General features: G+C 42.4%; 5 protein-coding genes and 1 long non-coding RNA gene across 6 annotated transcripts; 3 read left to right on the forward strand and 3 right to left on the reverse strand.

Moving 5' to 3' along the window:
* Positions 1-3,145: 3,145 nt before the first annotated feature.
* Positions 3,146-4,105, reverse strand: LOC311330127. The gene is made up of 4 exons (XR_014631330.1): positions 3,966-4,105; positions 3,707-3,745; positions 3,425-3,545; positions 3,146-3,258 (listed from the first exon to the last, which is right to left on the reverse strand). It is a non-coding gene; the product is annotated as an uncharacterized lncRNA (long non-coding RNA).
* A 1,330-nt stretch (positions 4,106-5,435) lies between these two features.
* On the forward strand, positions 5,436-10,173 carry LOC311330124 (acidic mammalian chitinase-like; the record flags this gene model as incomplete). Its single annotated transcript, XM_084462118.1, has 11 exons — positions 5,436-5,460; positions 5,630-5,659; positions 5,924-6,125; positions 6,271-6,327; positions 7,180-7,345; positions 7,465-7,589; positions 7,877-8,000; positions 8,794-8,979; positions 9,214-9,333; positions 9,558-9,696; positions 9,860-10,173. 11 exons carry the CDS (start codon positions 5,436-5,438, stop codon positions 10,171-10,173), a joined length of 1,488 nt encoding a protein of 495 aa, XP_084318244.1.
* Positions 10,174-10,867: 694 nt separating this feature from the next.
* Positions 10,868-15,877, reverse strand: mfsd4ab (major facilitator superfamily domain containing 4Ab; the record flags this gene model as incomplete). The annotated part of the gene is made up of 10 exons (XM_084436033.1): positions 10,868-10,977; positions 11,109-11,229; positions 11,558-11,628; positions 11,751-11,898; positions 12,390-12,563; positions 13,982-14,097; positions 14,260-14,416; positions 14,739-14,990; positions 15,205-15,403; positions 15,648-15,877. The coding sequence occupies 10 exons, from the start codon at positions 15,875-15,877 to the stop codon at positions 10,868-10,870; spliced, it is 1,578 nt and encodes a 525-aa protein (XP_084292159.1).
* Positions 15,878-28,656: 12,779 nt separating this feature from the next.
* On the forward strand, positions 28,657-34,320 carry lemd1 (LEM domain containing 1; the record flags this gene model as incomplete). The annotated part of the gene is made up of 8 exons (XM_084436035.1): positions 28,657-28,854; positions 29,774-29,885; positions 30,470-30,579; positions 32,449-32,535; positions 32,680-32,780; positions 33,283-33,622; positions 33,708-33,772; positions 33,978-34,320. The coding sequence occupies 8 exons, from the start codon at positions 28,657-28,659 to the stop codon at positions 34,318-34,320; spliced, it is 1,356 nt and encodes a 451-aa protein (XP_084292161.1).
* Positions 34,321-35,217: 897 nt separating this feature from the next.
* LOC311329885 (N-fatty-acyl-amino acid synthase/hydrolase PM20D1.2-like) lies at positions 35,218-53,439 on the forward strand. Its single transcript, XM_084461833.1, has 13 exons — positions 35,218-35,451; positions 35,569-35,655; positions 35,989-36,224; positions 36,341-36,427; positions 36,957-37,090; positions 38,283-38,402; positions 39,157-39,232; positions 39,352-39,413; positions 39,766-39,844; positions 39,924-39,995; positions 40,473-40,638; positions 40,771-40,870; positions 52,373-53,439. Exons 1-13 carry the CDS (start codon positions 35,232-35,234, stop codon positions 52,500-52,502), a joined length of 1,569 nt encoding a protein of 522 aa, XP_084317959.1. The 5' UTR covers positions 35,218-35,231; the 3' UTR covers positions 52,503-53,439.
* A 384-nt stretch (positions 53,440-53,823) lies between these two features.
* LOC311307239 (acidic mammalian chitinase-like) lies at positions 53,824-58,629 on the reverse strand (the record flags this gene model as incomplete). Its single annotated transcript, XM_084436036.1, has 11 exons — positions 53,824-54,101; positions 54,279-54,411; positions 54,555-54,668; positions 54,793-54,975; positions 55,251-55,374; positions 55,607-55,731; positions 55,840-56,005; positions 57,943-57,999; positions 58,094-58,298; positions 58,494-58,520; positions 58,605-58,629. 11 exons carry the CDS (start codon positions 58,627-58,629, stop codon positions 53,824-53,826), a joined length of 1,437 nt encoding a protein of 478 aa, XP_084292162.1.
* Between the last annotated feature and the right edge of the window lie 2,319 nt (positions 58,630-60,948).

A 60,948-nucleotide genomic window follows, 5' to 3' on the forward strand; every position in this document is an offset into this window, starting at 1 on the left:
AAGCAGATTTCATCCTGGGTGGAGGGAGGTAACAGCAACAACAACAACAACCACAACCATCACATTATACTATATAATGAAAGATTTTACCTTCAACATCCACTCTCAGAACTCCAGCATTCAGAGCCAAGGTTAAAATACTATAGTGTGGCAATTACAGAATAAAACTGAATTTCAAAATCTCACTTGCTGTCTGTCCACATCTAGCAATCTCACAAGGAACAGACATGTCAGATGCAGCACTGGACTTTTGCTGACACACACCACATGAGATACCATATAAGTAGCACTTGGCAAGTGTTGCGAAGTTGTGATTCAATGTTCCCATTAGAGATCAGAGTTGGTAAGTATCACATTAATTGACTCCTGTCAACCTTTTTTTTAGATACTGTGATATTGAGTGGTTTCATTTGGTTCTAAGCCCAGAGACTCTAGGTTAATCGTTTTATGAGTGAATTACTAATGTCTGTCTGTCATAACTTCTGCTTATTGATCGCTGTGGAACGTCATATTGTGCTCTCCCAGCATTTTGTTGCATAATCTGATTCACTGAGCCACACTCACAAAGTGATTAGATAACATACAGCTAGGTCCATACATTAGATAACATACAGCTAGGTCCATACATTAGATAACATACAGCTAGGTCCATACATTAGATAACATACAGCTAGGTCCATACATTTTTGAACATTGACACAGTTTTCATCATTTTGGCTCTGTACTGCACTACAATGGATTTGAAATAAAACAATCAAGATGTGCTTTAAGTGCATGCAGACAGCTTTAATTTAAGGGTATTAACATCCAAATCATCCAAATCAATTTTATACGTGCCCACCCCCCCTTTTTATTCCCTCGTTATTTCATTTAAAAGGAGCAGATAAAAGGTCTATAGTTCATTTCAAGTGTGGTACTGGCATTTGGAATCAGTTGCTTTCAACTCTCAATATGAAATCCAAAGAGCTGTCACTATCAATTGCAAGCCATCATTAGGCTGAAAAATCAAAACAAACCCATCAGAGAGATAGAAAAACAGTAGGTGTGGCCAAGTCACCTGTTTAGATATTGTTCCAGAACTGTACAGGCTTTTGGTCCCTTGGTGATTTGTGTACACTGTTCACCTGATTTGGATGTGTAAATACCAAATTAAAGCTGAAAGTCTGCATTTAAAGCACATATTGAATGTTTAATTTCAAATCCATTGTGGTGGTGTACAGAACCAAAATTATGAAAATTGTGTCAATGTCAAAATATGTATGGATCTAACTGTAGGCTATATATTACCTTTTTTCCTTGATTTTCTGACTATTAGCCTATATTCTAAATCCCTACTACATATCTTTTCTTTTCTTTTTTTAAAATTTTATCATGAACATTCTTTCCGTACACATTTTATAACAGTCCAAGGTCATGTAACAAGCCTTGTTAATATTAGCTGTGAGATAACACCAAAACTTAAGCCACTGCTTAGCTGGTCAAATAACAATTGTGTTGTTGTTTTTTGACAACAAATTTTCCACAAAATACCTTGAATAGAGACATTTTATATAGCTTATTGTTCTACTTAAAAAATAAAACAATTACTGGTCCAAACATGATTAGGGAGTAGACAAATTGTATCTTTTCCAGATCGTAAACATAGACATACTTTCATTCATTCACCTATATTTCGTTTCTCGGGAGTACAATTGAGGGGCAGGCCCTCATTTTCTATGTAGCCGATATTACAAAACAAGCAGCAACAATAAAAGCAATGTTAAACTATAATATGTCATCACAAATAAAAAATATAATTTGAAATTAAACACAATAAGCCGGTACAGATAAAGAATATAAAATAGAACAACTTGTGACATTATCAGTCATTAAAAACAGCTACAGAGGCAGGAATGTGCAAAATCAAAGCTTTAAACTGCCGATACGAGGGCAGAGAACTAATTTTCAGCTCTTTTTGAAGCACATTCCTTGAAGTTGGGGCATTAAAAGAAATAAGTGTATTTCCCAAGTTCTGTCTGGGCATGAGGGATTTTAAGAAACAGCAGGTCACCTGAGTGGGACAGATAGGGACTAGAGTTCCACTCCAACAATGAGGAAATATAGGGAGGGAGCTTCCCAATGATTGCCTTAAAAATAAACAGGTACCAGTGTCTTTCACATCTCTCAGCCAAAGAGGACAGGCCTGCCTTGTAATGAAGGACACAGTGGTGAGTATCATAACTGTCGCCATTGATAAATCTAAGGGCAGAATGGTAGACTGTGTCCAGGCACTTAAGAGTGGATGGAGCAGCAATTCTATAAATAATATCTCCCTAATCTAAAACTGAGAGAAAAACAGCTTCAACAATCCGTTTTCTCCTTTAAAAAAAACATGACCTCTTTCTAAAAAGGAAGCCAATTTTTTTGCCTCAACTTGGAGATGAGGTCATCAATATGGTATTTAAATGACTTAACTAAACATAGTAAATACTATGTTTAAATAATTTAGCAAACATAGTAAATACTTTCATTTTTAAATAAAAGTTTACACTTAATTATTTTGTTTTTTTGAGACATTGCTTGTGTACTGTACTCATGTACTGTATATAATTTGATCTTGAAAACATTCAAGCTTGTGAAGCCTCATGGTTACAAACTATGTGGACAGTAGCATATTCAGTCATCTCAGGAGCTGGTGAGGGTGTAGATCTGGCCTTTAAGATGCTCACGTCACTGTAAATAACTTCACTCTCTATTTGTGCACTGTACTTATCAACATTTGCATATATGCACTCATTGGCAATCACAGCAAGCTGAAAAGAAGAACACAAAGTGTATTATAGTTCAAATGATCTCAACAAGGAGAGCATCATTGATGGTACTGTACTGTCTATGTGGTCTTATAGTGAATTAAATTCCATACCTGTAGATTGCTTGCTTCATCATCAAACTGTTTTTCTTTTGATCCACTGGCTTAAAAGCAAGACAAACATAATCTGTAATCATCTGTAAAATGTGTACAGACACTTGAAAACTAGCAAATAAAAAATGGAATGAAATGAAAGAAAAAAATGTTTCTATTGCCAATGTTGTAGCTTGTGTAATTACAGTATTATTACACAATATGAAAATGTTATAATCCAGATGTAAAACATCAAGTACTTACCCAGGGCCCCCTTTTTCCAAATACAGACAAGCAAAACTGAGATGCCCACGATTAGGAATAAACAAATGCAAGAGAAGGCAATGATGACTGGCAGGGTTTCCAATGATGCAGGCCTTCAAAGTAAAAGAGTGAGAAAAGAAAAGTTAAAGTCTATTTCTTAAACTGTCATTTGACTGTTTCTTGTCATTTCACTGTAAACTGGTAAAAAAAAAAGATTTCCGCATAGTGCATACTTAACAGTGAGCAGATACAGTCTTACAGTTTTTATCAGAGCTTTACCCTGTCTCAATGGCTGTTGTAGTTAGGATTGTTGTCATGGTTGTTGTTGGTGGTGTTGTTGTTGTTGGTGGTGGTGGTGTTGCTGCTACTGTTGTTGGTGCTGCTGTGTTGGTCGTGGTTGCTGAGGCGAGAGTGAAAATGAATGGTTCATTATGATCAGGGTATAGTGCATAGATAAACATACTGTAAAGGCTTGTCAGCACAACAGGCTACATGAGTTATAAAGACTCACACTTCCAACCAAAGTTACATTGATTTCAAAAGGAACATATAGTTACTTACTTGATGTATACGATCCCATATTCGTTACTGTCTTTTGCTCTGTTAGAAAATATAAACAATTTGGTCTTATAGATACATGTAGAAGAGTTAAGAAATCTTTTGAAACCTATAGGCTAGTGCTTGAACACAATGTGTTGACTATTTAACCATGTCTATCGTTGACTCTTATTTACTGTAGGAGATGGAAATGTAAATATACTGTAGGCTATAAACAAACATTAACAATACATATTGAATATCATGTACTGTACGATTTTACCTTCGACATCCACTCTCAGAATCCCAGCATTGGGAGCCAAGATAGAAATACTATAGTGTGACAATTACAGAATAAACCTGATATTGTCTCAACCTCCCAACTGGCCACTTGCTGTCTGCCCGCACCTCCATGTAGTAATCTCCTGAAGAGAGAAGTACTGTCTAGTGCAGCACTGGACTTCTGCTAATTGCATAAGCCACGCACCAAACGAGACATGAGAAATAAGCAACACTTGCCAAGTGTAGAGATCATTTGCAGAGTTGCTAAACTAGCACATAAATGGACTCCTGCCAAATTTCTTGCATTGTAGATACAAGCATTTGGTTCTAGCCCCTGAGACTAATCTTTTTTATGGAAAGATAGAATAGAATTAGAATTTTGAAGCCTGTGTTTAGAGGTTTCAAAGTGATCCTTCAGCCAACGTTATGAAATGGTCATGATGCCACTACAATGATTGGTTTCCTATTCTGCATTTCGTGTCCAGCATTTCTAAAGCAACAGTGTTGCTATATACCTAACAGACAAATTATAATGTCCGTCAAAACTACTGTTTTTTGGACACAGGAACTTCTGAACTTCTGTTCACACCAGCATATTGTTGCATAATCTGATTCACTGAGCAACACTCAAATGAGGACACAGTGTTCGATAATTATTGACTTTACAGTATTTGATCTTCCGACTATTATAGTTAAAATCCCTACTGCATGTAAAATCTAATCTAATCTGATGTAAAATTATTTTATTTTATTATGAACATTCTTTCTATGCACATTTATATCAGCAGTCCAAGGTCATGTGTACAAGCCTTGTTAATATTAGCTGTGAGATAACACCAAAACAAACAATAGTGTTGTTGAACTATTCTGATTTTGGTGGGTGCAGGACACAGATAAAATATTTAAGCAAAATACCTTGAATAGATTTTATACATATCCCAATCAATATTCAACATATTCATCCTCTTGTCCTGTACTGTATGTCTAGAGGAAGGCAGCTAACGCACATAGGAAAGGGTATCTATTGTTTTACAGTACTGTACAGTATATTATTATGCTCACTTTATTGTCAAATAAACTAAACACCACAAGTTTCAGCTTTTACAGCTCAGCATTCCGTAATGACAACATTCAGGACTAGTACTACAGCATGCCATATTGTTTCCTCTGGTCTATACTCAACAAGATGTGGTGATCTGATCTGTATGAAAAATAGCACTTTGGTGACTCTGCCATCCAAGGTTTTTGTCCTTCCCACAAGGACAACGTGGACATTGTGCACCTGTGGAAAGTACATGCTACAGTAGAAAGCACGATAGGTAATCACCTCTCACATGCTTACGCCAGCCAATCTTTTGTTATGGAACAATCTTTAACAAAGAAACCATTTTTGAGCAAAGATACTGCACTGTACCAAGTCAATATGGTTTGAGTGTATAAAGGTGGTAACTACAGACTCACTCACACAATCATGGGGAAAGCACTGTTTGTGACGGGTAAGAGGCTATGATAAAATTATTCCATGTACAGTGTATACTAAATGTTCTCAGCTGTACTTTCTTAGAGCAGGTTAAAGCTTATACGTACCTATAGGTGCATTCGATCAACACATACAGTAGAATGATGTTGCTCTGTAGGCTACTCTGATCTGCCTTGTCTCCGTAGTGCTGGTTCTGCTGCTGCATGCACAGCTTGGTAAGTCTGTCTGATTAAATACATACACAACATGAAGAGGCTTTGGTGGTTGAGTTTCAAAGTCTATTTGAGGAAGAAGTGTACTGTACACCACACATGTACACCACTTCCACAAGTCAAAACACCAACATCCGTTCCCCATAGACAACATACTATCTCACAGGACAATGAGAGCGACGGAAAGATGATTTTGAGTTGCCACGTTTTCTAATATCTAATATGTTTGCATTGTTGTGTCCTGTTTGCTACTGTTTCTTTGTCCAGGGTCCTCCTACATCTTGTCATGCTACTTCACAAACTGGGCACAGTACAGGCCTTCCCCCACCATCTACATGCCCAATGACATCGACCCGTGCCTGTGTACCCACCTCCTCTATGCCTTCGCCACCATTAAGAACGGAAAGCTGGCCACATATGAGTGGAATGACGTGGAGCTCTACAGCCAGTTCAACGCTCTGAAGAATAAGTGAGTCACTCATATAAACAAAGTAAACAAATATTATGTACTGTAGGCTATGTATGTCTTGATAGATACAGTAGGTGTTCCATCACTACCTCAGTAATTTATCCTCTACAGTATGTGTAAGGATGGGCTCATTGTGTTTTGACAGGAATGGCAACCTGAAGACTCTGCTGTCTGTCGGCGGGTGGAACTTCGGCTCCGCAGGGTACGGTCAGATTGTCTGTGGGCTGTGGGAGCCTTAAAGGAGTAGTAAAGGAAAAATGCATGTTCAGCCCTGTTTTAAGGTTACTTATGATCATATACAATGGTTCAGATCAAAACGTTGACAAAACTAGCACTTTTGAGAAAGTCTGATAATTGCTCTATCACCGTTTAGATCATATAATGGATGTGGGTGGGCACCTTGAAAAATAATTCAAAAACATGTTAAACTCTCGATTTCAAAGACAAGAAGCTCACCGAGGGTGTAATTGGTGTCCGTTGGTGTTCTGACATCAAATTCGCCGCAAAGTATGAATCCTGTAGGGTTTTATTGATAATTTTATGAAATCCATTGACTTGTATTGAAGCGACCTTTGTAGATGTGTAGATCAATCCGCAGAGGGGATTCAGGAAGCGGAACTACTTCAAGGCATTGTGCGCGATCGGAATCAGTTCAAGCGGAATTTTACACATGTATGTGCTGCGACTAAATAGTTCTATGCTAAATATTTTAAAAAGCCTTTCCAGATTAACTAGAATCTTACTTTATGGCGAATTATATGTCAGAACGCCTACTAACACCTCGGTGCATTTCTTGTCTTTGAAATTGAGAGTTTAACATGTTTTTTGAATGATTTTTCACGGTGCCCACCCACATCCAAACGGTGGTAGAGCAATTATCACAAAAGTACTAGTTTTGTAAACGTTTTGATCTGAACCATTGTATATGATCATAAGTACCCTTAAAACAGGACTAAACATGCATTTTCCCTTTACTACTCCTTTAAAGTTGTAAGTTGCTCTTCCTGACAAGAGTCGATAGTGTTCACGCCTTCTGTCTCTGTTCCCCTATCAGATTCCACACCATGGTTTCCAGCCCCACCAACCGTCAGATCTTCATTAACTCTGTCATTGAGTTCCTGAGGATGTATGAGTTTGATGGGCTGGACATTGACTGGGAGTATCCAGCCAACAGGGGGAGCCCTCCCGAGGACCAGCAGAACTACTCTGTTTTTCTCATGGCAAGTTAGCTTTACTTGTCTCCTATTTGGTTAGCAGGCTAAAGATTGGATGACCTGATCTGACCAGGAAAACACTGGATGCGTTGTAGTGATGTAAACCAATTGTTTCTGTCAATTAGGAACTGAGAGCTGCATTTGAGAAAGAGGCCCAGCAGACCAAGAGAGCTCGGCTCCTGATGTCCGCTGCTGTCGCTGCTGGGAAGGGCAACATTGACTCAGCTTACCAGATCCCCCAGCTTGCAGAGTTAGTAGCCTCCCTGCTGCCACACACAGGAACTGCATTATGTTTTCTTCTGAGAAAATGTCTATAATCGCACACAGTCTGAATGATCTTCCTTCTTCACATTGTTCACAGTGAAAGTATATGAAAGTATATGAAAATATATGAAAGTATATGCGATTTGGAGATGCTGTCGTCTGGCGCCCTCTTTACTCCAACATTATGAAGTGTTGTAGCAGGCAGATTCATCAGATGTTCAGGCTGCGGCGTGTTGTGAGTAACAGTTTTCCACCTGTGTGCTCTCATCCCAGGGCCCTGGACATGATCAACGTCATGACCTATGACTTCCACGGCTCCTGGGACCCCTTCACCGGAGAGGTCAGCCCCCTGTTCAGAGGCCCTGCTGACAACGGAGGCTACATCTACTTCAATGTGGTGTGTAGGACAAAGACGGGTAGTGGCGATGTTATATTCCGCATTTTGGGGTGTACTGTACATGGTGGGCATGGTCCACCCCCAAAAGTGCTAATGCCCCCCCACCTGGCACCCATAGTTTGAAAATGTATACATTTTTGTAGGCCTATTAATTATAAATTTGTTTTCTGTTGGTGTGTTTTTGTTTGAACTGGGTTCTCTTATGTGACTTACTTGCTTACTCCTCTTCATACCCTCTGGGACATACAGTAAGGCTGCAATGAGCTCTCTCCAATGCATTCTGTTACGTGATTACCGGCTTGTCTCTGGCCGGAGGCGGCCGTCGTTCTGAAAAGGGAAATTACGCCAATGTAGTGGTTACACACACTGTGATTTCATTTGAGAGTCGCAACGTGTGAAAACCCCTTTTCTACCGCAACATACTTATAAACGTTTTCTCTGAACATCAGCATATTATGTTGCCTAAGCACAAGGCTCAGCTTATTTAGCTTGCCCTTGAAAAGGATCTTACACGTTCAATGATGAATGGAACACGCCTTCAACTTTACAGAATCAGAGGAAGAACGAGAGTGCTTAGTATAGGCTAATTAGTATGCATCAGTGCTGCACAAATACAACCGCATATCGTATTATCAAAAATATCTAATAATAATTGTGCCCCCTCACGCAGTTCATATACCCCCCCCCCGCCCCCCCCCCCCCCCACCCCTCCCCTCCCTTAAGACTGAGCCTTAGCGACGGGTCTGGGTATAGATCCAGCGAGATGGAAGCATGACAACATCTGTGTGTTCAGGACTACGCCATGAACTACTGGAAGAGCCAGGGCGCACCGGCGGAGAAGCTGATAGTTGGTTTCCCCACCTACGGCAACACCTTCAGGCTGACGAGCCCTGCCAGCCACGGGGTTGGATCTGCCACCTCTGGGCCAGGAAGTGCAGGGCCGTACACGCAGGAGGCCGGAGAGCTGGCTTACTTTGAGGTAGGCCTACTATACCGCGGATAACTATACCTACTATACCACTTGCTTCACATTATAGGCAGGTCACTTGAGTTTTTGAGGGGCTTCAGTATTGGTAGGTTTCCACTGTGTCTCAAAAGTGGACTGCAGTCATTGATTCACAGCTCGTCGTTTTACTTGTCAATGCTTGATGCAGAGGACCCTGGCAGTGTTGGCTCAGCTGTTGTTAATCAAGTTTTTTCACGTGTGCCACAGATCTGTGGATTTTTGAAAGACGGAGCCGTCGAGGTTTGGAATACGCCACAGGATGTGCCATACGCATACAAAGGAAACCAGTGGGTGGGCTATGATAATGTCAAGAGCTTTGAGATCAAGGTAAGGTGATACACAGTCGAAATTGAATTGACCCGGCAATGGCATTTTATGTCTTTGATTTACAACTCGGTATCTATGGTTTACACTCAAAGCAGAAAGCACATACGTTTACACTAAATAGCTGAAATAGTTTTAGTAACTATTGTGCTTGTACCACTGAACATCATGGTCTCTCCTGCAAAGTTTTTTTTGACAGCTGACTCACAGTGTGTCCCTGTCTGTAGGCTGAGTGGGTGAAGAACAACAACTTTGGCGGTGCTATGGTGTGGACTATCGACATGGACGACTACATGGGCACCTTCTGCAACCAGGGCAAATATCCCCTCATCAACGTCCTCCACAAAGCCTTGGTGGACCAAGCGAGTAAGGGGCTCCCAGCTGAACTGAACTGAACTCTCTCAGTCGCCAATTCACTGTGGATGTGCATGGCGCAGCAAAGACTGGTTCACAGGGTTATGTTTTCACAGTACATAAACTGCTGTCCATCAAATGCAATATTGATTTGTTGCGCTTGCATGTATTGCAGCTTGCGCTCCTCCCGCTACCCCCTTGCCCCCTATCGAGGGAATGACCACTACTGGTGGAGGAAGCTCTGGTGGCGGCTCCGGTGGCGGCGGATCTGGTGGAGGAAGTTCGGGTGGCGGCGGATCCTCCGGTGGTGGTGGCAGTGGCACGAGTGGCATGGATGGCGCGTTCTGCTCTGACAAGGCTAACGGAATGTACGCCGACCCCAAGAACAAGAACCAGTTCTATCAGTGCAGCCAAGGCAATACCTACTTCCAGCACTGCGCTGCCGGGCTGGTCTTCGACACTGGCTGCTCCTGCTGCAACTGGAGCTAAAGGCAGCCTTCCACAATGAAAAGGGACATATTCAAGTTCTGAATTGTTACAGAACTTGTAGTTGAGAGCTACTCTTTATAAGGTAGTCGACTCCACAGTCTGAAACAACCAAAAAATACATTGTTTCCATAAATTGTTCAACATCCTTCTCCAAATCAAACTGTCATTGACAATAAAAAAAGAAAAGTTCACCATCTTCGCAAAGTTCACTTTTTGTTGCTTTGTGAGCAGCCAATCAGATTCTCCCTACATACGTAACACACTGTATGGAATCAAAGTGATGACTCATCAGTTCTCTTAGAAGCATACATGCCTCTCTTTTATTCAAACAGGCAGACAGTCCAAACCACTTTATTTCATACTTTCTTATTTATCTAGAACATACATACATACAAAAACAACAATCCATAAACATCTTCCTTGATTTATAGAGATGTGGTAAAATCTGAATGTTTCTAAATCATTCCATCTAATAAAACGAGTCAAATATTAATGACAGAAATACAAGGCAGTATGGTATTTTCAGGAAAACGAAGAAACTACTTGAGAGCTAATCTGAATAACATTTTTGAGTTCAACATTATCTACATTTGACCCTTTTGTTCTTGGTGTCTTGAGGACGGCTAATACACTATACAGTAGGTCCTCCTGGTACATCTCTGAGGTACATTTCTCAACATGCGCTCTGTTCTCTTCACTGATTGGTGGATGAGGGTTCCAGGCTGCTGCCGGTCCTCTCCTTGGTCTGTTCTGGTTTAACCTCTGTGGCCGGTTCCTCCACCATGGCCGACTTTTTAGAAGTCCCTGGCGGTTGGAAAATGTGAACACATGAAGGAGAATGACTACCGCAAAATGACCGTACCCCAGATGTTGCACTTTCCGGCACATTCAGTTAATGGCCCATATTTGGCCCAGATCGGCTAATATCAACGTACCAGTAAGGTAGTTCCTGTGCATGCGTTGGAAGAACAGCAGCCCGAAGAAGAGGATGAAGCCCAAACAGCCGATGATCATACCACAGAGCAGGAAGCTGTAGCTGCCTTCACTCTGGATAATCTGGTGATCATCACACAATTAGACAATAATATTATAACAATATTATCTATTAATCACCAATAATATTGTCTAATAAGCATGATCTGTATACATTATCTATGTTTTATGTTAGAAATAGATGCTCTATTAGATAATTGAAAGTCTCTTGTACACCTGAATCAAATCTCTAGAAGGTCATGTACAGAAATGTTTGCTATCATTAAAATTGGATTTTGTTGAGCAGGAGAAGACAGTGTGCAGGTTTCCTGTTCCCTCATATGCTTTATTAGATGGCAGAACGTCTCTCCCAAGCATAACAATGTCATGTAGAGATAATGTATCATCTTACCGATCCAACCAGGACCTGCATCACCATCTCGCCCATTCCCGCACTTGTCACTAGCACTGAGGTTGCACATCCTAGCCAAGAAAAACCCAGGAATGAGGAGATGAAGTATGCACAGAAAATGTCCAGGGAATAGTGTACAACGGTGGCATAATATAATCCTCTCAACCACGGTATCTTATCGGTGTCGCGCTACCTTGATAGTCCAGGATGTCCTCGGTGTAGGCCAGCATGCAGGGGAAGACGCTGCTGAGGAACAGTCCACAGAGACACGTCCCCGCGAAGAGGAACACACTGCTAGTGTAGAAAATGAGCAGCAGCAGCACTGTGACGATGACTCCAGCCTGGGAGAGCAAGGCAGAGAGGAAGCACATGTACAGCTTACAATACCGATATGACCATGCACATGCATGCAGTACAGAATATACATGTGTAATGATTTGACAAGACCACAGAGGATAATGGATGTAGTTGTCAATTGAAGTTTCATATCTGTAGTTTTAATATTTTCAGTAGGTTTTGTTGCTTATTGTTTTGGGGGGATTTACTGTATGGATGTTACTGTATGTGTTACTATCTGTCCTGTTTTAAGACATCAGGGACCATGTTGGAAATAACAGTTTCACTTTAGCATGTTATCCCTTGGATTTTATTGTCTGCTATATCCATAAAGTCAAATCAATCAATCAATCAATCAATCAATCAATCAATCAATCAATCAATCAATCAATCAATCAATCAATCAATCAATCAACCTGTCAATTAATCAATCAATCCATCCATCCATCAATCAATCAATCAAAGCTCTCGTGTCCTCCCACGTTGGGGGCATTACCAGGTTGACCATGAGTAGTCGGACGGGTTTGAAGCGGTAGGACAGGGGGATGGACAACAGACGGCCAGCGGTGATGGCGGCCCAGAATATACTGGCCAGGTAACCAGCCGTCTTATGGGGTAGCAACATGGGTGGAGCCACGGCGTAAGTGTACACGAAGCCAGCGTAGGCACCCTGGGAACGAAGAAGAAAAAACACAGATCTTAAGATATCTTTCACTATCTATCTATCTATTGTTACCTCTGCCCCAGCAGCAGCGCAGGGTGTGAGGTAACGTTTTCGGTGGCGTGTGTCTGTGTGGATGTCATACATCCATAAGACTGTTAGCAGGATTACGCAGAAACTACAGCACCGATTTTCATGAAACTTGGTGGAAGGGTGTAGCATAGGCCAACCTAGAAATCATGACATTTTGGAGCAGATCCAAATCACGAGGCAGGTCCACGAGCCGCCCAAACATGGCTGGCCATTCACCGCCATTCATTTTTTTGAATTATTAGGATTATGCAAACACTACCAAGCCCATTTTCATGAAACTCAGAGGAGGGTTGTAGCATGGGCCAACTTAGAGCTCATTAAATTTTGGAGTGGATCCAAATCACGGGACAGGTCCATGAGCCACCCAAACACGACCGGCCATTTACCTCGATTCATTTTTTAGCCCAGGTTTACACTAAAACTTCTAGAGTGATTTTCATGAAACTCGGTGGAAGGGTGCAGCATGGGCCAATTTAGAACCCATTCAATTTTGGCATGCACAGAGCCATGAAATGCATTCAGGGGCAGAGGTCTGTGCTCTCTGAGCACCATTTCTAGTATTTATATTTTACTATTCTTGCACTTTGACGTTAGCACTAGATTATGCTCTAAGTCACTTGTTTAGAAAGCACTTGTTGAGTTCTGTTGAGTAGTAGTACACTGACTTCCTACTTTAAATGCAATTATTATTATCACTTTGGATAAAAGCATCTGCTAAATGACTGTAATGTAATGTACAGTACTATGCAAAAGTCTGCCACTTTTTATGTTTAACGCTATATATCTGGCCAGTAAGTGTTTATTTGCTTGTAAAAACACTATATAAAACATACGTAATAAACACAAATAAACATTAATACAAAAAAAGTAATTCAAATATCTTAAGATTAAAAAAAGAACAGTAACTGTGAGGGTTGGCAGTTTGAAGACAATCTGAGGCCCTCTGTGAATTAAAAAATGACCTTTATTGAATCATGGTTTTTAAAAGAGTTAGTGTTTTGTGTGGCCTCCCTTAGAACCCCAAATTCACTTTGGTACACTGGATTACAGATGATGATGATGATGATGATGATGATGATGATGATTATTATTATTATTATTATTATTAATGATAATAATAATAATAATAATAATGTTTATTTGTATTGACCGTAGCTTATATAGTGTTTTATGAGCAAATAAAAGTAAGTGTTTATTTGCTCGTAAATAATACCTTAACAATAATAACTTTAATAGTTTTAAACAATTTTCTTAGGGGGCCTAAGACTTTTGCACAGTACTGTATAAGTTGAAGTAAATCTGTTGAGCATACAGGCTCAGCACCTCTTACTCACCACAATACCATCGGTCATGAAGAGGACCATTCCACCCAAGATGTGAATCATGAAGAACGACACAGGCAAGCCACGCAGGTTATCATTCTGACAGCAGCTGAAAATATCTCCGTGACCTGTACGACCCCAACAGACACATTACAAAACATCCAAATCTCTCACTGTCGATCTCCAGGTCCCTGGCGCGTGACTACCATCATCACCCCCGCCCCCCCCCCTCCTCCCCTGAGCTTGCTCTGGCCTGAGAGCGAACACGTCAACTAGCGCTGGCTCCTCACCTCCGGCCCCTTGGTCCGCAGGCTCAGCCTCCGTCCCCTCGGCCCCCTGGCTTTCCATGGCCAGCTCGTCTTTGTCCAGGAGGCCAGGATCACCGGGACAGCAGGGGACCAGCTTCTCTCGGTACATCAGGAACAGGACTGCCATAGGTACGGGGAGCTTGGTGGGACAAAACAGAATGGGACGCACATGATGATGTTCAATTGTTTTTACCATGCAAGTATCTGTATGTTTATATACAATTTCAAGTAAAACCATCTGATATTCATGATGAAACAATCAACAAACAACCCTAGAGACAATCAAATGACCAGAAGCATAATCAAACTTACTTATGACCCAGTTTGAATTTATAAAAGGAATCTAATCCTAAGAGGTCACGAAATAAAGAGGGCAATACCCCTCTCCTCTCTTCAATCAGCTCTACACAAGAATAATTCTTTATTGTATAACCATGACTTGATCATCTGTATTGTCTTACATTGATGAGAGCCATGATCCAGAAGGCGTAGGACACGCTGGACTCCTCCTCCTCGCCTCCATGGGACGGATGGTCCCCGCCGGTCACGTTGTGCACGTTAACGGGCATGTTCCTCAGTGAGTACCGCAGGTGGTGCATGATCTGCGTCACGTTCTCAGTCACGTTCCCCACGGCGCAGCCCGTCTCTGACAGGAAGGGGTCCGCTATCAGCGGGCTCACCAGGGCTCCGAAGCCAATGAAGAAATGCAGAGCCTGAAAACGGATCAAGAGAAAAGGTCAATATTTATCACCTCCATCCCAGTGTCAGCTGCCGCTGCTCAGCCGTTTCTCTGGACCTGTTTGGTCACAAGAGTTTATATTCACAATTCTTTATTCACGGTACATTTCGGATGACGGGATTCACACTGAGTTCTGTGCACGCCTGCTTGGTTCACATAAACACTTCCGAGGTTCCCAGCTGTCTCACCTGCAGGAACACAGCAGAGTCCTTCTGGTAGATGGTGACCAGCTGGATGTTGGCGATGGTGTCGATGATGCCCATGGCCAGACCTGACACTGCCATGGCAATGGCCAGCAGGAGCACATTATGGCAGAGGGGGATGATGGCAAATATCACAGAGATGACGAGTGCAGAGACGAACAGGGCAGACAGAGCACTGAACAACCTTTGGGGGGAGGAAGAGAGGGAGATTGACCAAGAAAGAGCGAGAAAGACAATTACCTCACAGGCATATGTAGTTAAATTACACAGGTCTATTTAACTACAGGTACTCAGGCAGAACCGCCTGGACTCAAGCTCCCTCTATAATTTGGACTAGTAACAGTGACATTGACCGTGAACATGACATTGTCCTTAGTCCTCTGTGGAAAAACACTGCAAAAACTCGGGCAACTGTACAAACTGCTTACGTTTTCTTGAAAATACCAGCAATGGAACTGCCAATAAGCAAGCAGAACTGCTGGGAAAAGAACACCCAAGTGATCTGACTGAGAGTCGACTGCGTTTGACATTGCAGGTCCAATATCGTGGGTCCAAGAAAAGCAATGCAGAGTCCAAAGCTGAAGAAGACACTCCAGTAAGTCAAAGTCTGTAGGAAGTTCTGTTTGAATAGTGTCCGAATCCGCTCCTCCACAAACATCCTGGCCAAAGTTTCAGAAAGCCAGTGAAATTATGTGCAAAGGTAGGTCCAAATGTTAGATGGGCAGTAGATCAAGTGAGAAGTGATGGGCAGTAGATCAAGATAGATAGGACAACAGGCAGGCCAAAACTGTGGAAAAAAACGCCTGGGAATAAGACTAGACTGAGGTTACACTGCTACTTGATGCTCTATTTTCCTGCAACTTCCTAGAAAGGTAGCAGAGTGCGCTATTTGCCATCATATTTTTTTCAAATTGTCTTTTAAATCTCTTCCAGCCAAGAGGGCCCTCCTCTTTGAATTGCTTAACTGACAAGGATGTCCTCTGTAGTTAATGGATAAAGTTCAGGTTCTTTCATTTCAAGTGTGTCAATTATTTGCTATGAAAAAAAACTGTGTTGAGGTGCAATTTAGAAAGCAACATTTCTGTATGTGTCATAGCATTTCAGGCACCTTTAAAATTATTTTAATTAAGTTATGACACAGGATGACAGGATGTTTCCCTTGGTGCCACACGAGAATTACGCCACAAACAGTTGTCATTGGATCTCACATGTACTGTACAAACCTAGTGAACCATCTCTGCCTAGGGACACCATTTAGCTACAAATGTGATGGGTTTACAGTAATGCTCTGGCTTTACTGAATCGGGGGTATCCAGTGAATTAATACAAAACCCACAGAACATAATTTGGTCTAATTTCATTGCATTATCTGATCTTCTGTCTGAAACTGTCTAAGATTGGTTGTGACTGACCAAAGACCTGGACAAAGTTTCCTCTGTGTGGGCGGCCAGGGAAAAGTACAGTACTCCGAGAACTAAGCCAGTAATGATCCTGAATGGTTACCTGACTGAGTGTCAAAGTGTAATTTATACCCATCCTCTTATTATACTGTATATATGCCCACATGTGTGCAGGGCTAAAGTCCATCTGGAGAATGGGGGGATGTGCATGCTACATGGTCTCTTTTTATAATGTGTCACATTAGTAGTAGGCCTACGACTTCAATCTAGAGAGAGGAGAGAGCTTTTATATGCTCGGACGCCCCAGGGCTCTTCTGGGCTGCCTAATGGGGTCCTGCAAGGTCCACAGACCTGGGTCAATAACTGATATTAATTTGCAATTGTGTTTGAAAATAATTGTCTTGTATTTGAATGTTTTCCAGTCCCAAAGCAACTACTTATTTGAATTATTTTCATAATTACAGTGGAAAATCAAGTACTCCTGTCAAATAGTATTTGAGTATACATGTAGGACTACACCGCTCCAAAAAAATTAAGGGAACACTTAATCAACTCATTCAGCCCTCAATGGGTTAATGATTTTGGTCTCTACTGACCATTATGTCATTTTGTTCTTGACAAATTACACAAGGTAATCAATACATATTTTCAACTTGAATATTTCTTTCACAGAGATCCGCGATCATGATTGATGATTTAAGTCTTCCCTTAATTTCTTTGAGCAGTGTATTTTCAAATATACAAATTTTGAAATACTTGCTTAAATACACCACCATAGGATTTTAGCAGTTGCAGTCATTTTTTTATTTTTTTTATTGAGGATTTTATGTGCCCCTAGTAACTACTGTAGTGAAATTAGACATATACGTTAATGACTGATTAAACCTGGAAGAATAATAAGACATAACTTATTTTTGATTAAAATAATTGTGTTGACTGTCATTCCATTAAATTATAAAAACATATTTTTAAAATACAAGTATTTTAAATCATTGTTGAAAATAATAATTAATAATAATTAAGTTATTAAAATACATTGAATAGTTTGGCTAGCTGGAAACAATCATATGACCAGAAGCATAATCAAACTTGTATGTCTTTAGTTCTAACCCAGTTTAAATTTGTAAAAAAAAAAAGACTAATCCAAAGAGGTCATGAACTAAAGATGACAACACAACCTGTCCACTCTTCAATCATTGTCTGAAATGTGCAGCTGCTGAACGTGGCCAGTTATGGGCTTCCGGGTTACAAGGGCAGGGAATAGAGTAAACAAGGTCTCTTTTAAGTATTTCCTTTAGTAGTCCGATTCAGATTCTGATTCAAATCTTTATTCGTCACATGTACTGTAAGTGTTCAGTGTACAATCACAGTGGAATGTTGCTGCTGGCTCCGTAATGTACTTAAATACTCTACAGATAAGTTACAAATACACAATTTACATAAAGATAAGGTACCGGTATGGATGAATGGATGAGTCGCGGTTAGACCACCAGTACAGTATGTTTAGCAGACAATTGTTCAGGACAGTAAATTATAAATGCTGATAATAATTGGTATACTGTATGTGTCACTGATCACCTATGATATTCCTCATTCTGCCTCCAGGTGAAAGTATTTAGTACTAGTATGACTAATGAAATTGCTCTTTGTACAGGTGAACAAAATGTGCCAAAAGTCAGAGATCAGATTGTGTAACTGATTTGCCAGTCACTCCAGCTAAGAGGATCAGTGTGAACCCTGAGAAATAGTTTATGTTTTTATAAAAGACATTGATTAACATCATTCTACCTTCCTCACTTCCACATCCTGAGTTATATCAACACGAAAGTGACTTATTGTTGAGGTAATTGTCAACTAACAATGTCAGCTAACATACATATCAATTGGTTGGGTTGTTAAAAATCAACAGCATTTTTACTTTGGTGGCTGAAGAAAAGGCTTTCTGTGTGGGTGGAATCGGATGTGTCAAATGTGAATCAAGTAAATACCAACCATACCAGATTTTGAATTCTCATGAACTCAAGCAACTTGTATGTAGATGTAGATGTAAAGAAAGACAGCCAATTGTTGAGGTTTCAGTCTTTGAACACTAGATGGTGCACCCATATTGCTTATACTCATAATTTCATAACAGCACCAAGGGCTCCGATGTATAATTAGAGTACAAACATAATGAGAATGCTGAAAATGTAGACCTACTAGTATGCAAATGAATTTACATTAGATGGCTACCAAAGCTAAAATTCTCATGAACTGAACAGCATACAAAACCTGAGGCTGAGTCACGAAAAATGACTTGATCGGCAATCCATGTTATTGATCAGGTTAAATAGTGCAGGCAGACAGTTTTTCATTTTTTCTTTGGAGTAATGCCCAGGTTTTGCATCCTCTAAACTTCTTTTCATGGGCTGCCATGCATGAACACACACACACACAAACTCACACACACACACACATACACACACACACCCACACACACACACACACACACACACGGGCAGACACAAAGACAAAAACTTGCAGACATAAAGACACATAGCCACACACACACACACACACACACACACATTTTTTCTGCTGAAGCCTGCTGGCATTTGGTATGCTAGCCACATGGGCTGCAAGGCAACTGTAGCGGGGCATTAAGCAGGCAAGAAGGAGTCTGGCCTCTCTACTCTCATCTCCATAGCCTGACATTTAGCCAGCACTCTCAATCAGGGGCCTGAGACAGCGCCAGGTCACACTGTGATAGGAATCTCAATCTGCAAGTGTTACTTTTTCACTCTCTGCCCCATAGTCTTCCCAGCTCTGTTTCTGCTCTGGGGCTTCTCCTATACGCTGTTCTTTCAGGCTCCAGTGGGCCTGACTGCAGTGTGTGTGTGTGTGGGGGGGGGGGGGGGGGGGGGGGGGGGAATTCCTCACTGTCCTTTAATTACCTTACTTACCTTTATGTAATTGTAGTAGTGTAGTAGTATTACTATTCTAGGTTAACACTAAATTAATTTAAAGGCATGGTGAAATCTATAGAAACTGACTATTGGGGGTTGTTATTGGTTTAGTTGAAATGGGATTAGATGACTTCCCTGCACTTTTGCTGTGTGACACTATTGAGCCCATCTGTTCTTTTTTAATGTTGTTGTTGTTGTTGCTGCTGTTGTTGTTTAAAAAAAAATCTGGTTAATGAAAGGTTATTGGAAGTAGGGAAACAAAGAGAAATTGTCTGAGTAAATATGAGCTTCTTGTTTGGCAGACATGCATTCAGTTTTAACTCCACCCAGAGGAATGGAGAATGCATCTGCCTCCCCCCCCCACCCCACCCCCGTAGTTCTTTGGAGGGCAAAGACTGGGGTCAGCCCTCTGTCCCCCAGCACAGAGATGCCCCAATGTACCCACCCCTTGAGGCCAAAAATAGAGCAAACGATATGTGGCATGGAGCAAACAGGCAGCTCAGCGTAGTGACTATAGAGCCATACTGATACTCGAAAGAGCCATACGCCGTTCTGTACAGTATATACATGACATGACAAAAATAAACAAAAAACATGTGTGAAGCCTTAAGCGATAGTGATCTCAGACCAGGCCAGGTCCAGCCTGGCTCATGTGCGTGGCTGGCTTGTTTCTGTTCAGGACTGGTAGGATGGAAGCTAGTCATGCCACTGAAATAGCTGTGAATTGAAATGACATGAAATAATTATCTGATAATGAAGATAGGTCTTGTCGCCTGGACACATCAGTTCCAATGCTTCCAATGCTAATCCAGGACAATAAGAACAGGATAGCCAGTTAGCTCATGAGCTCACAACTACTAGCAGCAGCTTCCATAACATTAATGGTAGCGGTCAGTGGCTAAAGCAGTTACACTGATGATTCCTCTAACGTTAGATATTTTTACTTCTGTTTCTGGACAAAAGTCATTACCTGCTGTAGGCACTTCCCTTTAGGTGGTGAAGTAAGTAGACGGTAATCTCTGAGAATGGCCCGCGTGGGAGTCCTATGCTCTGACCACTCCTCTACTTGTGGAATTTAGGTAAGGGATAAAAAGGTTGGAGTGAAAGGATGAACGTGTGGAGGTTTGGGGTATAGTCCCATAAAGTCATCCCCACCGGATCTTGAACCCCAGTCTCCTGGGTGGGAGTCCAATGCTCTGACCACCATTTTACTTGTGCAGTGTATAAGGCAAGGGGTAAAGGTCCACCATTTTACTTGTGCAGTGGAGATCGGCCAATTGATTTTGGTGTCCTTCTTGATGTTGGTGTGCTGGGACTACTACCTCTTGTAGTGCCAACAGAGAGATGCAGGCCAACATTGTCTGGAGGGAGGAAGGGAGTCATAACCCGATAAACACTATACTAGGTGCGCTGGCGTCCAGCCACACAAAAAAAGAAAAAAAAAGAAACACAAAAGGAATCTTAAAATGTGACGAATCAATGAATGAACATCTCGGTCAGCAACACCTGTACAACAACATAAAAGTTACAGTACATACATGGAAAAGGACAAATTAAGGCAGGAAGGCTCTCTGGGGCTAATGTGTATTTACCGTAATTATGTACAGTAACAGTGTATCAATGGATATGTAGCAAGTGTGTTACTAAGGGTAGTACCATTTAGTTACACAGTAATTCACATACACGGGAAACAATATAAGAGATGTTATCACCCTGCATAAGTCTTATCTTTAAAACATTTCATCGTTCATGTACCGCATCACTCTGAGAGACTCTGGGGTCACAGAGTGGTCGGCTGTGATAAGTGTCGATGACGCTGGGAAATTGCCGTGATCAAATGAGTGTGAAGTCTCATTCTTCAGAAGCCCTCCACTCCCTCTATATTCTCATTCTGGGGACTGAGATCGAAGTTCAGTCAAGCAGGGGGCTGTTCATCCAAGCACTGCAGCCTGGGAGATTACCACCCCGAGTTCCTAAAACACAGAGTAGCCAATCACATCAGGGGGCTTCGGTAGATAATGGTACCTGTCAGCCAGTCTCCATGCAGCCAATAATCCAGATGAATGAAACAGGTTAGCAGATGTGACATGGAGTGTGATGTGATGCTATCGCACTCAGAACTCAATGGAGCTCATGATCATCATTACACCATTTGAGAAACAATCAGTTTCCTGGCGTTACTGACGGTGAAGCTAGAGGGATGCTGCCAGACAATTTATTCACTTTTTTTTTTTAGAACCCACGTTTTGCTATTTTTAGATTCTCACTCCTCTAGAGACTAACAGACAAGCCTAGCCAGACGAACCCTCAGTCCTCCCACTCCCCCAGACAAAATACACCCTTAACATTAGGACACTTACTTTGTGTCCTGAAAGGTCACTTCACGGCTGAAGTCCCTGATATTTTATGTGACTGAGATCGACTGCCGTCTCAGTTGGTTAGCTTTTGTGAACTCAGCACTAAATTGTAGGATCTCCTGTGCATTCCCTCTCTTCCCTGATAGAAGACAAACAAAGATAAAATCAAGGAAAACGCGGGAGCGTCAAATAAAAAATAGAGGATAACAGAGGATTAGTTCCAATGTTGGAAAGGGGATTTCTCAAAATGAATGTGACATGGCATTTCCGACTGTTTGTGTGTGTGAAGGATAATAATTGTGATGAAGGGCAAGCACCAAAGATCCACCTCAGCATTTTCGTCCCTTTCCACGGATGAAATTATCTCTGCGGATCAATCTGAGTGACGTGACAGGATATGAGACCTCTGTGGCCCTCAGGAATGAGAGGTGGAGATTGAATCTTAAGAGTACAAAGCGTAGCGGCGGCTCTGTCTGTCTGTCTGTCTGTCTATCTATCTATCTGTCTGTCTGTCTGTCTGTCTGTCTGTCTGTCTGTCTGTCTGTCTGTCTGTCTGTCTGTCTGTCTGTCTGTCTGTCTGGTCTGTCTGTCTGTCTGTCTGTCTGTCTGTCTGTCTGTTTGTCTGTCCTGTCTGTCTTCTGTCTGTCTGTCTGCACTCAGCGATCATGTGGGTGATGCTGATTGGAATATACTAGCATTATTGGATAAGAGCTATCACAGCCAGAGAGGCTGAGGCATTATAACACAGCTGTCTGGTAAGTGCTTTCCACACACACCTGGACAGAGATAAGCCTATTGTGATTTATTCTCCTCTATTATAAGATATCCCCCTCCCCCCCCCCCTCTCTCTCCCCTCCCCTCCTCCCCTCCCCTCAGCCGTAGAGTAGGGCAACGATGCGTGTCTCTGTGAGACCTGGTGAATAGTAATGAACTCAGCCTGTGTGTCTATTTGAGGGAAAGCGAGAGGGAGAGATGGGAGGGGTGTGTTTGTGTGTGTGTGTGTGTTTGTGTGTGTCACAACCCCCCGGGGGCGGGGGGTTGTGAGTGAAAAGGTACTTTTCTTGATGCACTGACGCGGAGCAAGATGCAAGAGACATGGCTGGTGGAGAGGAGGGATGCTCGTACATGAATCCCTCACAGATATACAGTTCACTTCTGTTGTTATTGAACATTCTCTCTCTACCACCCCTCCTCCTCATCAGTCAGGCGCCAAGCTGATGTCACATGGCGCCAATCCCATTGAATTTATTCAATCTTTACACCGAATACTGTTACCTTCGTCTTGCTCGGTGCCTTGCTTTATTTCTCAACCTTTGTTCTCATTCAAACAGTAGCTCATTTTCTCTCTTTCTCTCTTCCTGTCTCTCTCTCTCCCCCTCTCTCTCTCTCCCCTCACCCAGATCCCCTCGGAGCGCAGGGGGAAGCGCGTGAGCAGAGGAAACGGATGGAGGAGGAGAAAGCTGAGAGAGTGAATGTGGCTCAGAGAAGGGCAATAACACCTGCTGTCTCCAGCCCCTTCACCGCCAGGCAGCCCTGCAGGCAGCGCTCTCCCCCAGCCAGTGACGGACTGTTAGGAGGACAAAGAGGGAAGAGAAAGGAGACCCAAACAAAGAACTCTGAAAAACGTCTCTCTCACGGCGACACCACCATGTATCAGCATTGATTTGGTCCTGCTGTTTCTTTCCGATGTGTTCGGATCAGCTTTTTCTACTGCACTCCCAGACTGAGTGTCTCTGTTCAGAAATAAGCAACCTGGAGTTCATGCTGTAAAACGTTGTTGAGTTGTGGTCTAATAAAAAAAAAGGATAAAAAATGAGATGAAAGTGAGATTTAATGATTTAAAAAAAAAAAAGTCCAATCCGGGGGTTACATTAGTTCTCGAACCGAAAATAACTGACAGGAATATTCAGCAACCGCCTGCAAAGATCAACTAGAGTGCCAGGGTTGAAAGGAAGGACTCACACAATAGACGCCCCCCTACCTCCACAGCTCGCTTTTATCCTCTCCATCCAGGACCCACGGGCACTCTGCCAACACGGAACCCTAAGAACTCTCATTCAAACAAAACCAAAGAAAGGGACTTGTTTAAAGCCAGGGCCCATTCTCTCTCTTTCTCTCTCTCTCTCTCTCCTTGTTTTTTTACTCTTTCACTGCCTATGTGAAGAGGGATTTCTGGTCAATTATTCTCTGACATTGCATCTGGGGGGTTTTCTGAGAGCCATTCCAGTAACGTTTCGTCAGAAACTGGGATTCTGAGTATTGTGAGCCCCTGACTGATCTCTCGGAGCCCTCTTGCTCTCCTCCCCCCCTCTCCCTCTCTCTCTTTCTCTCCCTCTCTCTCTCTCTCTCTCAGTTTTCATTCTGCTTTAACTCCCTTCATCCTCCCCACTCTCCCTCCTGCTCACATATTAACTCCTCCCCCCTCTCCCCATTGTCTCTCTACAGTATTGGGCTGAGGGGATGCCATAGTCTCTCTACAGTATTGGGCTGAGGGGATGCCATAGTCTCTCTACAGTATTGGGCTGAGGGGATGCCATAGTCTCTCTACAGTATTGGGCTGAGGGGATGCCATAGTCTCTCTACAGTATTGGGCTGAGGGGATGCCATAGTCGCTCCAGCTAGGACACAGAAGAGGGGGAAATGGAGGTAAGTGTCAGATTTATAGCATTGCGTTGCCTGTTTATCACTCCTTTACGTGCTGTTGTCTTTACTGTATCTACCGTGGAGCGTGATGTTCAAAAATGTATAAAACAGACACATTGACAGAGAGATAGTGTGTGTGTGTGTGTGTGTGTGTGTGTGTGTGTGTGTGTGTGTGTGTGTGTGTGTGTGTGTGTACTGCTGCTGTGCTGCTTATTGTAAGCAATGTGTCTGTGAGCTCAGGACTCTACAGTCTGATCTCTAGGTTGCGGTTTGTTAAATAAATACTACAGTGTAATGTGATTGGATGGAATAAAAGGGGCCATGCCTTATTCCTCTATCAAAAGCTCCTCTGGTCAATGACTGGAATGCCAGGACAGGAATGTACATCAATGACTGCATTGTAGTCACAGAGAGATCTCTGTGAAATGCAAGCTCCTATACTGACATTGTCTCCCATTCACACAGTCAGAAGCTCACACACACACACACGGTAGGCAGGCACATTTCACCAGCACAGTGATAGACACACATCTGGCATGTGAGAATTGCTCAAATTGGCTTCCAGTAGAGAAGGGTGTGTAGGACGTTTGGGATCAGAGATAATCCTCCCTGTGGCTGAGATTCCCCTTCTCATCTGGCCAGCGTCTGACACAGGGACCGGGCTAATTTATGCCTGGACATGCACGGGAGCTGCCTCCTCAGAGTTCAGTGGGAGGGGGCTTGTCAAACTGGGGTTGAAGATGGTGTCTGGGGATGGGAGACTTATCAGGATGTCTGCCTTCCTATTCGCTGAGTGGAAGAAATCTAACCAGTAACTGGATATTAACGTTGGTCGTATATGTATTTTTTTTCCCTAACTGTGAGCCTCCTCACATCAAAAATGAGCCGGACAAACAAAAATTGTACGTCATGAATGTCACCTGCCAGGCTACCGTAACCGCCTGGTCTCATTTTCACATGCACTGTTGAAAGAGGAAATCATGTTAGCCTCTAATTTGTATGCACATACAATACAGACATTTCATCCTTATGCAACAGCAGAGGAGTGCAGATTTTATAACAGAATAGTCTGGCCTACATGGAGCTGCTCATTAGGCTTCTTGGTGCTCGCTTGGATAATTAGAGTGAGTCTTATACAGAGCCGTGGGAGGCCTGCTAGGCAGTGGACAGTGGAAGCCCTACAGGAAGCGCTGTGCTCCGGTTCAGAGAATAAAAAAGCAGGTTGTCTCAATGGGACTTTTGGTGGTTAAATTGGAGACACATCAGCAAGCACAAGAAGCTCTGAACACTGACTGACAAATACCTGACCCCCACCCCCCATGCCTCAAATACCTCAGCTTTGCACTCGATACAATGTCAACAAATGCCACCTCTGTAGTCCATAGTTGCCCCTTTTCCCCGTGCACAGGCATCCTGCTTTTTCATCTTGTTGTAGGCTACGTTCTCTTTGACCTGCATAACAGGTGAAAATGTGTTACTGGCACAGATCGCTAGGGACATAGTACAGTAAAGTAATTGTGAGTAAGTACACATTTATACTGTATGTTTCAGCCCAGAGAAGAGGACACCAGAGGAAGGCTCTGCATGGAGGAGGGGGAGTTGCGGTAGGTTCAGTTGGCCTCACAGAGTTCCAGTAACATTCAAGACTCGTCAGCTAATTGGTTTAACTACTAAGATGAACTACTAAGAGTAGTTTGATTATTCAATCAATACATGTACATGGTTTTCAGGAGAAGCTACAGGATCATGTATTCAATTTGGATTTATTCAATTCACATTCTAGTCATTTGGCTAATACTTTTAGGAATGACTTGCAATTTGCATTCATAGATGACGAGATATAACAAAACAGTACATATTCCAGTATTTAATACAAAAAAGCCCACATTGTGCAATTTAATAAAACATAATTATTTATTAGCTGCCTTCAAAATGTCATACTTGAAATCTGTTTTACCAGCTTTGATTGAATAGGGGGCCCAGGGCTTGCCTGATATTAGACAGAATTGTCAACTCTTTACACTTGTTGAGATCTTCAAGAATCAGTCAGCTCGGTGGAGTGGGCAGACTCAAAGCTCTGCACCCAGGCTATAGCCCAGGGCCACTGTTACATTCTTAATATCTGAACTATTACTATACAGTACGTTCAAAAATACTTTACTCAACATATATTTGTTGAAATATGCAGCCAAATCTGCTTACTGGAGCTTTCTGAGTAAACTAATTGTACTATTTCTGGAGTCACTCTAAAATCCTTTGTCTATGGTTTACAAAGTCAGGAAGAGGCCTGTCACTGAAGAGACAGGAATGTTTACGTAATCCTGCTTGCTTTCAGTGCTTCACTTCAACAACACTTTTGATGAATGATGCACCTTTTTCCTAAAGAAATTGACTGAAAGCAGTATTTTTTAATCAAAGATGATGTCTTTAATTGCCTGAGGAACTGAATACCTTGTGGATGGATCTTTTAGACTGAATCATTGAACGGGGAACACTGTGTGTGTGAGTTTGCTTTGTCAAAAACACAATTCTCTCTCTCCAAGGAATCTGTTAGAAAAGAATAATGAGATATAATCGAATTCCTTCCAGGCCACATTCCTTTGGTTAATTATTCATGTACATGTGAGTTTTAATCCTGAGCACAGCTTCCACGAGCCATTGTGTTATTAATCTGCAATTTTTTCAGCTCTTGATATTGAAAGCATGATCTCAAACAGTATGTTGCCTGTATATGCAAACCAAAGAAAATACATTTAGATTCACTAGTTTGTCTTACCTGATCATATTTAACTACTGCTGTGTTTTATGGCTTTCTATTCCTATGTGATTTCTCTATAACATGTCATGTAGGGTTTAAAGCCATTGGATACAGAGTGGGAATACTACCTGTTCATAGAAACCATTGATTGTATAAACAGGAATTGATCTTAGTGCTACAAATGTATCATTTATACTACTGGCCTTATGGAGTGTCACTGGGGTAATCAGTATTCTCTTTTTTTCTACAGCCAGAGTGATGTCATCGCTGGCATCCCCAGACCACACAGGTCTGAATCCAGCCAGCTTCAAGGTAGGCTTCAGTAGCTCAGCTAACTGGCTATGGAAACAATAGCCACTATTCTCTGAGTGGTTACTGGAGTCCCTCAGGTGTGTGTTGTCCGAGGTCAGCCAGGGACTGAACACGTGTAGGCTATTTGAATGAATAGCTAAATGTGATTATTCTATTCAAAATATATTTTATTTATGTTATTTTTTAAATTAATTATATGTATATATAACATACAAGCACGCACACGCACCCACACACGCACGCACACACGCACGCACGCACGCACACACACGCACACACACCAAGGTGGTGAAGTAAGCGGTGAATGCGGGTCAAAATTAATTAAGCTTGATTGAACACCCGAGCTGTTCATGGTTTGATATGAGCTGATACTCTAGGATAGCGACTGTATATAAGCTTAAACTCGCACTGAAACGGACGTTTGAGATCATCTAACTTCCGTAGTTTTACGTATTTCCGATGCAAACAAGCTATGAGGAATTTGATTGGAACATTGACAAGTGGACGGGTTTTAAGAACTTTAGAGAGATTCGATAGAAGGATAGCGTTGATTGACGGGTGGATGTCGTGAGATTATTGGCCTAAAATCTAAGGTACCTGTTGTCGTCACTGCACGTGACCTACCGTTTTCCAGGAAGTAAGAAATCATATACTTTGATATAAGATTACAACAAAAGTAGATTTTTTTTTATTTTTTTTGGCATATCGTTGAATAGGTGAACACTATGACTAATTATGTGAACCAAAATGGGACAGACTGCTTTTTTCATTTCAGTGCGACACTAACCATACACACTCTCTCGTTGGTGGGTTGGGTGTTTGAAGTGTCAAATCAAGTGACTGAAGCGCCCCCCCCCAGCAGCTGTTCATCAGTCAGACATGACCACTTGCTAGGGTGCACAACATACACACTGTTGTTGGCTAATACTGTAGATTGCTTGCCATCGACAGTCGCTGGGTCGTTGGGACGTTTATAGGAAAGCTGGCAGGTTGAAGTTGCTCCCATTAATAACGCGAGTGACATGCCTGTGTTCGTGGAGGACCCGTCTCAGTTCTCCAAGCTGAGGCTTAAATCGGAGTTAGTCGCCCACAATGTCGCGCTGCCCGACGCGGAGAGCAGAAAGGACATTTATGTCGACCTTTATTTAAAACACATCGGTCAGAAAAGCGCTGCTGATTTCTCTAGCGACGAGGAGGAGGACCAGGGTCAAGATGTTGGAGTGAGTTCTGTCTGAATGCCGCGCACCTATTCGATACTCGGATCTTCCTTTCTGTTAGCAGCTGTTCATTTACACCCTAATATTCACAAATGTCAATCAGTAGAACTTTTATACTTATAGCCTGATACGTGATCAGAGTGTGTAGTGAATTGCCCCTACAGTCAGAGCTGCCTAGCCAAGGTTTTTTTTCTCAATGGCTTTACAAAAAAGACAAAAGCCTTGACGATTACACTAGTCTATTTATTATATGCATTTTGAAATCTGATTGGGACTCCGTGTAAAGCATTAGGCCTACATGAGATAGTCAAAACCATTTTCAATATATAAACTCGGGGATACACTTCCTCGGATACACTGGGGTTGCATGCAGCTGCTGTAGACATGAACCGATACTCTGCAAGGTCAGCAGTAAAGTTGTCCTGGACTGCAGTGTGGCGGGGTGGGGGTGGGGGCTAGCTGATCTGTGTCACCATGCCAATCTTCAGTTTAGTTTAACCACACCACCACCACCACCAGCTGTTGGATAATTAGATTTCAGTGTGAGAATTTCACTGTAGTTAGGTGCTGTTGGAAGTCATTTGTTTTGCACCTGTCATCACACGTTACATCCATATCTTTGCAGAGAGAGCCTGTGTTCACGGAAGTTTCCAGATTCAGATCTAGATCTTTATTCATTAAATGTAAATGTACAGTACAGTGTACAATCACGGTGAAATGTTGCTGCCGGCTCTGTGGGCATCGTAAAAGACAGCAGTGAAGGGGCGGAATTCAAACTTAAAGAAAAAAAAAAAAAAAGAGTACTTTTTTATTATTCCAGTAGCCTGTTTCAACCTTGAACTGTTCTCCCAAAAGCCCATCTATTAGTGGAGTTGTAATGGAATATGTGTCAGGATAACCTGTTTATTTCCTGTTCCCTCAGGAGGAAAAGGCGAAGAAGGAGGATCCAGAAATGCTCGACCCCCGCTGGCTGACTGATGACGAGCTCAAGGCCGTGCTGCTCAAATATGGAGTCAAATCTGGACCTGTCGTCGGTGAGGCCACGCAGACAGACTCACCTGGACAACCACACCACACACAGCGCTGTTTCTGTTCTGCCATTTGAAATGGATGATGGGTCACGTATAGGTCTCTGTTTATGTCAAATCAAATGTTTATTTATATAGCGCATTTCACACAGGCAACACAATGTTCTTTACAGAGAAGGGAGGGGGTGTACATAGTGTTCTTACCTCTTATTTTCCAGATGGAAGCAAAAAAACAGTATAGCCATATTTCCACTGTCGTGCCGAACCGTTCTGAGCAGGCAGGGTAACCGTTCCGACGGTGTTTCCACATGGGACCGGTTGGGCCCAGAACCGTTCCCATGGCACGGTTGTCTAACCATACTGGGGACAGCAGAACTGTTCTTTAGTAGAAATGTGAAGAGCACGAGCAAGATGTTGCATGGCAACCGACAATATTAGTTCTGCAAACAGCATTCCGTGGAACGCAACAGCCCGAGAGGTGGAAACAGACACTGTAACCGTTCCCACGGGTCCGGAGCGGCGCGGTTGAAATAAGGCTTATGTGTCTATGGTTATCCAGTAGACTTATGGATGTGTGTGTCTGGTGACAGCCTCCACCAGGGCCCTGTACGAGAGGAAGCTGCTGAGGCTACTCCAGCCCTCCAGCCAGCCCAGCCTGAACGGCACGGCTGAGGCTGAGTACTCTGACAGTGAGGAGGAGGAGGAGGGTGAGGAGGAGGAGTCAGGTAATGATCCCAAAGATGTGCGCCCTTTGTCGGTTGGCATCCTTTTATAGCCTAGATTATCAGCGTTAGTTTAATCTGGCCGTTTTACTCTGGCTTCCACAGGTTCATTGCAAGCAGGACCAGAGACCGTGAGAACAGACAGCCAGGTGAGAAGGACTACCGTCCAGGGCTATTGTGAACTGTACAGTCAGCCCGTTGAATGTGCTCATGAGTTTGGCAAGAGCTGACTAGATTTGGCAGCAATTCATAGAGGTGTATAAGTCGACAGTAGATCAATATCTACTGCATATTGTACCGCCATGGTTGTGTAATGTCATTAAAAATGTTGCCTACAGTGCCATCTGGTGACCATAGATGGTAACTGTAGATAAAGGCTTTTATAGAAACCAGAGAGGTTCATGCATTTTGGAGGTAGCGCTTATTGATATTGGCTATTATTTCTTACTTTTACCAGACAGGATTTCACTCTCACAATAATGAAGACCGTTTTTACCATCAGTGTTTTATCCTTTCATCAAAACTGGTAAATGTGACGCATCCTGTCACCATAAAGCTTTATATATATTATATTAAATATATATAATTATCTATGCACAATAATGATGGTGTTGTGTGATTGAACTGATGTTTTGTGTGTGATGGCATGGGGGGCTGCCTCCAGAAAGTTAGGAAACAGCCCGGACCTTGGAAAATCAATCCCAGGAGGAATGCAAGGAATGTGGTGGAGGCGAGGGCCGCGTGGGGCCCGGCCCCCCCGGCGCCGCCCCCTGGGCCGGGTAGGACATCCTCGCTAGACCAGCCCACAGGAGCACCATGGGTAGATGGAATACACTGTGCCTCGTCTGTACTGCCTTTCTACTGTAGCTCTTGTGCAAAAATACCTTCAACAGTGGGAACGTAGTGAGAACAGGATCTCCAAGCACTCTTTAAAGTGTCAAACGTTTTCATGTTTGAAAGGGGAAAAAATAGGATCTTGCAAATTTTGTCCTATCATTTCTCTACCACCTGTTTCGGAATATAACCCATAATACCCCTTTTTTTTTTTTTATCAAGAGATGAGCTGGATAGTAATCACAGATGTATTGCTACATGATTGTGGCATCATCTACTATGAGTTTGTTGACACCAATGCCCATATCAGTAATGTAAACATTATACACTGTAGATACAGCAAAGATTGGCATGCAGCCATCTTGAAACTTGTAATGGTGATTTTTAACATCCAGCTTCATTGACCCCTATGTATTTTCTTATAGTTTGACCCCTATGTATTTTTTATAGTTTTATACAAGAGCTGATTGTATGTTGTTTTGTGTCTCATGTTGAGCAAGGTCACTGTCCAGTTCTTAGCTGAAGAAGATATGCTTATTTGAATGTTGGTAGATCTAAAATCAGCCAGCTGAGAAATCCCCCTTCAATGATGTTGAGCTTTTCACACCTCAGACAGGCAGGTATTTAGTGAGTGATCTTACAAGTGCTGTCATATTGTGTGCCTTCTTCAAAACTTCGTAATATACCAAAAAATGAAAAACAGTTATTAAAAGCGTGAAAGGGGCGTGGCCGACATGGGACACGTGGGACTGGCCCCAGTCACGTATACGCTTCGAACAGAAGAGATGGCAAGTGAAGTGGCTGTTCAAAATATCCAAATTGGCGGGCCGGATTTGGGGATTTTGAATAGAAGTGCAAACAACCTGCCCCCACACCCTTAATACTGTGCAGTGGTGCAAAGGCGTGGGCCTTTCTCTGTGTGAGGAAGTCTGAGGAACAGTGGAGTGTATTGCTTTGAAGTACCGCTGCTGCAGTATGGCAGGTATCTCACCTCTTGACGTTGACGCCTGCAGGTGCTGCACCGGTCTGGGAGTCATCACGGCCCCTCCTCCTCCTCCTCCTCCTCCTCCTCCGCTCAAACCTTCAGCATTACTCAGATGGTTGAGGAGGGAAGTATGCGCTCTGCTGGCATCTTGACAGCTGTGGAGTAGACATTACTACCGTGTTTGAATGGGGATGGTAGATCTTCACCGCCGGAGTGCTTGACTGAGTGATGTATTGATATCTTTACTCTGTAACCACAGATTGAGAGTCGCAGCCCTCTCTCCAGTAGAGCAGAAAGGGAGCGCAGCGGGAGTGACGTGCTGGGACCGTGGCAGAGGTCACACGGGGTCAGTACCCACAGGTGGTTCAGTCATCCATTAGGCACAACACAGGACCCGGCGGTGGTAACAGGGCTGCTTTGATTCCCCCGAACTCCTTCCATGACCAGCAAATCAACTTACAGTACATGATTCTTATGTAACGTTTTGTCTTCTGTACTTTGCTTTCACTTTTTTTTTGGGACTCTTACCCTATTTGATTTATGCGTCACTGTCAGTGTGGTACAGTGTGTCTGTTTACAGAGCCAAGCTAGCAGATTAAGTAGCCCACACAAATAGTATACATGGTGCTAGAGAACCATATGTGCGGTTGTATGCGATTGTGATCTTAGTCAAGCACTGTAGCTTATCTGCACCTCTCAGAAGGTCATACGATAGTTTGAGTGTACATAAGTATTTCTTTCACACAGGAACTGTGTGTGTACAGAGTGTCAAACCACTTTACTTCCTCTTAACTGTTCAGTTCCTCCTGGATGCCTCTGTGGGACACTGGTGTGGTGTGGCTGTCTGTCTCCCCTGGTGGAGGGCTGTCTGTCTCCCCTGGTGTGGTGGAGGGCTGTCTGTCTCCCCTGGTGTGGTGGAGGGCTGTCTGTCTCCCCTGGTGGAGGGCTGTCTGTCTCCCCTGGTGTGGTGGAGGGCTTTTCTGTCTCCCCTGGTGGAGGGCTGTCTGTCTCCCCTGGTGTGGTGGAGGGCTGTCTGTCTCCCCTGGTGTGGTGGAGGGCTGTCTGTCTCCCCTGGTGGAGGGCTGTCTGTCTCCCCTGGTGTGGTGGAGGGCTGTCTGTCTCCCCTGGTGGAGGGCTGTCTGTCTCCCCTGGTGGAGGGCTGTCAGTCTCCCCTGGTGTGGTGGAGGGCTGTGTCTCCCCTGGTGGGGTGGAGGGCCTTCACCCCGGTATCATGTGTCATTGTTTCTTACAGAGTCTGATCCGTGCTCGTCCTCTTGTCATCCTCAGGAGCTGGCCGCAGATATCCTCACGGAGATGTTTCCAGAAACAGAGCGCACGCCCACTGGCATTGTGTAGGTCCACTCTTCATCAGATTACCGACAAATGGCTGCTGCTGTATATTGTGGGGTATCTAGTCCCCCTTGGTGAACTTTGCACAGTAGTACTTCCACTTCCACTCCAGTACTCTTCCTGAGGTCCCCATAGATCTGAACAGTATTTCATATACAGTATATCCATGCTTATCCTTACCATGCTTAACCCCCCCCCCCGTTCCAGTGCCACCTGCCGCCGGCCTATAAAGGGGGCAGCAGGACGGCCGGTCCAGTTCAAATACCCGGACACGATCCCGTTCAGTCCGGCCACGCTAGAGAGACAGGAGCTGGGCCGCCGTCTCGTCCCCCTGTGGGTCCAGGTGGCGGTCTTCGTTGTCATCGCGTGCCTCCTCTACCTCCTCCACGCATGTGCAGAGGGGGGCGGATGGGACAGTCCCCTGGTGTCCCTGCTGGAGAGCCTGAGCCTGGACAGCGAAGAGGGCGGCGCCGGGGCGGAGGCGCTGCTCCAGCCCGAGTCCACGGACGCGCCGGCGACGGACGGCCTCCCCAGGTGGGAAGAGGCCTGACCCTCCTCTCACATGGGTGTTACAGCTGTGAGGAACTCTGGTTTATTCTCCGATGGACTTTCGATGATGCTGCTACATCTTACGCCAAGCCAAGGAGGCAGTATGACGCCGTTGTTTCTTATGGGAATGTTGAGGTTCATGTACTGTTCAGTCTTTGTCAATTTACTGTAGCCACTGGAATAAAGGCTTTTTTAAAATATCATATTTTGAAATAGTGTTTGTCAAGTCGACTTAGCCACTACAATAAAGGCTTTTTAAAATGTTTTCACTTCCTGGTTGATATATTTTTGGAGCCCTGGATTATCCTTTAGTTAGTTGCATTGTTCTTTTCCCTGGCTTCTAAGAGCCCTTGATCCTCGTTTGACAGTGTAGCCTAGAGCATCCAGCCATGCCTCTTTCTCTTACAGTGTTTATTAGAAGTACATACTGTACAAACAATAATCTAGCCTAATGAAGGGGAAAGAAAAAAAAGGTTTGTTGGCTTTGTAAGATACGATATGTATAATGTAATATTTTATCTGTACAATATGTCATTGATGGCGTTGGATATAGCCTACTGTACTCTGATTCCCAACCCATCTGTTCAATTCTTCATCTGACTTATCAATTTAAGAATTCAGTTATCGTTTTTAATCATTGTTGCTTTAGTCACTGACTTGGGATTTTTGGCTTATATGGACTTATCATTTGATAATGTATGCTTCGCATGTAGCGTACTGATATTCAGGAGAGTCGAAAGTAAGAGTTGCAAACATGTAGACCTTCTAGCGCTTTATATGATTTTTGGCCACAGTCAGCCCAACAGATGGCGCTCAAATGATAATTCATTGATACATCTGCAGAGAATCCTCATATTAGACGAAACAACGCTAACATCCCATGCTCAACACACCGGCCGTGACACTTGAAAGATGTCCGACCCCGGTGCGAAGTTCAGAATTATCAAGCTCTTGAAGATTGTGTCTTTTAGCTTTTCGTTTGTTCTGTTAGTATTGTTTATTGTAACCACTGTAAGGACACTGACGCTAGACGTCAATGCCGGACTTCAACTGGCGCACTGGGAGAAGACTAACAAAATTGCGCCTGACATAGATCAACACCAGAGAGAGGAGCTTATTGCTAATTTCAAAGGTGATGATCATCATTATTATTTTCTTTTATCACTGTGCATCGAATGATTCGGGCATATTTTTCTTGGGTCCTGCAAAATGCATGTAGCACATGTCGCACTTTGCAATCCCCTCTCAGAGGCTGTGCGGATTCCCACTGTGTCAACAACCGAGACGCAACTAAACACCAGCGCGCTGCTCGAGTTCAACGAGCTCCTAAGGAAAGGTAGGCTACGGCGTTTAGCCGCCATGCAAATACTGTCGACTAGTTCCCTTATTTAAATAAACTAAAACCAGTTTTGACTGATATCATAGGCTGCTGCATATTTGATAGTCAATAGTATCCAGCTATTTCGGCGGCTGCACGGCTGCAGCTGGACTGTTCTTTTGATAGTTCTAAAGCAGAAAATCACCGATAGGGGCCACCAAATTCCACCAAATTTGTATTTATAAAGTTCAGTTTATATTAGGCTAGTATGTATTCTCTCTGGTTAGGCTATATCTTGGTGGCAGATTCAATTTAATTAACTGATGTTGCTTTCTGTCTCTTCCCCTATAGTTTTTCCCACAGTGTTTTCTTCAAACTTAGTTCATCATGAGATTGTGGCTGACTACAGTCACCTGTTCTGGGTGCCGGGCTCCAACCTGGCCCTGGACCCCTACATGCTGCTGGCCCACATGGACGTGGTCCCCGCCAGAGAGAGCGACGGCTGGGACGCCCCGCCCTTCTCTGCCCAGGAGATAGACGGGTTCATCTACGGTAGAGGAACCATCGACAACAAGCAGGCTGTCATGGTCAGAGACCAGGAGGAGACTGATTTTTCCCTCATTGGGTGACGTTTAGTTTTCCAGTTCCTACACAAAATGTCAGTTTATGCTGTGATCTAACCAGAAAATTGTTCTGCCTCTAGGGAATCCTCCAGGCACTGGAGTACCTGTTGAAACGAGGTTATGTACCACGTAGGGGTTTCTTCATTGGCCTGGGGCATGATGAGGAGGTATGCAGCAGATTTGCATTACATTATGTAGATACTGTACGCTTTTATCCAAAGCGACTTACAATAGTTGGATTTAACCGAGGTAGTCAGTCAGTGTACTACTACTCAACTCACAAGTGCATCTCCTTTCTAAACAAGTGACTAATAGCTTAATCTAGTGCTAAAGCCAAAAGTAGCAGACTAAAAATACAATAGGTGCTGACTTCATTTCGCCCTGCATTGTGTTTTCTGTGTCACTTTGACTCATGTTAATAGATTGCCCAGGGTGGGATTCAAAGCAATGTTTTTCTGAGCTCGTCTCTTAACGAGACGGCACTCTATGCCACCGAAAAGCTAGCTATTCGATGATGCAGCCAGACGGTATTCATACTAGGGGTTTCGCTGATCGGATGACTACTCTACTCTAGCCTCCTCGTTACGCTTAGATGCATCCTACGACCGACTGTACCACTTCTGCTGCCGTACATGCATGCATCATGGCCTCGCGGTCCCAGCTTTGATAATCCCGCTTCCTGCCCGGTCTGTGCAGGTGGGCGGTCATCAGGGGGCGCTGAACATCGTGCACGTGTTGAAGAAACGAGGCGTGCAGCTGGCGTACGTCCTGGACGAGGGCTTGGCCGTGCTGGACGGAGTCATCAGCGGTCTGGAGGGGCCTGCTGCTCTGTGAGGGTCCATCTCAGTTGCTCTCTCTCTCTCTCTCTCTCTTTCTTTCTTTCCCTCTCTCTCTCTCTCTCTCTTTCTCTCTCTCTCTCTCTCTCTCTCTCTCTCATGTAACGTACAGTATCTGTGAGGTCAGAATACGTGACCGACTGTCCTCCAGGCCATGAAAACAACCTCTTTGGCCAGCTATGCCGCCAGAAAGCTGTGAGGTTAGCTAAACCATTTGATGGGTTACGTGTGTGTGTGTAAGTAAGTAAGAAAGCTTTATTTATATAGCGATTTTAATAATAAATTAAAATCAAAGGCAATACAACATGAGACAAAATTAAAACAATAGAGCAGAAAAAACAACATTGCGAGCAGCAAGGAGTTATAGATGGCCGAAGGCCTGCCTGAACATGTGTGTCTTAAGAAGTTTTTTGAACATGAGTTCAGTGGATGGCTCTCTCAGGGCCTGGGGAAGAGCGTTCCAGAGTCTTGGCGCCACCGCCTCAAATGCTCTGTCACCCTGGGTTTTTAGTCTGGTCCGGGGCACCGCCAGGAGACCCTGGTCGGATGACCTCAGCGACCGACTCAGAAGTTCTGAGATGTAGGCCGGGGTCCGTCCGTGAAGAGCTCGGTGGGTGAACACCAGGACTTTGAACGTAATCCGGAGGTGAACTGGGAGCCAGTGCAGGGAGGCCAGGATGGGGGTGATGAGGCATGTCTTCTTTGACCTAGTGAGTAGTCTTGCAGCGGCATTTTGGAGTAGCTGAAGTTGTCCCACAGAGGATTTGTTGAGGCAGATAAACGGTGAATTACAGTAGTCAAGTCTTGATGAAATAAATGCATTGACAGACATTTCTAATTCTGTATGTGATACAATGGAGCGGAGTTTGGCAATATTTCTGAGGTGGTAAAAACAGGAACGCGTTAGGGATTTGACATGTTTGTCCAAGTGCATAGCTTGATCAAAGAAACACCCAGGTTTCTAACAGAGGGCCTAACATTTCCCTTGAGGGACCCCATGTGGTTTACCACTGTAGCGGCAGTCTTGTCATTCGCAACGACCAGCACTTCAGTCTTGGAGGCGTTCAATTGCAGGAAGTTATCCACCATGCATTGGTCAATGGCCGACAGACAGTCATGTAGGAGTCCCTCGACTTTACCGGGTTTAAGAGAGAACTGAAGTTGTGTGTGTGTGTGTGTGTTCCAGGATTGGGGTCACTGAGAAGGGACAGGCGACAGTGAAGCTGAGCGTGTCCACGGTCCCAGGTCACTCCTCCATGCCCCCCAGGGAGAGCTGCATTGGCATCCTGGCTGCAGCGGTCAGGAGGTGAGAGCTACTAGCCTGGCAATTATTTTTCTATTGCTTCTGCACTGTTGTTGTTTTTTTACCTGTATAAATAAAGGTTAAAACTGTCATGTCCTGTCCCACTGTATGTCGTCTGCATCAGCGTATGTCATTATCCTAGTCAAATTCCTAGTATGCATGAAACATATACAGTACATGGCTAATAAAACAGATATTGAATCTTGAATATTAGACCAGCTGCATTTAGAACATGGAATATGTAAGGGATAATACACAACGAGGTGTGCTATTATCGAAAGATTATGCACGACGTGGAGGCTTATAACCCCACTAGGCGAGGCCAAGTTCTAAATGCAGCTGGTCTAATATATTCTCATGTTCTAAATGCAGCTGGTCTAATATATTCCATGTTCTAAATGCAGCTGGTCTAATATATTCCATGTTCTAAATGCAGTTGGTCTAATATATTCCATGTTCTAAATGCAGCTGGTCTAATATATTCTCATGTTCTAAATGCAGCTGGTCTAATATATTCCATGTTCTAAATGCAGCTGGTCTAATATATTCCATGTTCTAAATGCAGCTGGTCTAATATATTCCATGTTCTAAATGCAGCTGGTTTAATATATTCCATGTTCTAAATGCAGCTGGTTTAATATATTCCATATTCTAAATGCAGCTCCTCTAATATAACCCATGTTCTAAATGCAGCTCCTCTAATATATTCCATGTTCTAAATGCAGTTCCTCTAATATATTCCATGTTGGTTCCCCAGGCTGGAAGAGAACCCCATGCCCAGGCTGTTTGGACATGGCCCAGAGCGAGAGACCTTTGAACACCTGGCTCACAAGGTAATACTGCAGGACTAGACCTCGTGTCACAGAAGTGAGAACTGATACAGAAGATCATATGGATGACCACTAGGTCAAATGTCACTTTGAGGCATATTTTATTGTTCTCTCTTTGGCAGTTTGGCCTCCCGATGAAGTTTGTCATGTCAAACCTGTGGCTGTTCTCTCCCCTGCTGGGTAGGTATGTAACCACACTGCTCTGACCTCGTCAGTCTCGCCTTTGTCTATTCAAAGCTAGGTGTTCTTGATCAACCTTATTAACGGTGTTTATTAAAGGAACATATCAACTTTTGGGGAAATTACTTATTTGCCATCTTCCCCAGAGTCAGATACGAAGATACATACCCTTCTCTTCTCTGTGCGTGCGGTAGGAAGCACTGAGACCCGTTAGAGCCGTTGGCTCACTGGAAGTGGATTTGAAACATTAGCTTAGGCTAACAGAGAAGAGAAGGGTATGTATCTTCTTATCTGACTCTGGGGAAGATGGCAAAGAAGCTAATTTCCTCAAAAGTTGGTTTCCTTTAATGTTGCAGAGTAATGGAGAGAAGACCAGACACCAATGCTCTTGTTAGGACAACCACTGCCGTCACCATGTTCAACTCTGGAGTTAAGGTGTGGTAATATAGGTGTTTATGTGAGTTGTATAATCTTTCTTTTTCTTTTTACCTGACTTAATCTTATCTTTTTCCAGGTGAACATCATACCCTCCCAAGCAGAAGCCTACGTGAATCTGCGCATCCACTCCTCACAGTCACTACAAGAGGTATGAGTCTGCTCCTTCAAGATAAAAGCACTGTAGGCTACTGTTAACCTGGCTCTAGCTCCGAATTGCACGGCCACTTTTATTTTTAAATGCGATTAACGGTCTGGAAAAGCTCTCATCCAGAGTGATTTCTCGGTTGGAATTCCAACCAGGCCAATCGGCTTTGAAGGCGATGACGGAATTAAACTGTGCGATGTGATTGGTTAAGGGATGAACTAGTCGCTGAGGACTCCAGTTCGGTAACTCCAATATTGCAAAACGGCTGCAATGGGAGCCTGTTCAGACTGAATAATGAAGTTAAACGAAATGGCAATTCAGTCTGAGCGTGAGCGGGAGTTCCCACGTATCCTATACTGATACTCATAGTAAAAATGACACTACATTTTGCATGACTAAGTTTATATCATATAATTTAGTCAAGCCGTCCTCCAGTTTTCCCCATGATGGTGTGTACAGTGACGTGCCATTGCCTCCCAGGTCTTGGAGCTGATCCAGTCGGCGGTGGGCGACGAGAGAGTGAAGATGGAGGTCGTGGAGGGCTTTGACCCTCTGCCTGTCAGCTCCTCCAACGACGCCTCCTTTGGGTTCCAGATCATCAAGAGAACCGTGCTGGACATGTTCCCCCAAGTCACAGTCGCCCCTGGTGAGAGGAAGGGCATGGGTCTGCTTTGCTTATAACGATATTGAGTAGAACGTAAAGCACTGTTAAACGGAAGTTGTTCAAGCAGGAGGTTTCCATTAGGACAGTTAAGTGCCTCATCCTAATGTTGTGCAGGTGTCTGCATCGGGAACACGGACAGCCGTCACTACACCGACCTGACCAGGGACATCTATCGCTTTGCACCGACCTGGTTCAAACCTGGAGACGCCCAGAGGTAAGACTCTCATGCTGTAGGATTTTCTTCTACTCAAGTGAGAGTACTATCATAGTCTTTCTTTTACAATTGCTGCATCATTACCAACAAACGACTAGGATAGGGACGAGAAGGCAAAAGTTCTGTGAAGGAATACACAGTAGTTATAATAAGAACATCAACATCATGATCTCACAGACGATTAAATCTTAACAGGATACAATAAAGGATCTCTTTCTGGCTTGTTAAAGGGTAGGGTTATTGGGCAGAAAGCCATTTACCTGCCTTTGTCATGAGACTACCTTACAGTCTTACCTTGAAGTTGCACCTTGAAGTTGGTCACCCTTCAGCATACACTATGTAGACTTGAAGCTACTGTACAGTACAAATTGGTTCCTGGTTAACTCATAATCACTACCAAGGCTATTAAAGTTGATGAAAACGAAAGAAAAAAATAAAAATAGGTGTGATTTTTAGGGGCCAGGCAGCATAGCTGCCGGAACCCTATTGTATTTGCCTATATTATTATTCTCCATCTTCCACTGAAGTCTAACTTCCCGTGGACAAAAAATCACCAAAATTTGCATATAGCTCCAGTACTATACCCAAAGTCCTCACCCTGCATTGTAGGTCAATAAACCTCAAGGTGGCGCTACAGCAACAGTCTAAAGTTTAAAACTTTAAAAAATCATAACAAATCAGCCATAGGTGCTATCACTGTAAAACCACCACGTGAATGTAGTCCCAATTGAGACAAAACTGTCATATGCTTTGACCTTGCAGGAATTTTGAAGTCCATCACTCTGATTTCTTCATAAACTGTAAAACCTATCAAACCTATCTCCTCCCACATTTTTTGTTCAATTGACACCAACATTGATCTACTGTATCGTCAGACTGTCCTTACCAAACGATCCTCACAGATTTTTGAAATATGAAAAATTGAGCCCACAGCACATCAAAAAGTTTTACTGTTAACAGTTCTGTATACAGTTCCTATTAATTCTCGCCAAATCAATGTCTGATCATCCTCATAAAAAGTGACAACATTGGCCACATATCCAAGATGTAGTATGATTTTTTTCAGAATTTTATCTCAAAAATTGAATTTTTTAAAATATGTTTAATTCTGTCCTCTGAAACCAACACTTCATGCAAAGAAAACTGCGTTACCCACAATCCAACGCAAGCTCCACGAATCTGAGACATCGCTGTTGGCAACCCTACCCCTGCCGAGGATTACAATGACTAAATCGATTGATTGGCTACTGACTGAGCACACAGCTGCTGAAGTCAATGTTCAAATATGAAGAAAAGCAAACAAAACCTGTAAAGATTAATAAACATATCTCATCCCACATTTTTCAATCAATTAACACCAAACTTGCTACACTGGATCTTCAGACTGTAATTCACAAACTCATTGATCAGATTATTGAATTATCAAAATCGAGCTTACAATGCATCAAAAGGTTTTACAAATGTTTTACTATACCATATGAATGTACAAAATGAACATTGGAATGTCAACTTTCTTGTTGTCTTCCTATTCTCTCGCTTATTGCTCCTAAACTTGTCGGAAATTGCCTGGCCCCACCTCATCGCTGCGTAGCAGCTTTAATTTTGTTTTGTTTACTGTTTACTAAAAATAAAATAAAAAATAAAAAAGATAACAAACTTCAACTGTATTGTGTACCTACATTTTTTGATTGATTGATTATTTTATTTCCGTGTCACACACCACTTTTGGTGCCCAGCCCATATGGGCTTATGAGACACGACCATAAAGAAAAAAAAGAAACAAAAAACAAATAGATTGACAATTTCAACATACAGCCAGACAACACAGACATTACACAAATAATGCATTTTGTCTTCTCTCCCATGCTTTGCAAATGAATTGAGAAACAACAAAAACTCCCTTTTTAAAGAATAATTCAAGTCTAAATTCGTCTTGTAGCCCAAATGCTTCAGGATGAGCACAGAACATTTTTTCAAACAATACCTGTCTCAGATCATCATACAAAGGACAATAAAACATAAAATGGATTTCACTTTCTATTTCACCAAGATCACATAATAAGCACAACCGGTCTTCTTCTGGAACTCCATTGAATCTGCCTGTTTCTATTGCTAGAGGGAGGGTCCCAGATCTCAGTTGTGCACAAACTGACCGTTTAGCTCTTGTGAGATTCAAATAAACATATGGTTCAGAACTGTAGTTCTCTTTAATAAGAGCATATGTGCGGAGTTTAGGTTTGAGCCAAATATCGGCTGCCCATTTCTCCTTATGGATCAGAAACATTTTATTTTTAAATTGAGAAACATCACATGGTAGTTTGTTTCTGAAAACATAGTGAAAATCACTTTGATAAAAAATAGACAACATTTCCCTAGCCCACGGGTAATTGTGATTGAGGTCCCAGTTGAACACTTTTTTTGTTAACCTGTCCTCAGGCATTCTAATTAGTCTGTTCCATAAACGTACCATATCACCTTTCTGTCTAACTACACAAGGTTCCCAACCCATATCCCCACAGATGGCCAAGTTTGGAGTCAGTTTGTGCACACCAAGAAAGCACTGAATCCCTCTATTCTGAATATTGTTACAATAAGTATGCACTTTGGATCCCCATACCCCAGCTGCATAGTCCATCACTGGACACACACAAGATTGATACAATTGAGAATATGCATAGAAGCCTAGGTCCTTACAGACTTTTACTTTGTTCAGCACTGATCCTAAGGCTCTGCCTGCTGACTCTGCAAGTGATTTAATGCCAAATTCAAAATCCATATGCTCATCAAATGTAAAACCAAGATATTTATAAAGCCCAGCATAGGACAGTGGGGATGAACCAAAACAAAAATGGTGTACACTTCTCTGCACACCTTTCTTTCTGAAATGAACAATCTGGGTCTTCTCTTGATTTATTGCTAGTCTCCATTTAGTACACCATAACTGAACAATATTCAACATGTTCTGGAGGTCATCTTCTGTTTCAGCCAGAAGAACTATATCGTCCGCGTATAATAGGACGCTCAAGAATATATCTTCCACTTTTACCCCAAGTTTAGCATGTCTTATCTGTAAAGCTAAATCATTGACATATAAGGCAAATAGGGTAGGTGAGAGAATGTCTCCCTGCTTTACACCATAAGGGGTTGGGAACCAGCCGGTCCTAAGATCATTAACCTGTACACAGGCTACTGGAGCCTGATAGAGCACTTTAATGGCAGCATAGAATTTCCCATCAATTCCCATTTGAATTAGTTTAAAAGCAAGGAGGTCTCTATTCACCCAATCAAATGCCTTCTGAAAGTCAATAAAACATGCAAAAGTTGGTTTTCTCTCTTGGATTCTAGCCCGGACCACTGTAGAGACAGTGTAAATATGGTCTATACAGGCCCTGGCTTTCCTAAAGCCATTCTGTTCATCTACAAGCTGAGCAGACAGTTCCAAGTAGTGGGTGAGCCTATTATTTAGAATGCAGGAATACAATTTACAAACTGCTAATGAGACTAATCCCTCTGTAGTTCAGTGGGATTTTGGGGTCAAGTTTGGTAGATTTGGAGATGGGCTTGATTATAGATTTGTACCATTCAGAGGGAACAATACCGTTCTCAAAACAGGTATGGAAGAGTTTATATAAAATTTGAAACAGTTTAGGTGACTTCAGAACTTCATTAGACAAATCATCAAATCCTGTTGCTTTCTTAAGTTTAGCACGCTGAATAACAGTTCTAACCTCCTCTAGGGTAAGACGGGCATTCAAATACTGGTTAGGGGAGTATGAATCCCTCTGCATTTCCTCCTCCAGGGCCATTTTACTGGAAATTATCTCTTTCAAAAACCTATCATCAAACATAGAAGGACTGTTAATGCCTGAAAATAAAAGTGAAAAGTCATTTTCCCATTTCCCTAACACAATGTCAGTTTGATTGTAACATTCTCCATTTTCCAGTACAACTTCCATGGGAATTTGCTTAACCTGTTTCTGGCCCAGCTTGTTTATCTCACTCCAGAACCGCTGTGGGTTACTGGTCTGAAGTTGCTCCAATTCTAAAGCCAGCCCCCGGCTAAATCTACGTTTTATCGACCGTAATCTTTTGTCAAATTTATATTGACAAGCTTTAAACTCATTTCTTAAATCTTTCTTCAACTCTTTATTTCCCTTAGGCCTACATTTTAGAAATCTTTTCTCAGACAACCTCATCTGTGACCACAATGTGTCCAGTTCCTCATTCCAAAATGGTTTATCCTTTTTGAGATTTTCCTTTTTTCTGATGGCATTTATAGGTTTCACCTTAACATTATAATCTAATTCCTTATATAACATATCACAAAATAATTTATACCATGAGTCAATACCCGTTTGAGTTTTTTGTTGTATTTCAAGTTGATCAATAAGCTCCAATAGAGCATTACAACACAAACTGGATGAAAGGAAATTCTCAGGTAATTTTCTGGATCTTCGTTTGCTATAATGATCAGATGTGCATGTAGGCCTATCATTAATGTTCTGACAGGATTGAATTCCAGCCTGAAATGACAGACTCAAGACAGAGTGGTCAGGTATCCTACAGCGATCCCCAACTAGTGAGATGCAGTCAACTCCCACACTTTCCACCAACTCATTTGGAGTAAGGACATTGAACTCAGTACATGTGTGTAGGCAGTCATGAGGGGTAATAATGTAATCAACAACTGCCTTCCCTTTTGTGGAGATTGATGTGAAATTATCATTTTCAGGGGATATTCTTCCATTTACAATACAGCATTTTGAATCTTTCAGGAATTCCAATAAAGTTTCCCCATGCTTATTTGACACAGTGTCTAGGTTGGACCTAGGAGTAACATTATCCACATCCATAATATAGTCTTCCCCACCAGCAACTCGGCTATTTAAATCCCCACAAATGTAAATTGCATCAGCCTCAGAAACAGTATACATTTGAGCCAACAGATGGCTAAAAAAAGAATGGGAATCACGCCCCCATCTGGAGCTCTCTGGAGATAAATAACAGGAGAAAATAACAAAACAATATTCTGAAGCTTGGTGCTCAAATCTCAGCCCCATTATACCATCAACTGATTTGTCAGTCACACAAACTTTATAGGACTCAAGTATCTTGTTGTTGACCAAAATCCCAACTCCACCAGATCCTTTGGGTGCTCTTACATGCGTTTTCCGGTTATGTCCAAACCAAGTGAAACCGTCTAGTTCAATTATATGCTGTCCCGTTAGATGTGTCTCATTCAGGCAGATAATATCAGGATTCAGTGAAAGTATCATCAATTGTCTTAACTCACAGTTCAGAGCTGTCCATCCATTAACATTCCACTGGGTAAGAGTTAGATGGTCAGCACTTACTGGCTGGGCAGGTGAGTCTCAGGTCTTGCTTGAGCCCGGCTGATCCCTGCTGGCCTGTGACCCCTGCTCTCCATGCCGCTCCATCACTCTCCCACTCCCGGTGATGTAGAAGTTCTTCCCATTCGGCATCTCTCGCAGAAGGGTTCTGAAGTTCAGATCAATAAGATGCTCTGCGTGGGACTTTGCTGATCGTAGGTAGACCTGGCTGAATCCTTCAATGCTCCTTAGCCTTTGTTTCTGCCATAGGACAGACACTTTGTCTTGTACAGAGCGTAGTTCCAGCTTGATCACTCCAGGACCTCGGCCTCTTGGCTTCATCCGCTCCGCAGCTACCAGTACTGGCATCGGGTTGCACTGGATCCCCTCCTCTAGAAGAACCCTTGATCTCTCCATCACATCCTCTCCCTCTTGAAATGGTAGGCCAGATATAATTATGGACATCTCTGGATCGAATCTTGTAGGTGGGTTTTGGTTTGCGTTGGTTATTTTGATTTCCATATTCTCCATTCTCGCCGCCAGGTGCCCAATCTCCAAGTCTAAGTTATTTTGTATATCTTTGGCTTTACTTTCAATCTCTGCCTTGAGCTCATCTCTATTTGCGGAGATAATTTTTACAAGAGACCTTTCCAAACTGTCCACTTTACTGTTTAGTTGTTTCTCAAAGGTTGAACTCATACCGTCTATTTTGTCATTGATCCGTTTCAGCTCATGCATCAAAGCAGCCATGTCAGGATTAGAGCCCATCTTTTCTGTCTCTTTCTTGTCTTTTGCTCTGGTGAATCTTGGTTCTTTCTTTACAAAACTAACTAAAACTAGAATGGGTGCTCAGAGAGCACAGACCACAGAATGTCCCAAGATGGCAGCATGTGCATCTCCAGTTGTGTTTGTCTAAGTGATGTCTGTTTGTTTGGCGCTCAAGTTGCTTGTTTGATTGGCTTTATTGGCTCCTAAAGTTCGGGAAGTATTGGTCATAGGCCGAGTCATTTTCCAGTGAACTCTTTAGACCCCAAGAAATTGTTGCTTCATCCTCTGTGTGTCTATGTTTTGCAAAGCTGCTTTATGTTTTCTGAAAATTCTCTTGTCTTTGTAAGCATGCTGCACTCCTCTAAATCATCTTGCAGTGCAAACACTAAACAGAGATACTTGATTCTTCTGTTATTATTAATCTCTGGAAATGTGCAGTCAAACCCTGGCCCGGTGGATGAAAATAGTGTTACTCCAGCTGATTTTAAATGTAGGTCAGGTCTCGGTGTAATTCATCTAAATGTGCGCAGTTTACTTCCGAAAATGGACATTGTTCGAATCTGGGCTAAAACTACGGATGCTGATATTATTGTTTTGTCAGAAACATGGCTAAGCAAAAGTATTGTAAATAATGACGTTGCCATTGTTGGCTACAATGTTTTCCGTACGGATCGACCCAAGAGAGGGGGGGGTATAGCGATTTATGTAAAGTCCAAATTTTGTGTGAATGTCGTACTTACCACTTCTGTTATTAAGCAGTTTGAAATTTTAGTTTTAAATCATGAAATGACTAAAGATCATGAAATCACTGTTGTTGGCTGCTACAGACCTCCGTCTGCCATCAAAGATAGCCTATCTTCCTTGACACAGCTTATATCTCAGTTGCATTATAGCGAAATTATTCTGGTTGGTGACCTGAACTGGGATTGGTTACAACCAGTGTCTGATGATTTTAAATCTTATTGTGACTCAGTAAATTTGACCCAGTTGATTAACGCACCTACTCGGCCAAATCATAAATGCCCTGAGAAGTCTACTCTCATTGACTTAATCTTGACGAATGTCCCCCATAAATTCTCTGTCACAGGTGTCTTTTGCAATGATTTGAGTGATCATTGTGTTGTTGCTGCTATTAGAAATGCTAAGATTCCAAAGACAAAACCTCATTTGATTTATAAAATAAATTTAAAGCTTTTTATTGAGCAGGGATTTTTACATGATTTGTTTAATTTTAACTGGAGCAGGATAGAACTCATCCCTGACGTTGAAACAGCCTGGAAATTTTTCTATGATGGGTTCAGTTCTATTATAAATAGACATGCCCCGTTCTGCAGGTACAGAGTTAAGGGGCGGGATAACTCATGGTTCTCACCAGAGCTCTCTAGTCTAATTCGCGAACGTAATCTAGCCTGGGCTAAAGCAAGAAAATCCAAGTCTGATACTAATTGGCTTCTTTTTAGACAACTCCGAAACAAATGCACTTTATTAATCAAAAAGACCAAGTCAGAGTTTTATTTGTCTGCTACTACTGCATCTCTTAATGATCCGAGAAAATTTTGGAAAAGTATTAAGTCCATGTCTGTGAACTATGATTCCAATGTTCTACCTCCTTGTATAACGAAGGATTCAAAAAGGGGGAGATCAGACAGTATTAAATAATCACAGGCCAATATCAAATTCGTCAGCACTGGCCAAAGTACTTGAAGCTCTTGTAAGTGAACAACTTAAAGGGTTCTTATATAATAACACTATCTTATCTGCATCCCAGTCAGGTTTCAGGAAACAACATAGTACAATTACGGCAGCCTTGAAAGTTGTTAATGATATTGCTGTTGCCCTAGACAACAATCAGCACTGTGTGTCACTCTTTATAGATTTTTCCAAAGCATTCGACACGGTTGACCATGATATATTGAAACAGAGATTAGTTCACTCAGGTCTCTCAGAGCAAGCAGTTGCATGGTTTGTGAACTATTTATCTGTAAGAACTAGGGCTGCTCGATTATGGCAAAAATCATAATCACGATTATTTTGATTGATATTGAGATCACAATTATTAAACACGATTATTCATAGATTTTTTTGTTTTTTTTATCAAAAGTTAACATTTTCTTAACATATCAAATTATACATTGACTTTGATAACAATTAATTTATTAAATGTTGACTGGCTTTTCTTTTTAACAATGTTCTTTGGATTAGATACATTTCTCCCATGGGAGACAAATTGTGACCTTGATAAATAAATAAAAGTGCCAAAACTGATAAATAAAGAAGCTTCAAAGCCCCGCCACCACCACAGAAGAAGACTACCTCGGAAAAATAATTTCACTATGACAGAACGCGTCTGAAGTTATTTAATGGTAGCGCCGAGGCTTCAAACCCCAGCATTTGTTAAAATAGACCCTTTTGCTTAGGTAAGTGAAGTTTCATGTTTATCTGACCTCTCCTAAATAGGCCGACACCAATTTATTTTGACGGCAAAGTGAATGGACCGGCAAAGGACTGTTGTCTGGCATGAGCGAGTGGAATGCGACAACGGGACTGAGAAGGTCTACTTTGAGGGGCAGCTACGACTGCGTAGCAAATTTTACACACCGTGTCAACTTGGTCCAAATCTGTCTCCGCGAACCCATAGTGTTTCCACACCACTGACGTGGTTTTAGCTCTCTCATCCACCAGCGGCTCTCTTTTTGCTGCCATAATCTTCTTGTCGTGTTTTGTTCGAGAGGAGCATGCGTGCGCCTCGCTTGACAACTCGTCTCGCTCTGAACTAAAGTGTTTGTTTTGGGGCTTTCGGGGGGTGGGGGAGGGGTCAAGCACAGTATAGCTCTGCAGTGTAGGGTGCACTTGATTTGTGCAAAATCGTTTTATGGCGATTATTTTGTTTTAATGATCGTTGACAGCCCAGATCTTAATCTCGATTAAAATCCAATTAATCGAGCAGCCCTAGTAAGAACTCAATGCAATAAACTTGATGGCCTCATGTCTGATGTGCTGTCTATCTGTAAGGGGGTGCCCTAGGGCTCAGTACTGGGTCCCCTCTTATTTACTATATATATTAATGGTCTGGGTCAAAATGTGTCTAATGGAAATCTTCATTTTTATGCTGACGATACAGTTATTTATTGTTGTGCTGCAAGTCTTGCCGAAGCTTTCGAAAACTTGCAATCTGCTTTCGATGTTGTACAAAATACTTTGTGCCAACTGAAACTTGTATTAAATTCTGACAAAATGAAACTTATGGTTTTCAGAAATACACAAAAAATGCCACTGAGCCTACCATCCATTGTCACTTTTCAGGGAAAAGACATCGAGATGGTTTCTTCATACAAGTATCTTGGAATTTTAATTGACGATGGTCTCTCTTTTAAACCTCATATTCAGCTCCTAGTGAAGAAGCTGAAGCTGAAATTGGGTTTTTATTTCAGAAATAAGTTTTGTTTTTCTTTTGAGGTTAAACGGAGACTTGTTGCTGCTACATTCATGCCTGTGCTTGATTATGTTGATGTTCTGAACATGCATGTTTCCTCTGTGCCTCAATGCAATCAATACTGTTTACCATGGTGCTTTGAGATTCATCACAAACTGTAGAGATTGTACTCATCATTGCACCTTGTATGATCGGGTTGGATGGTCTGCATTGTCTACTCGTAGACTTATTCATGGTACATCATTATTTATAAGGCAATTCTTGGTCTTGTTCCTTCTTACCTCTGAGCCTACATTATACAAAAAAGTACTGGGCAATACTTCTTAAGATCACAGGACTTCTTGCTGCTGTCTGTTCCCAAAGTCAGAACAGAAAAGGGGAAAATGGCTTTTAGTTATTCGGCTCCTTCTGCCTGGAACATGCTACAAAATGATCTCAAACTTGAGGAGCAGGTCTCAATCGATGTTTTTAAATCCACTATGAAGGTTTTAGAGGTGGATTTAACAGTATGTTCATGTTTTTAACTAGCGTATTGCCATATAGCCAAATCACCAAGTCACGTGTAAATTGTATTACTGTTGCATCTGTGTTTTCTGTTGTATTTTCCGTCTGTAACTCTGTGTTTGGATTGCACTGCTGCCCGTCTTGGCCAGGTCTCTCTTGAAAAAGAGATTTTTAATCTCAATGGGACCTTTCCTGGTTAAATAAAGGCTAAATAAAAAAAATAAAAAAAGTATTTTGTGGCTCTGTGCACGGCAACATTTAATCGGTTCTAAATTGGCCTATGCTACACCCCTCCACCGAGTTTCACAAAAAGCTGTAGTAGTTTTTGTGTAATACTAGTCCAAAAAACAAATGGAGGTGAATGGCCGTCAGGGCCGTGTTTGGGCAGCTTGTGATTCACTGGAGCTGAGGTAAAAATGATGGAGATGAATGGGTGGCTGTATTTGGCTGGCTCTGTGGTGCCCCCCTCAGGTCACAACCAGCGGGGGGCAGAGCAGTGCACTCCGGGCTCTCCCCCTGCACCCCCCAGTTCAGGGAGCTGGCTTCGTTCTAAGTTTTGTTTTCATTTTGTGTAATTCTAATCCAAAAAATGACAGGAGGTGAATGGGTGGCTTTATTTGACCGGCTCTGTGGCGCCCCCCTCGGGTCACAGCCGGTGGGGGGCAGTGCGGTGCACTCCGGGCTCTCCTCCTGCACACCCCAGTCTCCTCCTGCAACCCCATGTCTCTAGCACCCCCACACACGGAGCTGGCTTCGTTCTAAGTTTTATTTTCATTTGTGGATCCGGACCATGATTAGGATCTGCTCCAAAAATTAAGAGGTAGTAAATTGGCCCATGATACACCCCTTCACCGAGTTTCATGAAAATCGGTCAGGTATTTTCTGCATAATACTGGTTCAAAAAATGAATGGAGGTGAATGACTGGTCCTGTTTGGGCGGCCCGTGGACCCGTACTGTGCTTCGGACCTGCTCCAAAATGTAATGGATTCTAAGAAGGACCATGCTACACCCTTCCACTCTGAGTTTCGTGAAAATTGATCCAGTAGTTTTTGCGTGATCCTTCTAACAGACAAACAAACGCACACGTCTGATTTTCAATCTGATCATTAGCAGACAGGACTGCCAGGTTTGACCAAAAGTTTGGAGTGAGATTTTTTCACTTAGTCACAAGCACCCCCCCTGGGACGACTCTCTCTCTCACCCTCCCTCCCCCACTAGGTAGATATTGGGTAGCGTTCTTTGACCGCGAAGGACGACTGGGATTAGCGTTCGTTCGTTCCCATGAACATTGAGGTGGTAGCAATTTTTTATGTAAACATTAATATTTGTATCAATGCACCAGGTTAGAGGGTTCTTCCATGTACAATTTAGAACATTAGTTCTCAGAGAATCTTTCTCTGAGAACATTAGTTCTCAGAGAAACACTGTGTGTTTGTTCATGCGTCTGTCTTTGTTTACATTTCCAGGTTCCATGGCATCAATGAAAGGATTTCAAAGAAGAACTATGAGGAGCTGGTGGTGTTTTACTTCAATCTGATCCAGAACTGTGACATCGAGAGGCTCCCCGCTCCTCACGGCGCTGGCCATGAGTTGTAAAGGATCATTACGGGTACAGAGGAGGCGTTTGGAGGTCGATCCCTCTCCACTGTTGGTCTATGCTAGACCCTGGAGGAGCTAGTAACTACAGTAGTGTCCTGGCAACATTTTCCTCCCACTAAAAAGATGTGCATTTTGATTGATTTGGGCTTTGCAATCGGCAGCTGTATTAATGGGTACAAAATAATTTTTAATAGTTACAAATATTCTGTAACTGACCATTTAGAATATGGTACTGCAAATGGAGGTGACATGGTGTGTCTGTGTGTGTGTGTGTGCGCGTGTGCCTATGAATGTGAATGAGCTGTAATCTCTCGCTGTACTCTCTCTCTGTACTCTATTATAACTATGTAGTTATAATATTTTATTTATAAAACACATTTCATTGTGAAACAATATCATATTGCTGAAACAATCGAAGTCATTAAGAAAAGGGAGAATAATTAATATAGAAAATATACAGTTATTAGGCTATGTTATTAGGCAAGATATCGTACTATGGGAATACACCATACCTTAATTTTCCTTAATGCACATTTAGGGTAAGCCACTTCAAAATGAGGGGTTTGTGAAAGCGACCAGTCAAAATTCATTTTATTCAAAAATGAGAAATAAGCTCTTGAACCGAGACTTGCTGAAATGTTTGCTATTATTTAAGTATATTTGGTGTAATTTTTTGTGGTAGGCTACTTCACTTGCTGATTGTTACAAGGTACTTGATTTAACAAAGTACAATTTTCATTTTATTGTAAACATAATGCGTAGCATTTGATGACATGCAATACTACAAAATAATTTGGTTCCCGCTCAATGAATTAGTTGAATGTAAATCTGTGTTGCAGTATATTTTTGCTTGAAATACTGTTGCGTAGTGTATGAGTGATTGTGACGGATCAGAAGACAATTTAATTGATGTGAGAGTGCTGGAAAATATAATAAAAATAATGTACTGTATGTTTGTGATGGTTTCATCCATGGTTATAGAGATACAGTAGCACCATTGCAGAACAACATGCAGTTTTGTTAATATATCAATATGCCAGTCAAATACAGGGAATATAAGAACATACACAATGATACTTCAGTACAAACCCTAAAAAATGGCACATAAACATGTATAATCAATAATAGCAAGTAATTATATTAAGCAACATAAGAAAGACAAGAAATCGTTCTTCATGATCAGAACTAGATAGTAAATTACAACTATGGCACCAAGTTGTGACAGTTATTCATGTGCATAGGTCTTATGCTCAGAAAAAGATGGTAAATTGTTACTTTGGCTCTAAGTTGTAGTTATTAGTATCCACTGTTCACAGGTCTAGGGCCAGTCGCAGCACTTACAGCTGTCTCTGAAGACCAGGCCAGACTGGCAGTATTGGACCGTAGTGATGCCGTTGTGACAGTTGTAGAAAGATGCTGGAGCTTCAGGTCTGGGATACAGTCCACTAGGCTTACTAGCACAGAACCCACTCCCTGCAGTGGTGGTGGTGGGGTTGATTGTAGTCACTGACCCTGGCCAAGAGGTGATAATGGGGACTCTGGTTGTAGTCTGTGTCACTGGCATTGCGGTTCTTGTAGATGGTATGGGAGGGATTTCTGAGGGGAAAATATTAAGAGCAGACACACAAGATATCTGACTATTCTGGACAGTATATTGAAAAATAAATGTATTTTTATGGCTCTGTACAGTTCTCGCAAGGCCCTTTTTAAGTTTAGCATAATGTGGTGTGTGCTTCATCTGCTATTGATAATTGTAGAGATTTTGTGACTTACCAGTATTAAGGAGTCTCTTGAGGTGGCTGATGAGGGGATAACTCCCCTGTCCACAGAACTGTCCAGAAAAGTCATCCAGGTCTAGAGCCCAGATGAAGGCTCCTCCAATATTGTTGTCCTTCAGGTAACGGGCCTTTGAAGAAGAGATGGTGAACAGGAGGAGGGATGATTTCGATACATGTACAATACAGTGACGTGAATTCTAGTATGCATATAACCATCTGTCTTTCTAGATAGATAGATGTAGATACTTTATTAATCCCGAAGGTAGCATACCTTAATCTCAAAGCTCTCCTTGTTGTCATATCCCACCCACTCAGATCTGTCGGTGGCATAGGGAACCTTCTGATCTTCAATCCAGTAGACGCTGCTTCCTCTGAACTTGCAGATCTGAAAACCAGAGAGATTGGATCACCTGAGATGACATTTCACCAAACGATAGCTACCTTTTAATATCAAAAGACATATGTCAGTGTGCAGTAAATATTTCTAACTCTGTTGACATGTACATCACCTCATAGTAGGCCCAGAAGCCAGCCTCCCTGGTGAATTGTCCGGCTGTAGCAGGGCCATTGGCCGGAGCTCCAACCCCACTGGCTCCAGACGTCAGGCGGAACGTCCGTCCGTACGTAGCAAAGCCCATCCTCAGCTTCTCCACAGGGGCTCCCTGATCTTGCCAGTACCTAAGGGCAAAGTCCTGAGAGAGAGAGAGAGAGAGACAGGGGGAGAGAGAGAGGGAGGGAGAGAGAGAGAGAGAGAGAGAGAGAGGGAGAGAGGTAGATCTTTTCCATGAACGTTGGTTGCATGGATGGAAAGACGAAGCTTGACACTCAGACAGAATTCCTGTTTCATTTGTCTTCATTATTCAGTCTGACCAGGCTTCCACTGGAATCACATTTCAAAAATTCAGATTCAGGGGCTGGAGCCAGGCTAGGAAAGACATACATGTGAATGTGAATGTCATGTTCTCACCGTGTTGAAGTAGATGAGATCTCCAGCGTCATGGGAGCCCTGGTACAGGGGGCTGTTGTGTCCTGTGAAAGGCTCCCAGGTTCCGTGGAAGTCATAGGTCATCACGCTAATGAAGTCCAGGTACCTGCGTTCATTAAGGTGGTCATGTGAGTCATTTGAGATCAGCAACAAAAGAATGCACGCATATCAAAGAAAAACTGCAATAGGTGCTTGACAAAAAAGTAGGACTTTTTATTTAGTGCCCTAAATAAATTTGCCGTGGGAGATACTATACAGTGCGCAGACATTCCTTCTCTACTCAGTCTTTTGAGATTGACATAATAATTGCCAATTGTTGCAATTCATTCTGTACTTACTTTGCGATCTCTGCAACTTCATAACCAGCGTCGATGGTTACTTTCCCAGAAGCCACTGCTGCAGTGAGCATCAATCTGGGGCGTCTGGTTCCCGTGGCCTCAGCCTCATAGGCCTCCAGGAGCTCCTACACAAACAGATGGAGGGATCAGAAGGATGCACTATAGTATGTGGTGTTCACATCTGTAGTTTCTCGTTCTATTCTAATGCATGTTTCAGTGAAGGCGTCGCTGACTTTGCACAGCAGTGTGAATCTCTGCTTGTCCTCTGGGGGGCTCCCTCGAGCTCCGGGGTACTCCCAGTCCAGATCCAGACCGTCGAATCCATGTGTTCTCAGGAAACTGATAGAGGACTGGATGAACGTCTGTCTGTTGGCTGGGGTAGAGACCATCACACTGAACCTAAAGAGAATGGAAGGCAAAGGGGAGGTATATATATATATAAATATTTAAATGGAAAATGTGATGAGTTGGCTATTTAATTAAGATATTTTTGTTTTTTGCAAGATTTATAGAGAATGTATGGAAACTACTGTAAAACAGAGAACACAATACAGTACGAAAAGTACTCTCAACCCTTTACTGTTTACAGTGAACAGCCATATTCCAAAATGGATGAAAACATTTTTTTTTCATCAGTGTACACACAATACCCCATAATGACAAAGTGATTTTTTTTTTTTTTTTTAAATAAATAAATAAATAAATATCACATGCATAATTATTCACACCCTTTACTTTGTTGTGGCACCATTGGCAGTGATTACAGCCTCAAGTCTTGTTGGGTGTGACGCTACAAGCTTGGCACACCTGTATTTGGGGTATTTCTCTCATTGTTCTCTGCAGATCCTCTCAAGCTCTGTCAGGTTAGATGGGGAGCATCGCTGCACAGCTTTTTTCAGGTCTTTCCAGAGATATCCAATTGGGTTAAAGTCTAGGATCTGGCTGGGCCACTCAACGACATTCACAGACTTTGTCCCGAAGCCATTTTCTTGGCTGTGTGCTTAGTTGGTCGTTGTCCTGTTGGAAGGTAAACCTTTGCCCTAGTCTGAGGTCATGAGCACTCTGGAACAGGATCTCTCTGTACTTTGCTCCGTTCATCTTTCCCTTGATCCTGACTGGTCTCCCAGTTCCTGCCACTTAAAAACATCCCCACAGCAACATGCTGTCACCACCATGCTTCACTGTAGGGATGGTAGTAGCCAGATGATGAGCAGCGCTTGGTTTCCTCCAGACGTGACGCTTGGCATTCAGGCTAAAGAGTTCAATCTTGGTTTCATCAGACCAGAGAATCTTGTTTCTCATGTTCTGAGAGTCCTTTAGTTGCCTTTTGGAAAACTCCAATGGGCTGTCATGTGCTTTTTACTGAGGAGAGGCGTCCGTCTGGCCACTCTACCATAAAGGTCTGATTGGTGGAGTGCTGTATGGTTGTCCTAGGCGGCCAGGTCTAGGAAGGGTCCTGGAGGTTCCAAACTTCTTTCATTTAAGAATGATGGAGGCCACTGTCTTCAATGGGACCATGACATTTTTTGTACCCTTTCCCAGATGTCTCAGAGGTCTACGGACAATTTCCTCGACTTCATGGCTTGGTTTTGGCTCTCGCATGCACTGTAAACTGTGGATTATTACTACTTTACATACAGCACACTAGACAGATGTGTGCTTTTCCAAATCATGTCCTATCAATTGCATTTACCACAGGTGGACTCCAATCAACTTATCACTAATGTGATTCAAGTACTGAGTAAAGGATCTGAATACTTATGTACAGTACATGTGATATTTCAGTTTTTTATTTTTAATACATTCGTAAACATTTTTAACAAGCTTTTTTCACTTTATCATTATGGGGTATTGTGTGTAGATTTATGAGGAAAATTTTAATTTAATCAATTTTGGAATAAGGCTATAACATAACAAAATGTGGAAAAAGTGAAGGAGTGTGAGTACTTTCGGGTGCACTCTAGGTCATTTTGTCAGGGAAGGGTGATGTTTTCACCTTTTGTGAAATATTTGTGAAATGTAAATTATGGGAAAATGTATATTATGATCTGGCATGTGGCCATTCTTGTTCATTTTTGTTATCGAATGTCTTGTAAGCCTGTATGAGCTGGACACTTAATTAAACATATATTTGTGATTTAAATTGTATGTATGTAATGTATTATTTATACATTTGCTATTTAAATTATATTATGAGGAATATTATAGACAGCCTACTACAACTACTACTAGAGTCGTAGTAGAAGTGTAGACAATGAACAACAGTATCTGCTTGATAACAATGCAACCTTAACTAGAAAATAATAATAATAATAATAATAATAATAATGTCTCACCGTTGGGAGCCAAAGTTCCATCCACCGACTGCCAAAAGCGTTTTGAGATTGGGATTTCTGTTGGACCGCACAAACACCATTGTCAGCTACAGATTCCACACAATACATTTTTCCAGTGAAGGCAAACTCTAGTAGGCAACAAAATACCTACCTGTCTTTGAGTCCATTGAAGGACCTGTAGAGGGTCTCATCATTCCACTCATAGGTGGCCAACTGATTAGCATCGTTGATGATAGAGAAGGCATAGATCAGGTGCGTGCACATCTGGGGGTCCACATTGGCTGGCATGAACTTTCCTGCTCCAGGCCTGTACTGAGACCAGTTGGTGAAGTAGCACACCAGTGGTGAGGAAGAACCTGAGAGAGGGGTAGAATGCCGTGTGAAGTCAACAAAGAAAGCTAGGGACATTTAGGGTGGTCAACTCCACAGATAGCCCAAGGTATTCTAAGGAGATAACTGATATTCACAATATCCGTAGAGCAAATCAAACCAACAATGGCATGGTTATTCAGAGCTGTCGTTCTTAGTTTGCAGATTAAGAGTAAACTCACCAACATGGCACAGGGCCAGGAACAGACCTTAAAACCAAAGAGTCAGAGTCAATAAAGAGAAAATGACACTAAACAAACAAACATACAAATATCTTCATAGAGATACTGTACCTGCTAGTAGAGTGAGCTTCCTCATGGTGCTTCTTAATGTCAGACAGGGGTGGAAAGGTTTATATAGAGGCCACGTCAATGCCAGACAGACTGATGAAATTATATTATACAGGCCTTTTGAATATGTTGTAAAAGTTGAGATTACACAACATCTGCACACTTGCAACGGTACATAATGAGCTGATTATAAACTAGATCAGAGAACAACGTAATAACCATAACAGACAAAGCTATCCTACTGTCCTCACTTTATCCTGAGGGGGTTGGAGTAGCCAATTCTCTGTAAATGACTGATGACTGGATCATAAAACACCACTGAAAAGAAGCTACTCCTCCACCTGTACCAAGAGCATCTATCACACACTATGATTATTGGGGATGTCAGGATTGCAAAAGTACAATTGTACCAGACATGCAGATGACAGCCTGTTGCCAACAACAAAAGCAAGTAAGGGCTTCAAAACTCACAAATCTCATCTTCAATTATGTATTTTGACTTTTAGAACAAAACATACTTAAAAATGCATGTGAAGTTTGTGTATGTAGTAACTATATCTATATCCAAAGATATGACTTATGACTCCTGGAAAGGCCCCCTGCCTCCTCGTGACTGGTTCCTTCCCAGTCTGTGTTTCTGATTCCCTTCAAGACAAAAAAAACAACCCTAAGTTGGTGGCCCGATTGGTGACCCCATTTCAAAGTTGCTTGAAATACTGCTGCCTAGTGAGAGCTACTTTGACAACTCAGTGGACAATTCAATTAAGTGAGAATGCTGGAAAATGTAGTAAACAATGTACTGTGTGATGGTTTCATCCATATTTATAGAGATACAGTAACACCATTTTACACCAACATACCTTTTTATTTGCCAGTCAAACACAGGGAGAGTTAGAAAATGCACAAACGTGTTACTTTAATACAAAGCTTATGTACAAATGCCATAAAATAATCTGTGTAGTGTAATAATTAATATCAAGCACTCATTAACATAGTAAAGACATTCTTTATGCCCAGATCAAGATAATAAATTGTTACATAAATTGCTACTTTGGCTCCATGTTGTAACAGTCATTAGTGTGAACAGGTCTAGGGCCAGTCTAAGTTGTGATAGTTATTTGTATGGACAGGTCTAGGGCTAGTCGCAGCAATTACGGCTCTTTCTGAAGACCAGGCCGTTTTGGGCCCAGGTGATGCCGTGGGCACAGTTGTAGAAAGTTGCTGGAGCTTCAGGATTGGGACACAGTCCACTAGGCTTGCCAACACAGAGCCCACTCCCTGGAACACGTGGTGGTGGTGGCGGCTTCGGTTGTAGTCTGTGCCCCTGATTTATTGGTGGCCTTGGTGATAGTCACCACTTTGCCCCTGGCATGGTGGGGGTATGGCTGGCTTTAGTTGTAGTCTCTTGAAAGGCATTGAAATTGCAATCAAATAACCAACTATATTGGCATTTTGTGCTAGTCATTTTGTCACATAATATCAGAATGGCCTGAGAAATAAAGTCACATCAGAACTTAGAAAGACCAAAGCAATTTTTTTTCCTTGATATGATCAAACAAGCAAAAGGCAATAGTAAAATGCTATGGAAAAACATAAATAAACTAACAGGAAAGGAAAACCCCAAGTGTGGCAGCATACAGCTAAAATCAAATGGTGTCATACTAGAAAATAGCCTAGAAGTAGCATCACATTTTAATAATTACTTTAAAAATTCAGTTATTGAACTGGACCAGAACTTTTCCAATCCCACTGCTCATCTACCCCGAGTCTCAGTGAATGACCAAACAGCTTTAACTCTGACACTTGTAAATGAGGCAAAGGTTAACAAAATCCTATCTACTCTGTCAAGCAGCAAAGCAAAGGACATATACGATCTGGATACAACACTACTAAAAAAGCAAAAAAGACCCCCTAACTTCATCAATAACCCAAATAATAAACAAATCTATTAATGACAGTATTTTTCCCAATGCCCTGAAACCTGCAATCATAACCCCTGTACACAAATCTGGAGATAAACAGGAGATAACCAACTATCGACCAATTAGCATACTGCCTGCCGTCTCGAAGGTACTGGAAAAGGTTGTAGCAGAACAACTGATTGCACTTGCATCTTGAGTCAAATGCCTTCCTACATCCTATGCAGTTTGGGTTTAGGAAAAAACACTCCACTGAAACAGCCTGCTGCTACTTCCTAGAAGTCATTAAAACAAAACTTGACAAAGGAGGAGTGGTAGGAGCAGTCTTCCTTGACCTGCGTAAGCCTTTTGATACAGTACAGCACAACATCTTAATATGCAAACTGGCAAACTACAACCTCTCCACAATTACACTAAGCTGGATACAC

This window comes from Borostomias antarcticus (assembly GCF_949987555.1).
Source record: "Borostomias antarcticus genome assembly, chromosome: 3".
NCBI classification, from domain to species: Eukaryota; Metazoa; Chordata; class Actinopteri; order Stomiiformes; family Stomiidae; genus Borostomias; species Borostomias antarcticus.

What these genes read in the sequence shown, in the direction of transcription:
- LOC311329885 (XM_084461833.1), top strand. Translation starts at nt 35,232, where the DNA reads ATGTCCGACCCCGGTGCGAAGTTCAGAATTATCAAGCTCTTGAAGATT. An exon ending in GCTTATTGCTAATTTCAAAG is followed by an intron (nt 35,452 to 35,568) that starts GTGATGATCATC and finishes ATCCCCTCTCAG; the next exon opens with AGGCTGTGCGGATTCCCACT. An exon ending in AAACCTGGAGACGCCCAGAG is followed by an intron (nt 40,871 to 52,372) that starts GTAAGACTCTCA and finishes TTACATTTCCAG; the next exon opens with GTTCCATGGCATCAATGAAA.